We start from the raw sequence: 60,948 nt of genomic DNA, 5'->3' as shown, positions 1-60,948 counted from the left end.
TTAAACATGAGGCAACGGTGCGGCAGCAGCCAAAAAAGCTTATATCCTTGGTGGTATAAACAGAATGAAAATCACCTGAAGTATTAGTACCACTTTATAAAACCTTAATATAGAATAGGATAGAATACCTTTACTGTCATTGCATTCTACAAATACAATGAAATTTGAAAGACCATACCTGAAATACTGCATCCACCACATTACAAAAAAGATGTTGAGATTTTGGAAAAAGTGCAGAGAAGAGCAAATAAGATAATTAAAGGCTGGAAACTAAAACATTTGAAGCAGTTCTAGGATTGGGTATGACTAATCTAGAGAAAAGAAGGACTGGGGTGATATGATAGCAATATTCCAGTATTTGAGGGCTGCCACGAAGAAGAGGGGGGCAACTTATTTTCAAAAGCACCAGAAGGCAGGACAAGAAAAATGGATGGAAAGTAATCAAGGAGAAAAGCAAGCTGGAATAGAGGAGAAACTTCCTAACTGTGAGAACAGCTTGTTTTCAGAAGTTGTGGGTGCTTCATCACTGAAGTTTTTTAAGGAAAGACTGGACAGCTACCTATCTGAAATGGTATACGTCTCCTGCTTGAGCAGGTATTGAACAAGAAGACCTCCAAGGTTGCTTCCACCTCTATTCTGAATTTTAAAAAAACCATAAAATAAAATCAGTTTTTTAAATTTATTATAGTTTAAAATATTTTAAAATACAATGAGTATTTCAGTACTTTCATCCTTTTTTATATCAGGGGTGTCAAACTCACATTCTCACGGTGTCCTTATGTGATGTATTGGATCTTTCTCCCCCTTCGCTAAACCAGTCATGGGGGGCATGGTCAGTGCATGTCACATCCGGCCCGCATGAGGCCCTGCTTTATATCATTCTCCTTAATCAATTTAAGAAAAGAACCAATCCCACTTGCATCAAGTTTTTCCTTTTCCTCACACTGAAAAAACAGCCATTTCAGGCTTGCTACGTGTGAGGTGAATCTGTTGTTTGGCCTTGTGGAAACAATTTAGGCTGGTGTTTTCTATGTGTTTTAGACTTTTAATACTGACCAGCATACTAGTGATTGTGAGAGTTTATTAAAACATCTGGAAGATAGTGAGTTACATATTGCCAACTTAGTCTATGGACATAGCACCTCTGCCTATTGGATTTGTAGGAAAGCAGCATTGTCAGTTGAACACTAGGAAGTCAGCAGAGAACATTTGGGGTCATTGTTCTCTTTCACATCTACTACTGTCTACACGTCTGGCAGCTATGAGGAATGAGTAATGTTACAATAACTATTTTTCAGTGGTAGTTTTGATACCAAATTCAAAGTTACAGACAATTCAATGTCTGCAGTAATGACAAATTTCTCATGATTTGATTGATATTCACTTTCTCATGGGCTAAAGTCAGCACACAGATATAGAGGCCACAGCCAAAATAACTTAAAAGCAGCAGGCTATTTGCAAAAATTAATAAATACAGTACAGAAAGTAACTAGCATTTTGATTGTTTAATTACTTGTTGATGAGTGGTAGAAGGAACAGTTGAAAACCTAGCTAATTTTCCACTGGTGTATGGTTTGACAGAGCAAAAAACATACATGCATGAAAAATATACATAATATTCATCAGATTTTCCTGATAGATTTACACAGCATAGATATCAATGGATAATGTGTACCAGAGTCAGGGGATTATCACTTTTCATTTCAATTGAACTATACAGTAATATAGTACAGTACTGAATGAAGAAAATCTTTTTTTCTGAAGCAGCATTGATGGCAGAACATTAGAGCATACCAACAAAACGGCCCTTTGTTGATTGAAGGCGAAAATATTTTAAAAGTTCCATATTCTCAAAAGTCAAAGTCATGTTGATAGTCAAATGAAATGGGCAAGATAGCATGTTTGGAAACCCTTACATAAAAACCAGTGAAATGGTCTAGAAAAAATACACAGCAAGCAAGGGCACAAGACATAAGCATCAAGAGCATCCCTTTTGTTTCTTTTAAAAATAGTATTCTCTCAAGCCTCAGAAAAAAACCCGAGAAAAGTCTTTTAAACAAACGCCGTTTTTTTATAAAAAAAAAAACACCTCTTTGAAGCACGTTATTTATGTTGTGATATCTGGCTGCTGTATGAACGGAGAACTTCAAAATGCATACATAAAAAAACGAGGCTACTAGTCAACGATTTTATGGATGAAACTATCACCGCGACTCAGAAACTGACGACAGTGTGCAACAGCATCCCTTCTCGAGCAACACTACAATTCCCGGCAGCCTTTGCTGCTTATTTACACCCACTTGAGCTGAGAGGCAGACGGAGGTGGGCGGGGTTACCGCTGTTGCCACAGCTCCACGAGTGACGTATGGGATAGTGGGCAGTTCTACTCCGGGCCGTGAATCAGTCGCGGGGGTGGGGGGGCGGCACTTGGGGTTGATGCGCTGCCCAGGGCTGGTGTAAGAGAGGGGTCAGTGTCGGGCCTTTGGCCTGTGCGGCTAACTAACCCGGCTGACGGTTCGAGGGGACCGCAGGGGATCACCTTTCTCTGCCACGACCACCTCTGCATCTCGGGAGCAACCAGCATCCTCCTCCTCTCCCTCTTTTCCTTACTTCCTCCGGGCTGGGGTTCTCGGTTCGGTCCCTCTCCTCGCGTGACGTCCAGCCATGTCCGGGCTGCTGGGGAAGTTGTTCGGGATCGGCCCGGGGGAGAAAGGCGGCGGGAAGGGCCCTTCTCCCCAGGAGGCCATCCAGAAGCTTAAAGAGACCGAGGACATGCTGGGTAAAAAACAGGAGTTCCTGGAAGAGAAGATCAAGCAGGAGCTGTTGGCGGCCCGCAAACACGGCACCAAGAATAAGCGCGGTGAGTCCGGCTGATCGGAGCCATGGAGGAATCCCATCTCGCGTTTGTGGGTGGACTCGGATGAACGCCCTCCTTGGATGGTCAAGCGAGCGGGTAGGGTAGTATAAAAGGTGGACCGTGTTTTGTGTTTTTACTCGGGAGTAAACCTGTGCATCTTATAGGTAGGTGAGTAAACATTTGCATCTTTTAGGTAGGTGAGTAAACCAGTGCATCTTTTATGTACACAGAGCATTTGCACCAAGACAAATTCCCTGTGTGTCCAATCACGCTTGGTGAATATAATAAATTATTCTATTCTATTCTATTCTATTCTATTCTATTCTATAGGTAGGGTCAGAATTGTGGATATTGTAGGCTTTCTCCAGCTGCCCCTTTGGCCTCAAAAGTTATGGGATGGAATGGTTGCAATCGAGAACGATTGCAGAAACAAAATGCACTAACATCAGTTAGCACAGAAGAGCAAAATTTTTGAGAGAAGTTTCTACTGTTTCTGAAATCCGTGATTGAGGGAGCAACCTTTGATTGTAAGGTGCAAGTCTCATAATGAAAAGCACCCTACTTAGAATGGTTCTTTTATTCACATCTCAATAGTATCATGAGTGTAGGATGTTCAAATAATTTTGAAGGGACCTCCCCCCAACTCCAGTAGCATCCATATAAACACTTTGAATTTTTAGAATCTTTTGCTTTTAGTTGATTTGTCTCATATATTATCATTGGTGGCATCTCATTTTTGACCATATTCATTCCTAAGCATTAAGTCTGTTCGATCTAGTGGTTAAGGTATCAGGCTAGGAATTGGAAGACTGAGTTATAGTTTTGCCATAGGCATGAAAGCCTGCTGGGTGACTTTGGGTCAGTCACTCTCTCTCAGCCCAACCCACCTCACAAGGTTGTTGCTGTGGGAAAATAGGAGGAGGAAAGAGTGTTAGGTATGTTCATCGCTTTGAGTTATTTATAAAAAATAAATGCATGATAAAAAATAAATAATAGGTGCAAATTGTTACTAATTTGTCTATTCCAATTATTTCCAATAATATCTCTCTCCCTACCATCCCTCCCAAATTAAATTCTGCTATGATATGGATCAGGTATTGAAGTAGCCTGAGTGGGAAATGAAGGCAGTGGTCCCCAACCTGTCTGGCTTGTGAGCACAGCTCCCTTTGTGTAAGTGGCAGGCTTACGCAGCCCAGGGTTGGGGGACTAAGGGAATAGTTTGGATTCATGTAAAATTATACAATATTTTGTATGTCTCTGCTCAACTTGAGTTGCCTTGATCATATTAGAGACCTACATGGATTTTGTAGCTTAATGACTTGCCACTTAATTTCACATTGATAAGTTAAAGTTGAATCATGTCATAGTTAAAAGTAAAAGTTTCCCCTATCCACTCATCTATGACTCTAGGGCAGTGGTGCTAACCCTTCTGAGTTCCTGTGCCAAAAATCGTGCGCGCACATGCCAGCACCCAGAAGGCAATGCACCCCCCCATGCCCCCTGCATCTCCCCTGCCACCCCCTTATCTGCACATCCCAGCTGATTTCGGCCCATTTGAGGCCTTTTTCAGCCTCCCAGAGGCTCGAGGAAAGCCTTTGCAGGCCCAAAAATGGGCCTGTTTCATCACTTCTGTTATTTCCGGAAATACAGGAAGTGACAAAATGGGCCTATTTTGGGGCCTGCAAAGGCTTTCCTCGAGCCTCTGGGAGGCTGAAAAAGGCCTCAAACAGGCCGAAAATCAGCTGTGAAGCACGCACATGCGCAGTGAGGTAAGTTTGCCTGCAGCTTGCCTGCTGGCACAAATGGCTCTGTGTGTCACAGGTTCGCCATCACGGCTCTAGGGAGTGGTGCTCATCTCTGTTTCTTAGCTAAGGAGCCAGCATTAGGCCAGCATGACTCTATGCTGAGAACACTGTTACCTTCCCACTAAAGTGATAATTACTTATCTATTCACATTTGCATGCTTTCAAACTGCTTAGGTTGGCAGGGGCTGGGGCAAGTAATGTGGATCCATCCATGGCGCTCAGGTCTTGAACCTAGAAAGGGCAGTCGTGTTGTAGAGGGTTCAGACTTATTCTCATAAACTCCACAAGGTAAGACTAGAACTAATAGGATGAAACCTCAAGGATGTGAACATTAGGAAGAACATTTTGATGGTAAGAACTCCAGTCAATAGAATAAGTCACTACATGGACTTCTTCCCGTTCACTGGAGATTTTCAAATAGAGATTGATAGTCACTTATAAGACTGATATAGTGCATCTTGCAGTGTAGAGTAGGGTAGATATGATAATGATGATGTTCCTTCCACTCTTATGATTCTATGAAAACACGCATCGAGGGAACAAATTAGACAACTGGATTTTTTGCTGGTTCTGGTTCCATGCTTAACATTGTTTTTGGTTTTTTTCGGAGACTCTGTTTCACTTTAGGGGTTGCTTATATGCAAGCATGGGTTGTCACTCAATGCCTGAGAGTGCAGTATTATTTGGATTGTAGCATGGGTTGTATATTAATAAAGTGCTTGAATGGCTTTAACTATGAGTTGTGAGAACTAATGATCTATATTTTTGGATGTCTTTTAATATGTCTTTCCTGGAAATTGATGAGGCTTTATCGATTGCTTACTGATTTGATTAGGTAATTCAGTCTCCCCAAAGCCTGGCTTTATTTCATCAGTTGAGCATCTCAGACCAAATGCATAGATTCTACTGATAAATAATACTTGTTTGTTTTCTCAATGGAAGCTGGAAGCATGTGGCTGGGCATTATGATCTGTGGGATTCCTATATAACATGATGTTTATTGTCTATTGTGTAATTTTTTGTGATGTCAAGAAAGTGAGCCTGTTGTATAAATAGGTCAGAACTAAGGTTGATGGTAGTGTAAGTTAAGATTTTGATGGAATTTAATGAGAGAGTCAAGTAAATGACAGCCTCCTCCCAGCTATTTTAGATACCATAGATAGAATTCTAATTCCTGTTTTCCCATTTGTACTTTCCATTAACACCAGTAACTCCAGTAAATATATAGTTTTAGTTTTAGTTTTTTTTCTTTTTCTGCTCCTGGTTTTGAGAAAAATGGACTGAAGGTTGTTCAGCATGCCTATTTGAGTTCCACTGAATATCAGTCTGTCAATGCTATGAATCAGATCTAGTGGGTTTTTATCCTGGAGTTAGATTTAGAATTAATAAGTAAAATTTATTTGCCTTGGAAAGGCATTTCACTTCTTTAATCTCAATTTGAATTCTAACTGGAATAAATCCTTATTGTATTGCAAATAATTATAGTAACTCATCTTCATAAACTGTTCAGTCTAATATTAAAAGAATTTAAATTAAATTAAAAGGACTTAATTTAAATCAGTGTTGAAATGATTTGAATATAGGTTTCCAGAAATGCCTGGTTGTTTAATTGATCTCCAAGATACTTACCTGAATGGATGAAACTTAGCAAATTGGTCTCTTACCTGCCTCTTACCTACCTCTTATTATTAATAATAATAATATTAATTTTGAAGTTTGCAGCAAAATAAAGAGAAGCAATTGTGAGCACACATTTGAAGTGGTTTTATATTCTGGATAGCATTCTAGCAGAGACAGTTGTAGAGGCACATTATATATCATGCTTTGTGTTATTTTTATCCAGCTGCACTCCAAGCTCTAAAACGAAAGAAGAGATATGAAAAGCAACTTGCTCAAATTGATGGCACACTCTCCACAATTGAATTCCAGAGGGAAGCCTTGGAAAATGCTAATACCAACACTGAAGTGCTCAAGAATATGGGTTTTGCTGCAAAAGCAATGAAAGCTGCTCATGATAACATGTAAGATATCCTTCTTATTGGTTTTCTGGGGGGATGAGTACAAAGCAATGATTAGGATCTGCAGTGTTTTTGGTTTAATTAATGCAAGACATTTTTGACCATTGTCTAAAAAATCAATTTTTAAAAATTTCAGAATTTATCCAGGGAAAACAGATCACAAGTTTTAGAATTCATATTCCTTACCCGCAAGTGTCTGAGTACTATAAAGCATTGTGAAATTATTAATGTGCATCATTACTGAATAAGGCAAAGAAATGCTAATTTTGCTTAATAATTACCAATCCCTTTGTTTTGGAAATAATTTAAACACTTATTATCGCTGGCTTCTGTGATTATTCATAAATGCATTCTACTCTGTATACTGAAATCATTTTTCATGTAGCATAAAAGGCATTTAACTTCTTTAATCTCAATTTGAATTCTAACTGGAATAAATCCGTATTGTATTGCAAATAATTATAGTAACTCATCTTCATAAACTGTTCAGTCTAATATTAAAAGAATTTAATTTAAATTAAAAGGACTTAATTTAAATCAGTGTTGAAATGATTTGAATATAGGTTTCCAGAAATGCCTGGTTGTACTTACCTGAATGGATGAAACTTACCAAATTGGTCTCTTACAGGGATATTGACAAAGTAGATGAACTCATGCAAGATATTGCAGAACAGCAAGAATTAGCTGATGAAATTTCAACCGCTATCTCCAAGCCTGTAGGAATTGGTGAAGAATTTGATGACGTAAGAATAAATAACTAAAAATAATTTCATTCTGTGTCAGACATACAGTGGTTAGAAAGCTCAGTGATTTAAAATAGGGCTAATTACTCATGAGTAATTCATTAACATGGTTTAGAAAACATTGTACATGCTGATGTGGTCACCTGGTAAGAACCATGGTTGTTAAACCATCTTCACTCTTCTTAATCTCTCAGTAGAATTAGAATTCTTTTATTGGCCAAGTGTGATTAGACACACAAGAAAGGTGTCTTGGTGCAAATGCTCTCAGTATACTTAAAAGAAAAGATACATTCGTCAAGAGTGAAGAATCATAAGGTACAACACTTAGTAATAGTCATAGGGTACAATAAGCAATCAAATCATACTAGGAAACAGTCAGTATAAACAATAAGGATACAAGCGACAAAGTTACAGTCATACAGTCACAAGTGGGAGGGGATGGGTGATAAGGAGTGATGAGAAGAGTAATAGTAATAGTAGTACAGACTTTGTAAATATTTGGACAGTGTTGAGGGAATTATTTGTTTAGTAGAGTGATGGCGTTCAGGAAAAAACTGTCCTTGTGTCTAGTTGTTCTGGTGTGCAGTGCTCTATAGCGTCGTTTTGAAGGAAGGAATTGAAACAGTTTATGTGTGAAATGTGAGGGGTCTGTAAATATTTTCACGGCCCTCTTTTTGACTCGTGCAGTATACAGGTCCTTGATTGAAGGCAGGTTGGTAATAATTGTTTTTTCTGCAGTCCTAATTATCCTCTGAAGTCTGTGTCTGTCCTGTTGGGTTGCAGAACCAAACCAGACAGTTATAGAGATGCAGATGATAGACTCAATAATTCCTCTGTAGAACTGTATCAGCAGCTCCTTAATCTCCCAGTAGCCTTCAGTATCATCAAACATGATATCATTTTGGGTTGGCTACAGGGCCTGGGGCTGGGTAGCACAGTTTTGTGCTGATTCGTCTCCTTTCTCCGTGGCTGGTGTCACTTGAGTTTATAGGGAGTGAGAAGTCCAGCCCTCGACAGTTATCATGTTGTATGCCATAGGACTTGGTACTTTCTCCTCTCTTTTTTAACTTGTTCATGAAGCTGCTGGGTGAAATCATCTGTCACCATGGGTTGAGATATCAGAAGTACGCTGACAATACCCAACTTTATATTTCCACACTTGGTGACACAAGTGATACTGTTGCTGTCCTCTTGCGGTGCTGGAGGCCGTGAGGGCCTGGATGGGGGACAAGAGACTGAACCCTGGCATGACTGAATGGCTTTGGGTGCATAGGGCCCCGAGATCTTTGTCACCCCACTCTGGATGGGGTGGCACTGCCCTAGATGGCTCTGGTCTGCAACTTGGAGGTTGTTCTGGACTTGCAACTCCTCAAAGAGCAGGTGACAGTTGCAGCTAGGAGAGCCTTTGCACAACTTCAGGTTGTGCGCCAGTTGCAGCCTTTCCTGGATCCGGAGTCCCTGCACTCAGTCATTCAGGCCCTAATCATCTCACAATTGGACTATTGTATGGCACTGTACATGGAACTATTCTTGAAGAGCCTATGGAAGCTAAAGCTGGTGCAGAGTGCAGCAGCACGAATAGTTCTTGGGGCCCAAACAAGAACCCATGTAACATCAGAGCTTCACAAGCTACATTGGCTTCTGGTTGGCCGCCGGGTAGAATTCAAAGTGTTGGTAATCATTTTAAAGCCCTTCACCGCATGGGTCCAGGCTACTTGAAGGACTGTCTCATCCCACTGGGGTCGGCCCATCCCACCCATGCTGGTGGGGGAAGCATGCTGTGGGCGCTGTCAGCCCAAGTATTCTGGCCGCCGGGGTCCAGGAGAAAACTATTCTCTGCCATTATGCCTGTGCATAATGCCATTATTATCTTGCTCCCTGGAGTAAGGTTGGCTCAAACTTTCCTGACCTTCTGTAAGAGCCTAAAGGCCTGGCTCTGCCAGTTATCTTGGGGCTCCAATGCAGGAGCATCATAGTGGAAGTGGCTGATAACAACAGATCTCACCTCCCCCATTCTATTCCTGCTCTCCTCATCTTTAATTGAACTGTAGTGTTTGGCTTGTATTAATTTAATGTTTTTACTGTATATAGTTTTATCTTTTATGATTGTAAGCTGCTCAGAGTTGCCCTGTGGTAAGGTGGATGGCCAATAAATGTTATAAATAAATAACTATAAATAAACAAATTATTGTTTTATATTGGGAGTTGCTCTGAATTACTGTGGAGCTGGATGGTGCTCAAATCCAACATATTGTGAGACTCTGAGAAGATCCAGTTACATCCAGTGGTTCATAAAAATACATTAAAACTATTTTTTCCCTAATACAATATTAGTAAATGTGATTACAGATAATAATACAAGCAATGATTTTTTTCTCACTTGTTCCATTACAGGATGAGCTGATGGCTGAATTAGAAGAACTAGAGCAGGAAGAACTGGATAAAAACCTATTGGAAATCAGTGGTCCAGAGAATGTTCCACTACCCAACGTGCCCTCTATAGCTATACCTTCAAAGCCTGGTAAATGTTGGAAAGCGATGTCATATGACAAATGTAGTTGCTGAACTATATACTGTTATGACAAATGTAGTTATGACAAATGTAGTTACTGTGCTATATGCTGTATGTACTCATATATACCCTATTTGCATAATTTATTTTTAAACAGTATTTACAAGGCAGAAATCCACCTCCGCTGTGCTGTCGCCACTGCTCAATTTATTTAAAAAAATATCTTGCTGTATCTACATCTAACGTTTGTTTTATCGGAATATCTAATCTCTTTTCCAATAACAGTTTTATAGAACTATAAAAGTACATAGTAATGATACTAAGCTGGCAGGTATAACCAACACCCCAAAGGACAAGTTCAGGATCCAAAAAGATATTGACGGATTTGAGCAATGGGCCCTATCCAACAAAATGAAATTTAATGTGGAGAAAAGCACGTTTGTATACCTGGGTAGGAAAAACCATAGTTACAAGTATAGATCAGGCGAAACCTGGCTCAAAAACAGTAACTGTGAGAGGGAGCTTAGAGTCCTAGTAGACTATCAGTTAAACATGAACCAGCAGTGTGCGGCTGCAGCCCAAAACGCTAATACAATCCTTCGTTGTATAAACAGAGGTATAGAATCTAAATCACATGAAATATTAGTACTGCTTTATAAAGTCTTAGTAAGGCCACACCTGGAATACTACACCTCATTACAAAAAAGATGTTGAGACTTTGGAAAAAGTGCAAAGAAGAGCAATTAAGATGATTAAAGGCCTGGAAACTAAAACATGAAATACAGTTGCAGGGTTTAGGTTTGGCTAGTCTAGAGAAAAGAACTAGCGAGGACATGATACCAGTATTCCAGTATTTGAGGTAGCTCCCACATTTTCCAAAGCACCAGAGGGCAGGATAAGAAACAATGGATGGAAACCAGTGAAGGAGAGAAACAACCTGGAATTAAGGAGAAAGGGTGCTTCATTACTGGAGATTTTAAGAAGAGACTTATCAGTCACTTGTCTGAAATGGTATAGGATCGCCTGCTTGAGCCAGGGGTTGGTCTAGAAGATCTCCAAGATCCCTTGCAGCTCTATTCTGATTGATTGATCTAATGTTATAAACTACACAGTGGAAATTTGAGATTAGGACAATATTACAAATTGTGACTCCATGACAAAAAGGTTGTTATGCCATTAAAATGGTTCTTGGAAATACAAACTAATTGTAGACTGTATAATATAAAACATTTGTTATAATACAAGTAGTGAAATCTTACGTTTTCACCTGTCAATTTTTTTCTTTCTATTAATTTAACAACAGGTTTTGCATAAATTTCTAGTTTCATTCATTCATCATAGCAGTCTAATGATTTTTCTAACTTATAGGGGTTTTTATACCTTGCACATATGTGGTAATTAAATCAGTATTGAAAGGAAAATGTTTAATTCTGTACTCTTGTGCTTTGCTTCTAGCTAAGAAAAAAGAAGAGGAAGAGGATGATGACATGAAAGAGCTTGAAGCCTGGGCTGAAAACATGTAACTGTACTAGCAGTGAACTGGATAAATAATTGGGACTGGTCACCTGTTGCTAAAGGTGCACATATACTTGGGAGACTTCATTAAGTGCAAAGTCTTTTATTTCTTTAAGCCCCAAACTAGGAATTACATTCTACAGAGCATGGTTTGAACAAAGTAAACAAAAGTGTCCAAGGAGGGCACCTGTATTTATACAATGTTGAATTCCTTTAAATAATAAATATTATTGGCCAAACACTCCAATATTCCGCTTCTGGACTTAGCTAATGCCATTGCTGGATCCTCATCTTTCAGAATTCTGACTATGTTGAGACCTGGGATGTAAAAGTGGTAACTTAAGTTGAATGAAATTTTTAGAAGTCTTGTAAAGCATTACAAAATGAAAACTCATAAGCCATTATTGGTTTACTGTGTTTAGATGTACAGTTGCCTTAGGCTTTTAGTACTTTAAAGTCTGTATTTATATTGGCAACACTGAAATGCCTCTCATCATGACACTAAACTCGGTCACTTGGTGAAGTGGGTTTGGAATGATAAATTATTTTGTTATGGAAATAAATTAAATTTACACTTCTGTTCTAGCTGTACACTTTTCTATATAGCACTTGGATGTTTGCTATTTGTGACACCCGATAGCCCATGCAGAAACAAACATACATTTATTTTAAATATGAATGAACTGTACTAAACTGATTTTCATATTGTCAGAACGATGTGTTCATTTGTGTATATATTACAAAAGTTTGAAAACATGTTGGATTTTCTTCCAGTTTATTTCTTAGTTTTTCCTTATCATTCTCTCAAAATCTGCCTTTGAGATAGAAATATTGTACAGATATTCCAAGTATCTCCTCACAAGCTTTTCTTTTTTTTATTTTTCAGAGCGAATAATCTAGAAACAAATATATTTGAGAATTAAGCAGTATTGCTGGAAAAAATTTGAAATTCACCTATTTTGAATGGTTTACTGTGTCTGATTATCTACCTTTTGAACTTTTTTTTCTATGTGAGGTTTCATAACGAGGTCTAAGAGAAACTTGGTGTCAGATCAAAAAAACAATTCCTTCATAATAATATAATGAAAAAATATTTTTCAGTTTGTATATTCATATATTTTACAGTTATGTCAGTTTCTTTATATGAAACTGAGTGCATGCTCACATACATTTCATAAATGCATTTAGTCTATACCAAAGTGCTACCAAATCCCAAAGCATCATGCTTGATCCTAATGCTGGCTAATCGTGCCAGTTTCTTTGTTCTCTAGTATACCAGAATCTTAACTTGAAAATTTTACAAGGCTGTAATTGAACGTAATATTCTGAAAGGTAAAAACAGAAATGCAACAATCCTTTGGGGGTTTCTTTGGAAGCAACATATATTTTTGAAAATCCTAAAACAGATAATTTCATTCTTGGTATTGCTAAGGAAGTATCTGCATACTAACCATCTCACAATTGCATTTGAGTATGGTTCTCCATATTTATCTCTTATGATTTTTAAACAATTCTTCAGTGTTCTCAAGATTGTGAGCCAATTTTCTCAAGGAAGAAGATTACGGTATGTACTATTATACTGAAGTACTGCTTTCCTCTATATGTTCTTACCCCATGGTGGCGGCAAAGTGGAACTTACTATGATACTCTTGGTTTTCAAAGTAACTGCAATTTTGTATAGTTGTCTTGAATAGAGACATAATGGCCTTGAGGGTTGGCTGTAATGCAGTGCTGAATTACCAATTCTCAACAGCTGATTCCGTGGTTCATTTTCTCGAATGTATTTACTGTAATTCACTTTGTCATTTAAGATTATCGCCTCATTGTCAACCCTGAATGAACAGTCCTACAGAGCTTGTGTGAGATTTTTTTTTAATGAACTCCAGGTCTATAAGAATTCTAATTGATAAAATGGTTTATATGTCTTGCTTCTATGGAATAAAGCAGAGAATGACACATAGATCTAGCTTTTACAGCTCTTCCCACAATCGTGTTTTCTTCTAATAAAGATTCACTGGATTATTTTTATTAGAAAAGTAATTAGAAAATTTACAAAAACTAAAATTTAAACAAATGTAAAAGCTGTGTCACAGGCTCATTTTTGTTTGGTAAACGGGGTGGATTGGATTTTACTAACACAAGATACTTTATTGCTGAGCAGTTATAAAAGTACTGTGAGATCAACAAAAATAAAGCCTTTATTAAGTCTATCATACCCTTGTGCCTATCTTATTCTTGCTTCCTACACCTCAGGGTTTTTTTCTATTATTCTGGAAATATTAGGTGCTTAAGTACATTTTCTGCAGCTTCAGATATTATGTCTCTGCCAGCTTTCAGTTTGGAAGCATACTATAAAGCAAGCTGTTGCACAATCTCTGCAAAATTTATGACTGTCCCTTTTGTATGTTGCTAAGTCAACTTCACCCACTCTTTTTTAGCATTTGGACTCTTCTCCACAGCCTCTTCCATCAGAGTTCTGGATCTGATGTAAATGTGTAGATACTTGCAGATGTGTGGCTATGGCTTAGCTGCTAAAGGATTCACTTAGTGGCAAATTTCAGTTCCGCTGGACTGTTGTTTTTCTATTCTTTCTGTTATTGTTGCTTTGCCTTTAACCAGACTGTAGCTGCCTCTTCTTCCTCTGTTGCCCCCAATTTGCCAATTGCTCCTTACTGTTCCTATCCCCTCCACCCCCCTGCCCTGGCTGTGGCTTGATTTTTTTTACTTCTTTCTTCCTCCCAAACCCAGGCTTGCAGCCTTGAAATATGCACTTAAAAGCAGAACTGGTAATATTTTCTGCACCCTCCTGCTTTTATTGCAATTCCTTTTAACACCAACTGTCCAGCTAGGAGACGGAAAAAAGGAGAGAGATTCATGGAGGTTCTAGGAAGCCATGTAGCTTAATGAAGGAAAAAGGAGGAGGAACAAACTTGCTCCTTTTAGAAGCTCTGGTTCCCCTCTCCCACTTCTCCCCCACCCCCCCAAAAACAGCAGAAAAAATACAAAATGCTGTTCTTTCAAAAGTATACTCTCCTTCAAAAACTAATGGGAAGGAAGGATTCACATCTTCCAGATTTTTGTAGATGACCTGTCTTCCACAGTCTTAATAGCCATGCATATGCTTACATATTAAATGCATGTTATGTTTTATTCTAGATGAGGAAAGTAATATTTTATCTTTTTAAACTGCTATACAATAGGTATAGGTATACATGTATATAAAGAGTTCTGTATAAAGTAGAGATACCTTTTAAATCAATCTATTAGTATGTTTTGCCCAATATTTACAGTGTTCAGAGCTCTTCCACTTCGGAACTATACATGAGTTCACCACTATTAACACTTTGGCAACTACTTTTATCAGACCATCATCTCTCTCATCTTCTAATTGCCACAATAAATAAATATTGAAATTCACCATGAATTTTCCTGTTTCTTTGATAGACTCCTAATTTGTCAATCTGCTTAGTTTCTTACAAACAAATTGTACAGTAGAAGTGCGTAGAGATTCCTCCCTCCATGTTTAGCTACTATCAACCCAAAGTGATGTTTAGTTACTATCAATCAAAAGTGATTACCAAACATTTTTCATGAGTGTTAACAAAACAATTGGATAATACAATATGTAATTTCATAACTTTAATAAGTGTAGATAAAAAATGAAATTGTAAATGTCACCATTCTCAAGTATGCTATTTATCTGTGAGATTTCTATAAATGATATGAAGTGAAAAGATCAAGTTGTTGATTCTTTATATTGATCAACAATATCCAAATTGATCAATCGGTTCTATTGTCTTACAAGTCCAAATACCACTCTAGATTTTGCTTGCTGCTTAGAAATGCTCGTAGAGTTGACATTATATCCTTAAATATTTTATTTTGTGCCTTTCAGTTTGAGCGGTGTTTATGAAATTTGGCCAAGAAAAAAAGTATTTTATAAAATATATGTAGTATTGTATTTCAGGATCCATTGAAAATCAGTCTTAATTATTGCACAGATTCAAAGAGAGAGAGGGAGGGAGGGAGGGAGAGGAGGAGAGAGAGAGAGAGAGAGAAAGATTGAATTAAAATGCACTTTAAGATATGACAATATTTTTAAGGGATTATCTCCATGCCTGCTGCTCTGTGTTCTTGAGAGCAAATAGATTATTGCTTCAAGAAAATAAACTACCGTAATTCTTTAATTCAGACAGTAGATGTGAAATACTGTTTTTTGAACACTGGGTGGCAAACTTGCACCATTCCACATAAAATTTCATGTTGGTGTAAAGTGGAATGAGGAGAAATAATATTTTTTTAATGTTGCTGAAATTTCTTAAGTTGAGTTATTTTTAAGAAAGATAAGTTTTCCCAAGTCCACTTTTTTAATGTAGAATATTATAATTTAAATAGATCACACTACTGTTTGTCAAGCAATATAAGTAATATGCATTAATTGTGACTTGGAATTGCACTTTCTCTATGTGTTATTTGCATGATTACTGCCATGATCTACACTATTTTGATGGCTAATAAAGGAATGATATGCTCTAAAACAGTGGTTCCCAACCTATGGTCAATGGACACCTGGCAGGCGAGGGTTTGCTATGTCATCACAGCAGATCTGTGAAGACTTGAAGAAATGTTATTTTACACCTTGACTTAAGCTTTCATGGCCACAGTCCATGGCTATGGTCTATGGTCATAAAAGGTATTTAAAGAGGGGCTATGATGAAGAAAAAGTTGAGAACCATTGCTCTAAAAGACTATCCACATGATTTGTACATGCAATTTGTCTGCTGGGCAAGAATCGATATGAAAAACCCTTTGTCACCCTGTTCCTGGCTGTATATAGTAATTATGGGCTCCATCAATACTTCCTCCCATACCATTCCCATAAAGTCTTCAGTTCTTGAAGCAGAATAGCCTTCCATGTCGACATTCCAAGCTGTTGGGCAGGATTTACAATTGTTAACAGACTTTCTGGTGTTGAGATTTAACAAATAGTTCTTGTTCCAGAGAGCAGAGAAGTGACTCTACAAATGTTGCAAATGAAATCTCCCTGAACCCCCAACCAGGAATGCATTATAGAAACATCTGGAGAGCCAAAGTTATTGTACATGTAGTCCTTATTTAATGACCACAATTGGGCCAGAATTTGGATTGTAAGTCATTGTGGTCATTAAATGGGTCACCACATGGCATAATTTTATTTTACAATCACTTTTATGAGAGTTGTAAAGCGAGTTACCATGGTCTTTAAGCAAATTGTAGTCATTCAGTAAATTCATTCTCCCAAATCGGCATTTTTTGTCAGAAAAGGTCACAACCAATCATAAATGTGAGCCAATTGACAAGCACCCAAAATGTGACCATGTGACCACGGGTTTGTGTGCTGCAGTTATTTTGAGGACAGGTTGTAAGTAACTCTTTTAATCCATTGTAACTGAATAGTTCTTAATTGAGGATTACCTGTATCTCTTGATATATACAGCTTTCTACCCTGGCCTTTTGTACTTCCAGCCTCATATTGTGTCATGCTCCTGTTGGAGTCTGACTCCGAGGGAGAGGAGGAACAGCGGACAGAGAGTGGGAGTGTGGCTCTGGGGAAGAAAGTGGCCCTGATCCCCTTCATGGGCTGCAGCTGTGAGGACTGTTAAAAGGACAAACTGCACATGGCCCAGTGCTGGAAGCAAAGCATGCATTATTCTTGTCAGAGCTTATCTGTGTTTTGGCTTCCTCCCAACTGTGGTGGCTGCATTACCTGGTAGAAGTCTGCAATTAATCATCCTTGCCTGCCGTAGTAATTCCTTCAGTGTGGTTTGTGTTGTGTTTTTTATTTCTAATTAACTTTACTTTGGGTGCAGACTGCATTTACTCCTTCTGTAAACTGTTTTCTTTCCAGCCGAGGATAATTGGACATTGGGGTCAAGTTAGAGGCATTAAAGGAACTTAATTATATTTTTGTGCCTTGGTTATTTTTGTGTCACACCCCAGGTCATCACATATTGTTTGATGTACTGTAAAACCACAGTGTGAGCTTTTAGACTGTTCTTGGGGCCAAATATAAAAGAGTCTGATTTGCAACAGACAAATGGTAATTTTATCAGTGATAGGTGTAGCTGGCAAACAAAAATACAATAATTAACATCCCTCACAGTGCAATTTTCTTGATCCAGATTATATTACCATTCCTGACAGTAAAGTAATTGTTATGATTTTGAAGGCATTGATATTTTTCCCTTAAGGCTTAAGTCTTGCCCATTCTGCTATCATCTTCTCATATCTTCCATATCATGGCATCTTTCCTACTCATGGAGCTGCTATTACTGAAGCTTCCTGCCTTCTGTTTCATCCTCTTCTTTGTGCCCAACTTCCATTTGTTCACTCTTCATTTTCCCTGCCTCTTTCTTCTCCGGTCACTTTCTTTGCCTCATCTGAGCTGGACTTCAGGGCATCTTTATCTTTTTGATATCAAATATACCTGCACCAATAGTAAATTTCCTACAGATATCACTCTTGTCCCAGCCAAATTTTAGAGCCCCTCACTCTAGACCTGGGATTATGCCTGTGTTGCTGCATATTTCCAGCTCACAAGACTATGTTATTATAGGCATCAGTTAATTACCTGAGCATAGATATGAACATAAGGCTTCTCTCAGCATAGTCTTTGAGATATATTGAAAGGCAATTAAGATTTTTGACAGTGGAGATTTCTGAGCAACTGCGGTGGAATTTGGTCCTGTACATCTTTTGATAAGCAGAATGACAGATCAGATTTTTGGTTAATCCAGTTAGTCTGTAAGTAATTTCCCCCCTAGCTTGGATTATAGAGCACATGGGATGGTAACACGCCTTTTAGACATGTTTCTCCTGTGCACAAATAAGGATTTTTGATGCCCAAGTCTTGCCTGGCAAGGCTTGTATTCCTTGGACACTGTGTTTATTGTAAAACTTTGGAAATTCCAATCTCTTTTTCTTAAAATAGAACAACAGAGTTAGAAGCAGAGGTGGGATTCAGCAGGTTCTGACCTGTTCTGGAGAACCAGTAGCAGAAATTTTGAGTAGATCGGAGAACCGGCAAATACCACCTCTGACTGGAGATTTTACAGTATCCTTCCCCTGACACGCCCACCAAGCCACGCCCACAGAACCGGTAGTAAAAAAAAATGAATCCCACCGGTTAGAAGGGACCTTGGAAGTCTTCTGGTCCAACCTCCTGCTTAGGCAGGAAACCCTATACCATTTCAGATAAATAGTTATCTGATCTCTTCATAACGACTTCCAATGTTGGAGTGTTCACAACTTACCATGAGTGAGTGGGTGTCATTGGTGGTGCTACAAAGCATAGGTGAGTGGGTGGATGGATGCTGCAAGCAGGAAGGCAGGCAAAAAAACAAGTGGGTGCGACTTGTGATCTTCTGCTGGCTTCCCCATTGGCTTTGCTTGTGAGAAGCTAGCAGGGAAGTTTGCAAATGGCAGTCAAATCATGATCACATGGCGGGACTCTGATGGCTGCAACTTTGCTGATTAATTGTAAGTCCTCCTCATTCAGTGTCTTTGTAACTTTGATCACTGAGCAAAAGGTGAGAACCTGAGGACTACCTATACAAATATTTACAGAAAAATAGGAAGGCAAGAGCAACATAAAGTTGAAAGCAATTCAAGGTTGAAGGCAAAAACCTATTCACAAATCACAGCTGAACCATGAAATCAGGTTTACAGACTACAATAGCTTGGTTTACATATCAAAGCAAATCAAAATAAAATAAACCATGAACCATGAGGCCAGATACTTTGGCTTTTTCACAAACCAATTAGTTCCAACGGACCAACAGAAACAGGCAGAAATGGCACTTTCACTGTAATAACTTTTTCACAAAGAGTTGGTTTTGCAAAACAAAAGGGAAGATGCTTCCATTTTACTCTCTTCACGTTTCTTTTAAAGAAATATTAGCAAGGAGCCACAGCTGGTTCCTGCAATCTTGACCCTTAATTGGCTAATTCTGAGCTCAGCCTCATTTCTTAATTTGTTGTATGTAGGAAAACAGTCCTTTATTTATGGATATTTTTAGACTCCCTTCAGATCTGGATGGCATTCACTGCTGGCAGTTATTACTTTTGTTCTCTATAGGCTGTAAGTGGCACTGCAATTACCATAAGGGCACATTGTTGTTATCATTGATCTTTCATTGTTCCCAACTGCATTTATGACTATAACATAGCTTTGTTTCTGTGGGAATGACAAACCAAACTATTTTAGCTGTTAGTATGTTTTAAAATCCATATTTAGTACTGAAATGCTTCCATCAGGATGCTCTTTATTTAATTTCTCATATTTCCAATCTACCCCCAAACTTGATACTGTTTGGATGAATTAGATAGTTAAACATTAGTTTGTAAAAACATTTTAAAAAGAGTAAAAAAATGTAAAAAGCAATAAAATATAAATATGTATAATAATGAAACATAACATTATCTATTTGTCTACCTATTTATCCCACTATTCCAATGCATAGTTGGCCCTCAGTTGAAATGAGTTCAGAATTATTAAAATATCTATAAGTCGTGGAATGCCAGATGGACCATTAATGAGGATGCTCGAAATCAAGAAGACTTCTCTCTTGGATCTCTTGCCCCAATCACTTGATAAGAAACCTCATAGTGGAGCCTCTAATAATGACCAAGGTATACAAGCAGAGTATAAACTAATATTATCTGTGCTATTTTCCCTCCTGTCAGATGTTTTGTGAGATTTCAAAAAATACAGAAGCAGCATAGAGACACACTTCAAAAGAATCGTTTGAGGATAATGCATGTTGATGTCTTTAAAACAAGTGAACAAACAGTACTTCCAGAGAATATATATATTGTCTTTAAAACAAGTGAACAAACAGTACTTCCAGAGAATATATACGTGAATTTGCTGTTTGCCTGGTGTCATCTAGGGGATAATCCTATTAGCAATACCTTGATTTACAACAGTTCATTTAGTGACTGTTTGAAGTTCCAATGGCACTGAAAAAAAGTGATTTATGATCGTTTTTCACAGATATAACCTGTCCAGCATCCCTGTGGACAGGAGATCAAAATTCACATTCTTTCCAACTGGTTCATACTTACGACCATTGCAGCATCCTGGGTTTATGTGATCAACTTTTGTGACCCTCTGACAAGCAAAGTCAATGGGGAAATGAGATTCACAGATTAATAACAGCCAGGTTATTAACTTATCAGCTGCGGTGATTGACTTAACAACTTGGGCAAAAAATGTCATAAAATGGTGAAAGTCTCACTTAAACAAATGTCTCACTTAACAACAAAAATTTTGGGCTCAATCGTGGTTGTAAGTTGAGGACTATCTGCACCTGCTTAGAAAGTTGCTACATCGTTTGAGCTTCGCCCTGCACATTTGTAGAGTGTTTTGGGGATCTCTGCAATATCTGGAACTCTAAAGCATTTTCAGTGCCTCTTTAAAGGATATTAAATTTTCATGAATTAGAGGCTAATGTTTTAAACATGTCTTATTATAGGAGACAAATTCACCAGTCATCTCTGTTAATTAAAATCATTTTTCCCTTCTTTGGAATTTGAGAGGGGGGGGGAGGGAGGGAGACAGAGGGATGAGGGGGGGACAAATTTGATTCAACAATGGGAAAGGCAAAATGGAATTTTAACTTGTCTCATCAGGATACTTTTTCAGCCAATATTTCTATAACTATATAGTGTTTAGCATTCTGTTCATCCATTTTTTTCCTGATTTAGGGTAGATGGTATGTATGTCTGATGCCCCAAGTTAACTTAAGAATTGTTTTGTCCCTGAACTACTGTTTTATTGAAATTCAACTTCAGTGGGAAACTTCCAAAAATGGCAACAAAGAAAGCTTTCAGTGGCTCTTTGCTGTTGGCTAGTAGGCATTTGGATCTTCCCAGTCCAGATATGGCAGTTCTTTGATTACAAGCCAGAATCAACTGAAGTAGTAGTAAAAGCAAAATGATAAAACATTAACACACCTATAAATTTAAAAACTGGATAAATACGTTCTGCTTATGCCTCACTTTTGGGCTTCTACCTGCAAGTGAATGTCATTCTTTTCTAAGCACAATTCTCCCAGTCTTTACTTAGCAGCATTTATTGAAAAGAAAGGTATGACTTTACAAACATTCAAGCTAATGGAACTTTTTCTCATCTAAAACTGATATATCTCCAAAGTACAGTAGGGTTATGTTTTTTTTATTTATTTTAGATTTGGCTGCCTTTCTGTGAACTGGTGAATGAGCAGATCTTTTCACTAGTAACAAAGGAGCTTGCAAGTGGCTCTTTATGGTTTTTTAAAATTGTTTGGGAACCAAACATTACAGCACACCTTGCAAAAGTCGTAAGCCTGATACTCCTTTTTCCTATGCCATTCACCCATGCCTTCTCAGATAGGTTGATTTGGGTATCTCTCCATCCTGGGGAAAAAGGTAATCTCTTTCCTTTTTCCTTTCTGCTTTGTGTCTCTGCTAGTAAGTTCTGAATGGCTGGTATATGGACCAGTCCTATATAAGCATTGTGAGTCAATACAAGTAGTTGTCAACTAACAATCATTTGTTTAGTGACCGTTCAAAGTAAAAAAAAAAAATCTGACTTGTGTGTTTTTCATACTTATGACCTTCATGGTTATGTGATCAATATTTGGGAGCTTGGCAACTGGTATATATTTATTGCAGTTGCACTATCCTGGAGTCATATGATCATTATTTGTGTAATCTTTCCAGCTAGCTTCTGACAAGCAAAGTCAGTGGGCAATGTCAGATTCACTTAATGTCTGCATGATTCACTTAACAACTGCAGTGATTCTTTTAACAACTATGGCCAAAGTTGTAAAATGGGGCAAAACTCAACTGTCTTGCTTAGCAATGGAAATTTTGGACTCAATTGTGGTTGTAAGTTGAGGACTACCTTATACCAAGAAATATTCTTCTTATCCCAAAAGATAATAAAAACCAATATAGATTTGGAGAACCAGCATAGTTTCTATCATGGATAATACAACATCATTCTTTCCCTCATTGGTAACCATTAAAAAATTACCTAAGCTGCTCCTGTACCTCTCTTTCTTCCATCCAACCACCACAAACTCTGTTTTCTTGCAATGTTGTTATCCCATTCCTTTCCTGATAAGGTGGAGGGGTTGGTGGGAAATTAACCCTTTACTCATGATCATCCATGATAGTCATTCATTACTTTAGTACCCTTGGCTGAAAACCAGAAAAAAAGTGTAGACATACAGAAGAGATATAGATAGACATCTCTTTACATCCATTTAATAGGTCATAGAGATGTTAGCAAGGCAGATGAGATACATCTAAAAAATATTGCAGCTCAGAGGAATGCCAATATCAGTATCAACCCCATTTCTCTCAATAATTTTATGTATGTTGAACTAATATTGAAAGATACAATAGATTTCTGTGGAAAAGCAAGAGCACAAGGATGGTTCTCTCCTTGCCAATTATTTTGCTGTTTGCTCAAAATATCTAATTCTGGAAAGAACATCTCTGGTTGTCAAGTATTTACCTGGCTATGTGGCAATCTGAATTGTTTATCATCCTAAATTGGATCCAAAGATGTCTTCCTGTAAACAGGAGAGCAAATTCTGATTGTGGAAGGAGTGATAGGGAATCCATAGGTATGAAATATGTACGGTATACGTGGCAGCTTATTTGTTCCTTATATGCCACAACTCAGTTTTGAGGAATGTGAGGCACTGAAGGAAGAGAGAAAAACGACCTATTCCAAGTCACTGCATGATGATATATATATATATTCTCCTTAAACTTTGTTTCCAAGTATGGGAAACTGTTTCTGAAAGTGTTTCTAATAATACGATAAATGCATTCTTCAATTTCTCTATATGTGTGTCTTTCTCCTTAAAGTTAGATCTTTGTATGTGTTCATTCTTCCCTTTGCAGGTTTTTCTCCAGTGTTATGTATTAGAAGAGCTGTGGCCTATATTGTAGTAGCTGTTTTAAGGGTTTGGTGGTTGTTACTCTTCACCAGAATTTTGCTTACTTTGTTGTGACCTATTTCGAACTTTTATAATATTTATAATATTTATAATATTTTTACAGTGTAATAATTTCTCTCGGGAAAGTGGATCAAAACTACTCTTGAAATAGGACAATTCTGAACAAATTGGTTAATACTGCTTACCGGTTAGTGCTGAATGAATGTGATCTTGTTAGTTCTGACAATTTCCAGAGGGGATACCTGAGTTAGTTCACTGCATTAAAATCAGAAGAATGTCTTCTGAAATTTTAAACAGATGAATATATTTAGGATGGCATAAGCTTTCATGGTTGCAGTACACTGAAGCATTTTGTTGAGATGCAAATGGAATCAAAGAAAGGAGAAATGCAGAACACAATTACCTATATTTAATTTCATTGTCCGTGATTTACTACTTAAACCTTGCCTTCAGTATGCGTTTAAGTGTATGTACATGCACACACATATACATTCATAACTGGCCATATAACTGCATGGTGAAGTAGGCTGTAGTCCATGAAATTCATCCATAGTACATTTATTATTCTTTAAGATGCTCACTGACTTTGTTCTTACAGTTGACAGTATATTCTGTGCTGGGGAAGCTGTTTGATTTATTTTTGCAATTTTTGCAAGCATTGGTAGCCTTTATGTTTGCTTTATATATTTCAATAGTTTATTAGTTATATTTACACAGCAGGGATGATTTTTTTTTTTACTTTTTGATTTGGTGTGGCCAAATACTCCACTCATATTTTCTCAGCTGAAATTTCTCATGGTTTGGAGTTTTTGTTTCAAAACCTAAAATGGTATGAAAAAAACAAGTGATCAGATAGAGAACTAATACCTGATTGTGGAGCATGTCTTTGTGTGCTTAATTTTCCAATTTCTTTTGTTCTCACAAGGTATTCAATCTTTCCATTGAAGGTTCATTTACAAGCTATGCTAGTTCCTCTCCACACGAATAAAATTTGCAAGGTGTACATAGTACAAATCATGGCACTAATTTTTAAACCACTCCAGATAGCACTGGACTAGATGGACCAAACCCCCAACTTAATATAAGGGTTCATACACATCCTCCATTACAAAGACAAAATAAATCTGGCCATATGTTGTTTTTCTCAGAGCACCTTGAATTTGACAATGACTTGTAGGTAAAAGATACTGTTTGTTAGCCAACTGTCCAAGCAGAGTTTGACATATACAATTGGCAGAAGTCACTTGATACTTTCAGTTGAACACTATGTGGTGCCAGAGCTTGCTTAGAGCTATAAAATATGAGGATTTCTCTTTCCAGTCATTTCTTCATGATGATACTGAAAAACTGGGTGCTGTAGGAATATGACATTTGCCAGAGGGTGAGCAGCAGGAGCTAAGCTAAATTTGTCAGGGTTGAATGCTAATCAGGGAAATTGGTTCATAAGAAAAAGAATCCCAGAGTCTGTTCTTCTATCTCATAGATTACTTGTGATAATGAGATAAAGCAGGATGCCTGGGTAAAGAATTTCTTGAGTGAACATTAGCCAGGATCTAAGCAAAGCTCCTATTAATCTGACCATACTTTTACCAAAGTTAGGTAGGTTCATAAAAAATAGTTCTTACTACTACTGTATGTATCTATTCTAATCTTACTATATACTATATTTTTCGGACTATAAGATGCTCTGGACCAAGGTCTTAAACTTGGCAAGTTTAACACTTGTGGACTTCGACTCCCAGAATTCCTGAGCTAACATGACTGGAGGAATAATTCTGGGAATTGAAGCCCACAAGTCTTAAAGCTGTCAAGGCCTGCTCTGGACTATAAGATGCACCTAGCTTTTGGGGAAGAAAAAAAAAAATCTGCCTCTGCCTCCCAGAAATTTGCCTCCTTGCAGCAAACAGCAAACAGCCTGGTCAGCTTCAGCACAGCCTGATGTAGCATGAGCAGCTGATTGGTGGTTGGATCTAACTCCTAGAATACTACCAATCAGCTGTTCCAGGCTACGGGGATCGCTGCCACCCATCGGCAAATCACTAGTCATCACAGCTGTCTCAACACACCCCATCTTTGGTCTATGTGCACCCCATTTTTGGCCTCCACATGTCCCATTTTCAGCCCGTTCCAGGTGCCACCACCTATCCCTGCCACCTGGAACAGGCTGAAAACAGAAAGTGCGGGGGGCCAAAAATGAGGCATGTGGAAGCTGAAAACGGCGTACATGGAGGTGGCGATACGTGGCAGTGGTGATGGGTGGCACTGGCACCAATGAGCGCCAGCGATTCCCGAAGCCTGGAATAGCTGAATGGTGGTATTCCAGGAGGCAGATCCAACCGCCAATCAGCGGCTTGTGCTAAATCAGGCTGTGCTGAAGCTGACCAGGCTATTTGCTGGTTGCTGCAAGGAGCCAAATTGCTGGGAGGCAGGGGCCAAAGGGTGGGAGCCGACAGGTGAGCGGGGCTTCAGCAACATTCACTGTATAAGACGCACAGACATTTCCATCCACTTTTTTGGAGTGGAAAAGTGTGTCTTATAGTCCGAAAAATACGGTACCTATTTCTGAAATATCCAAGCCTTCTTCCCCGTGGGACTTTTTTTTCCCTCCACCCTCTAGATCACAGGTGTCAAACTGGATTGCATCACGTGACGTATCATGATACACCGTGATGTTTTTTGCTTTTGCGGAGCTGGGGTGGGCATGGCCTGTGTGTGATGTATCTGGCCCGTGGGCCACCAGTTTGACAGGCCTGCTAGATATTTCAGTACTTCTTTATTCCTGGTGACTTCATGTAGTGAACACCAGAAAGAAAGCTAACTTGGGACCTGTAGGATTTCTTCCTTGCTGTCTACTCCTTCCCTATGACTTCAACAAACCTAAGTGTATGGGGTGGGCTTCCATGCTTGAGTTGGAAAATCCAGTTGTGTTTGAGTTGAAAACAATCAGATGACCAGAAGATGGCAGCAAAAAGTTAGTTGACACTTCCCCAGCAATTTCTCTTTTTGTCCTGTGTGAAAAGAATGAGGGGAAAGTAATGGTTCCAAGCAATGGTTGTCTGTACTTTTTTTTTTTTTTGCAGTAAAAGGTTTTTCAGATGACTGAATGGATGGTCTGAGTGGCAAGTGAGAATGGTATTTAGAACGTCCTGAAGAAATGTGTCACTAAAATGAACACTGACTTGATCAATTATCATTGTGATATGTATATTGTGTGGAGGCTAATTTTCAGTGGGATCTTCCTTTATTGTTTTTTTTATATATATAAAAAATTTATATGGGTTTTCACAAAACATAATACAAGTAAAATTTCTTTTTTTGAGAATAGATGATCCCAAGTTATCACTTCTCCATACAGACACAAATTCAATTTCATATTCATCTTTGTGTTCTATTCCATATCTTATTACTATTTTAACATTTTCTCAATAATTTTTCCTTGCCCTTAGTTTTCTCAATCTTACTTTTAATTATCTGATTCCTTTCTAAATTCAATTATATATATCTTTTTCTAAGTTTCAATACCTTTCTAGTCATCATATTTATACTTTTGTCTGTCCTATTTCAATTTCATATTTTCTTTTCTCATTAAACAAAATTTTCCCCTATAGTTACTAATTAGAGTATGCCACCATTGTATCTTTTAATTTTTATCCATTCAACTCTTATTTAAATTTCAATTTATACCTTTACAATTATAACATTCAATATAACACATAACTTCCAGTCGAATTCTGCTTGGTACATTCTTAAAATACGCACTAAGTTCTTAAAGAGAATATATATATATATATAACAATAATAAATAAAATACTTATTCTATTCCAATTCAGCTCTATCATTAATGTTAGTTATAATCTTTGACATCTTTAACATTCCTTTTCAATAGGATATCGTACTTCTAGGAACACTTATAATATTTCCATAATTTTTTCATGTTTCTTTCATATTCCTCTTCACTTAAATTTTTATAACACATTTATAATAATTAAAATGTTCCCCTCCTTTCCTAATTTCATTCTCTCATTCTCTTTATTTCATTTATTTATTAAACATTCCATTACATTACAATGAGTATTTTATCTATCATTTTAATCACATTGTTTCATATTTTCAAACTTCATTTCTATTTCTAATATAACAATACTATCTTATGTACCCTTGCAGAATCCCCCTTTCAATTAAGTTTTCACCCATTATCTGTGTCTTGTACATTTTCCCTGTTTCTCTATGTCCTGGTTCTGTCCTTTATAATTTCTTTTCCTTTCCCTCTTCTCCCTCTTCTCCTTCTCCCTCCCCCCCCCCTTTTTAAACAAATTTTATTAATTTTAAAGACAAACAAATCATCATTAACCATTACATACTTGAACCTTTTTCCATTATAAATTTTACAAGTCAAATAAAACCTTATTTTATACAATATAATTCTATTTTAAACCATTTCCATATGAGCATACAAATACCTCTTATCCAGTTTCTCTTTACTTCTCTTTACTCTTATTCAATTTCACTATTATTATTTCATCTATTTCTTTCTGACTTGGTTACCATTATTCTCATTCTATATTTCTGCAAGGTTTTATTAATTCTCCCAGAAACATAAACACACAACACACAAACATATAAAAATCTTTTAGGAAAGTAACTTGGCCCCAGGTACCTCTCTCTACATGGACTTCAATTATATTCATGCTCATCTTACATGTCATTACCTATTTTATTTACCATTCTATGTCTTCTATATTAGCTTCTCCACACATTTCACTCTTCTTAATTCTATTTTATTTAATCCATCTTAATTTGAGTCATTATATTTCTATCTTTTGTCCATTTTATCCCTTTGTCTCATTCCTTATAATAAAAAAAAAAGAATTTCTCCTGAAATCACTAATCAGAGTATGATGCCTTTCTATCTTCCCCCTAAATTAATTAGATTAACATTTAAAATAACACCTAATACCCAATCTGATTCTGCTTGGTACATTCTATCTACTAATTTTTTTTTAATAAAAGAAAAATAATAAATCCAAAATGATTAAATACATAGTTAAATAATAAATCTAAATATTGAATCTTATAACATTCCCATTGCCTTTTCCAAAGACAAATGCTACAATAATAATTTTATAATAACATCAATACCATAGTCATATTAAACTCTTTACTTAAAACTCAATATTCTAAACATTCCCTTTAATATTTTATTAAATTTTAAAATCAATCATTAATAAACATTTCAACATTTTAATCTCTTATTAACTTTTAAACCATTCTAATTTTCTATTTCTAATACAAATGCTACAATACCATCTTATGTACCTTGCAAAATCTTTTTTAAAGAAATTATACTTTACCCTTTGTCCCCCAAAAAGATTCCTCTTTTCCCATCTGATTTCAAAACTTTGTGGCTTTTCTCCACCTTTTCCCTTTCTTTCTTCTCCCACCAGACCTTTCTACCCCCCCTTCTCCTAGCCTCTGCCTTACTGGCTTCCCTTCTCTGTTGTGTTCCTTTTTTCTTTTGTTTACTATCATTATATTGATTTTGCACCTTATTTTTCTCTTTCTTGAGTGTTTTTTTAAATCTTAAGTCCTTCATTTTCCTTCCTTTCTTTCTTCCTTCTTTCTTAGTTAAATTTTGAAATTCATTAAAGATGGCTTCTTCTTCTTCTTCTTCTTCTTCTTCTGCTGCTGCTGCTGCTGCCTCCATCTGTTGTAGTGTTTGTTGATAGGTAGCAAGCGCCATATCTAAAAAAAGGAAGGCTTCTTTCACACCATCTTTGCCATCTTTTTTTGTTTGCTCATATTCTTTTCTCAGTTCCTCAACAGAAAAAGCCATTATAAATCTTTTCTTTTCTTTTTTTCCCCCCTCTTTCTTCTTGCAACAACCAAGATATTTCAAAAAATAGAACAATCCCAAAGTCATCAATCAATCCAAGCCAAGACAAAGTTCTCACTTTCTCTTCCTGGGGTAGTATCAATCAAAAAAAGAAAGTCCAAATCTGTATCTTAAAGCCTTATTGCAATACATTTCAGTCTTCAAATCCTTAAGGCATCTCCTCCAACAAAATCTTAACATATAAATATATTTTTTGTCCTCTCCCTTCCCACTTATCACATAAAGCCAGTTTTTACCTGAAAAAGACAGGTTTCTCAGTATCCACTTGTTGATTCCGTAGGGAAGGAGAGTAAACTTTCCTTTCAGCACCTCAAAATTGCCGCTTATTTTCTCTTCTGGAAAGTATCATTCAAAAAGCCATAATTTCCAGGAATTATGTTAAATATGTCTTAGAGTCCTGGGTCAACCAAGAAAAACTTTCACTTTCAAAGGCTTTCTCCTCTTCCTCCTGCGCATTCTTGCCCAGCTGCTGGCTTCTTTGTGGCGGCCATTACGGACCGCCGCTGCACGTCTTGGGAGAAGGGGTTCTGCCGGCCGGGAGGGGTCTGCAACACCCCAAACCCCTCTCCGGATCCCCCTATCTTCAGCCGCCCCTGCAGGGCAGCCTTAGCTCCAAACCCGTCCGGATCGGAGCACCAAAAACGGCTAGCGCAGCAGGGATCGCGCAGTATCATGAATCCCTGCCGCTCGCGAAGCCGACAAACTGGAAGTTCCCTCCCTTCCCTTTTTGACCCCTTCTCTCTCTAATTCTGATTCTCTCTTCTGTAATCCTCTCTTCTGTTTCTTCCTAATGTTGTAATTACTTTTCAAACTATTCTTTTTTTTTAGTTGTTTTTTCAGATCTTAAATTTTTCACTCTCTTTCCCCCCTTCCCTTTCTTTTCTCCGCATAGAAATACTTGGTCATTGAAAATGGCTTATTCTTTGTCCTGCCCTTCTTGTTCTACAGGCATTTCTTGTTGTTTCTCATAGTTCAGGATCTCCATTTCTAAAAATTGAAATACGAAGCCAAAGAACCTCTTCCTTCTTGTGCATCTTCTTTCTGGTTTTTAAGTTCCATTCTCAATTCTTCCAAGAGTGATACCATTTTAAAAACTTTTAAACAACCACCCGATTAATTTTAGTCCTTTAGATCCAATAGCCAAAAATCCAAAAATCACCAAGTGATCCAAATAATCCAAAGCTGTTTCTTCTTGCTTCTTTTTTCCACTTTCTCTTCCTGGGGTTCTCTTATCATGTTACAAAGTTTCAGTTAAAATGTATCTTTTAGGAATCTTGTTAAAGTTTCACCGTTAATTCCTTTCACTTCCAGGTGGTCTCCTCTATTTTTCCAGATCCCACCCTTTTGTTTTTTTCCTTCTTTCAAAAGTTTTTGAGAATCCAGAAGCCTTTATTATCCCTTTGACATTTTATTAGCAGCTTAAATACCTGTTAATGTCAAAGTGGACTTTTGCCGGTTTCTTGCTTAAATCTCTTAGTTGTCAATATAGGGAAGAAAATAAAAAAAAACCCAAATCCTTTCCCTTCCCTCTCTCATTCACCGCTTCAAAGTCTTCTTTGGGAACAATGTTGTTCTTTATAATTCAAATTCCAGGGTACCTTATATTGTTGTTTTTCCAGTTTGACCCAGTTAGCCAAAACTTTCTCTTCTTATCTTCCTCCTGCACATTCTTTTCTGGCCAAGTTCTTCTTTGAGGTGGCCATTTCTGTCCACCACTGCAACCGTCTTCGGGAAAGAGAGTAATGGCCAGCTAGGGAGGAGAGATGTGACACTCCTCGACCCTGCTGGCAGTTTCCTCCCTCTTCACCACCTCTACAGGGTGGCTTAGCCCCGAAACCAGCCAGCTGAGGGCACTCCAGCGGTGAGCACAGATCAAAACTGTGCATGATCGCAGATTTTGGTCTGTTGCCGAAGAAGCTCAAACCAGATCCATGACTCCTTTATTGTTATATCTTTTCAAAAATCTAGACTTTGCTGCTGATTTTCTCCTTGCCACAGGATGTTTATCCTTGTTTTTAGTTAATATTTTATGTGTGTATGTGTGTGTGTGTGTGTGTGTGTGTGTGTGTGTGTTTAAAATTAGGTGTCCAGAGCCACTTTGCAAGTATGCCATCATGTAAATCAATCAATCAACCAACCAACCAATCAATCAAGAATCATCAATCAAATATATAGCAAGCATTTAGATTGATCCCATTTGTCCTTTTTAGGATTGTTTGAATGGGGAAACCAAAATTATGGACTTTCAGAGTCCAAGGCTGAAAGAAAGCAGAGAGAACTGGGCTGTAAAAAGAATAGACATTCGTGATAAAGTCTAAGCTATTGGTTTTCTCCTAGAAAAATAAACAATCCACCATTTAAAATGTGTAAATGTAATTCGCTCTGAGCCCTGGTATAAGGTACCCTATAAATCTAAGCTCCATCTGCTTTTATATATAATATATTCTATATTTTCTGTCATGTTTAGTGGGCTTTCATTTGCTTCTAATCTTAGCATGAAGTTTGTTATGTGTGCTAACCTGATTGTACTTTATTACTTCCCATATCATTTATTTCCCTGCCTGCTTACAAAAGAAAGAAAATGGCATTTGAATGGAAGTGGTTTAGATTCAAATGTGCACACTGACCCTCTGTGTAGCACTGAATTTAATACAAATTAAACCAGGGGTGACATTTTAACTGAAAAAGCAAATGGGGGTGTTGCTGTATCCCTTTTTAATAGTTCCAACAATATTGGTTCTTAAAGCCTGCCTCTCTATAACCTGAACACCTTTCTTCTTCCTACATGTTGCTCAAGTAAATGAAAATATTTGCTTGTGGAGTGTTTTGTTCCCCTTTGTTAATGTCTCCAAAGGTGATGCTATTCTCTTGAGCCAGAATCTAGGGACACACATCCAAGTAGCATTTTTATGGGCAAATACACAACACATTTGAATAAAATGTGTGCTTTTCTAGTTCATTTGCTTTAAAGAGGAATCTCATTTTTCCCCTTTGCTATTCAAATTCAATTCAATAAATTCAATTATTGGCCCTGCACCTAAAATTGCAGCATGGTTGACAATCAGGGGTGGGATTCTTCCTGTTTGGACTGGTTCTATAGAACCGGTTGTCACAATTCTGCACAGTTCGGAGAAGCGGTAAATTGGGCCACTGGCTGGCCCTGTCTCTCCCACCTGCTCCACCCTGCCCAGTCACTCTTTATCTCTCATGCGCGCCATCCAACTTGCCTGCTTTGTACCTTCGCCTAATTTTTGGTAAGTTGCTATTTCCCCTTTCCCCCCGATGATCAGCTGTTCTGACTCTCAGCTGTGCTGCATGATTTAGATTAGCTAAAAAGCAGGAAATCGTGGGATTTCTTGCTTTCTAGCTAATCTAAATAGCTGTTGTACTGCTTTGCCATTACCCAGGAGGCTTCCCTGAGGCCCAGTCAGGGGTATTCAGGGGGTTGGTGGGGGAGAGAAGTGGCCTGAGAGCAGAGCTCTCTTAGGACTGAAGTTCCTATTTTTCAGTGCAGACTCAGGCAGCAGATTGCAGAATGGTAGATCTGTGAGTGAATCTGTGATTCTGCAAGCAACTCAATCTGCCTGCCTGCTTTTTGGGTAAAAGTTGCTCTTCTTTAAATAAGAAATCCAATATTGACATACATGGTGTGTTGTGAGTTAATTTTGTGAGTTTACTTGCAAGCAAATTTTATGACTGCTTGCAAGCAAATTTTATGTGGTAGATTCAGGCAGCAGATTTCAGAAAGGTAGATCTGTGAGTGAATCTGTGATTCTGCAAGCAACTCAATCTGCCTCCCTGCTTTGCCTGATTTTGGGTAAAAGTTGCTCTTTTTTAAATAAAAAATTCAATATTTACATAAATATATACAATATTTATGTACAAGCCATGCCATGCCAGTCAGGTGACCACCAAGCCATGCCCAATCAGCAAACCACACCCACCCAGTTACATGACCACCAAGCCACACCCCAAATTAGTCCATATCCACAGAACCGGTTGTTAAGAAGTTTGAATCTCATCCCTGTTGACAATCCTTAAAAGAGGCAAGAAAGTAATAGTCAATGATCATGGGCAATGTTTGATCCTACTGATCCTCCAAGTATGTTACTGCCAGTGACTCTAATTTCCTAGGAGCAAGTTATATGAATCTGGCACATGATCTGGCAAGCTATATTATATACTCTGCAGGAATGATGGCCCTCTCAGGTTCTAAATCTGGTCCAAATTTCCACTGATTGTCCCCTTAGCTGCTGCATAAAATTGGCAATCCCATCCCATCCCTGCATTTCTCATTTGAGCAGCTTTGCCCAATATCTCATTCTGCAGAATCCTCAGAAATTAATACTTCAAGACAACCAGCCATTTTGGAAGCCGGTACCAAAACCAGAGCCATCACTCTATGCTTAATATAACACAATCGCTGTTTATCAGAGAGTTAATTCCATTGATTTGAGTGATACTCACTTCTGACTAAAATGTATATAAATAGTGTTTTAACAGAGACACAATCCTTATTCTGAAAAAGTGGCTTCCCTAAGTTCTCCCAGCAGAATCTGCTTGGTTTCTTTGTCTATCACCACAAACTAGCTTGGTGTCTCATTGAAACTGAGTACCTGAAAATATTATTCTGATGTATTGCAACTGTCTTTGACAGATAATTGTGCTCCGTGATGTTTTGAGAGTTTATTTTGTAATGCAGCAGTAAGGTTGGTGCAATTCTGGGATGAGTGGAAGACAAGTGATCTCCAGGGAAAGAATTATCGAACTATTTTTCCCAATGGGCTTCCACTCAACCTAATATATTCTCTGCATTTTTTTAAAGAGAAAAATAATTTACAAAGGAAATAAGTCTCCTCTTCCTCCTCCTCTTTTTCTTCTTCTTCCTCCTCCTCCTCCTCCTCCTCTTCCTCTTCTTCACATCTATTGAAACTCTAAGAAATGGATTGAGGATACCCTCCAAAACTGAGTGAGGAAGTAGTAAGAGGAAGAGTGGGAAAATCTTTCCCCATATATCTGGGGTTCTTGGCTGGATGGAGAGCACTTCCTTAAACAGAAGAAATCATGTGGGCAGAAGAAATGACTAATATCCCAAACTTTGGGAAGTAATATCTCATGCTTGGAAACAAATTTACTTTGTTCATTGTTTAATATCCCTTGTTTGTTTAGCAGAACATACATTGTTTTCCTCTGCCAAATGTCAGAGCACATTTTAAATTACTTTATGAAGTTATAGTAGTAATACTAGACCTTTCTGGCTTTTCAAAAAGCTTTAAAAGCCTTGATGCATAGGGGCTTTAAAAGGCATAGAGGTTTGGGGGGCCTGTGAGATATCGCTATTTTAATATTGATAGAGTTTTGTCTCCAGCTGCTATTATAGGCTTTATAAATGTATGTTGTTTCTTTTTATACTGTTAACATAAATTTGATATTAGCCACAATGGTCGTATAATTTTGTTTAAAAAAAGTTGGCCCATCCTATGAAATTCTTTGAAAACTGATTGGAGGGAAATGATCAGGTGCAGAATGGATAGTGAGCAGGAAGAGCATGTGTGAATCTGTGGTGGGATTCAATTTTTTTTACTATCGGTTCTGTGTGTGTGGCTTGGTGGGCATGGCAGGGAAGGATACTGTAAAATCTCCAGTCAGAGGTGGTATTTGCCAGTTCTCCAAACTGCCCAAAATGTCTGTTACCGGTTCTCCAGAACTGGTCAGAAACTGCTGCATACCACCTCTGGTGTGAATGCAACTGCATGTTATTTAGTGGGTCAAATTTTAAGCAGAAGAATGAGCGTCCATCAGCCAGGCATGGATGGAAGGAGAAAATTGTCCTGGATGAGATTTTATGAATTCTGCTGCTGAATATTCATTCCATAGAAGAGAAAAACTAAATAGAAAGCATATGAAACCTTTTAAAACAGATAAATTGGGTAGATTGGAAGAAAAATGTGTGCAGTGCCATCACTTTACAAGGATCATTCTGTAGGTGCCTGTCTTATATCATTATTTATTTAATGCATTTGATATTGCTTCCTGTGTAAGTATGTAGAAACTCCCCAATGAATAATTATGTTAAATAGGATTATAGTATAGTATCGAAACAGCTACTTTAAAAACTGCAAGCCAGGTATTAATTTGCATGTCCTTTGGCTGAGACCTTGGTATTTAGCTTGCACTGATACTTCAAGATGAGCTCCTTAATTGGAACATTTCTCCTGATAGAGTGACGATAGTTGCATTCCCCTTCCTTGTTTATCTGTGCACCCTTATTTCTTTAACAAGCAGAATTCAGCACCTCTTTTGTCTCTATTAACTGAGGAAGAATAGGAATAAATCTGTAGCTCATACCAACAAAGGGCTTCACAGAGAAAGTGGTGATATACGTTTCTAATTAACGTACTGCTCTGAATTGCTCTTTGGAAGGAAGGAGGGTTGGTGCTGTGGAGTCTCAGAATTTTCACAAAGGAGCTGCATTCTAGACTGGAAATGGGGAAATAAGGAATGAGTGTGCAAAGTGATTTTCTGCAGAGGGTAGAAAAATAGGTGTGTGCATCTGGATGTCTGTGCCACCTTTTGCTCAGTAACTCCTGTACATTATACAGATAGTCCTCGACTTATGATCACAATTAAGCCCCAAATTTATGTTGCTAAGTGAGACATTCATTGAGTTTTGCCCCATTTTATGACCTTCCTTGCCACAGAATTAATGCAGTTGTTAACTTAGTAACATGGTTGTTAAGTGAATCTGGCTTCCCCATTGGCTTTGCATGTCAGAAGGTTGCATGACCACAGGACAATGCAACCATCATAAATATAAGTCAGTTACCAAGCTTCTGAATTTGGATTATGTGACCATGGAGATGCTACAATGGTCAGAAGTGTGAAAAATGGCTATAAATCACTTTTTTCAGTGCTCTTGTAACTTTCAACAGTCACTAAACGAAGGGTTGTAAGTCAAGGAGTACCTGTAATCTGTCATCTGGACAATTAAATTATTTTTTCCATATAAGTGGAGAGGTCTGGTTGTTATTTCCCCCCCCAAAAGAGAGAATACTGCTGCTTTATTAATTTTTATGCTTGGATGGCTTTGATACGGTATAGTATAGGATTGTAGTTGGATAGTCTTACATCCTGCTATTTTTTAATGGAATTCCAATGAAAAATGGTGTTGGCATTTTATTTTATTCCAGGCAATAAAACAAATTTAATTTATCTATTCTATCTCAGCACCTTCTGATGAAAAACACATTTTCATGTTTTCCCTAAATAACCTTGCCCAGCTGATCATGTAAATCTTGCTACAGCAAAAATTTAACACCTTTACAACCCATTGAGTGCTTTTTCCATTGGCTATATGGGTATCCTCTATTTGGATTCATGAGGTTTGAAAATATTTGACTTTGTTTAACAAATGTTACTGCCAAAATAGAACTCCTTGTTCTAATTTCAGACAGTGTCAATACTTCTTTTTTTTTTAAATTTAGAAAAGGTGTGCATGTTTAAAATACATTGTTTGAAATCCTGTACGACACAACGCAATCAAAACTGGACTTTTTGCATCAGCTTCAAAAACATATCATTCAGTGGTGGTATTCATTTTTTTTTACTACCGGTTCTGTGGGCATGGCTTGGTGGGCATGGTGTGGCTTGGTGGGCGTGGCAGAGGAAGGATATACTGCAAAATCTCCATTTCCACCACACTCCAGGGGAAGGATACTGTAAAATCCCCATTTCCTCCCCACCCCACTAACCTGCTTTCCAGCTCTGTTCTCCTGTGCAGGGCAACAAAAGAAGACCCAGCCCATCAGCTGGGACTCCAATCAGCTGGGACTCGGGAGGCAGTGAATAGATGGGGGAAGAGCCAATCAGAGGTGGTATTTACCGGTTCTTTGAACTACTCAAAATTTCCACTACCGGTTCTCTAGAACCTGTCTCAACTGGCTGAAACCACCTCTGATATCATCTTTTCTATTTAATCACCAATAAATATCCAGTAACCATGCTTTCTAACTGAAGAATGTTGCTATAAAGTGGAAGATTGGGAGGGAGGGAAAACATAATTATGCAATACACTCAAATTTGTCCTTAACACACCACAATAAGAGTTAAAGAGTTCCATGTCTTGAAACAAATATTTTTAATTTGAGGCTTTTTCAAAAATGTGAAGATGGGATACCGGGGGCAGATTTATGAATTTTGGGGTCATATCTGCAATTACCCAAACGTTCTGATTCAAGATTGCTTCAACCTATGTTATCATATTTATCTAGTTATGGGATCCTTGGTGCTCTCTAAACTTGGTTGTTTGTCTGCAGATATTTCATCACCTGACTAGGTAATATACAGTATTGGTGCTAGTAGTGAGCATGGTGTGCATAAGCGCACCAACGTGCCTACCGTCCCTGTCCTATTGTTTCTCTTATTCTTTTATTTTTCTTATATGTACCCATTTCATGTATTCACAACTATGTATACATTTATACTTATTATCTTGTAAACAATTGGCAAATCAAATAAATAAATAAATAAATGGTGGTTGCTTCTTGTGTATATAAAGCAGTCAGAGTGGAGGGGTATTCTCCTTGCTAGTTCTTTGATTAGGATATTGTTTTCTACTTGATTGTGTCTGGTGTTAATCCCTGCTTATCTGGGTGTTGGCTGCTAGGGAGGATGTGTTTTGGTAATTATGATTCTATTTTTTAATTGTCTCTTTTGAATAATGTATAAATGTGGTTTACCTCTATGTGTCTATTGATGGCACTTTTGCCTGAATGCCAAGCTTCCAGAAATCCCCTAGCATTTTTGGATTTAAAGATTCCCTGCTCACAGTTTTCCAGTTAATAGACAAAAATATAAAAGCTAAGAGACAATTAAAATGCTAAGGAGGATATAACAGAATGTATAACTATATAACTAATTTTGAATATAAGGATAACCAACTGAAGAACTGGAAAAATATGTTTTCTGGAAAGCACTTTTTCCCTCAAGGAACTATTTTATTTCATTTTAAAATGTAAATACTTCATTACAGAACAGATATTAACTGGGCGCAGTGGTATTTATTCAACATGAACTAGAAATTGTTAACACTATGATAGTTTAGATAAGACAAACCTTTGAAGATAAGAAGAAAAAAGAGTTTATATTAATGTTGCATATAATTTCTAAAATGGTAATAAAAAGTTACTTAAATTGTATAATTAAAGCTAAATATTGCATTGAAAGACAATTTCAAAATGCTTTGAATTATTTTATAACATAAAAATGTTTTCCCTCCAAATGTAGGCATGCCTTGAGGAAACTTCATTTTATCTAATCAATATGTTTGCTTACAAATAAAAAAATCAAATTTGTCACTCCCCCCCCCCCCTTTCAAGGAGTATGTTAATATGACCATTTTTTTGTCAGGGGAAAGGGAAAGATCTAGATGTCTATTTGTTTTAGTTGTCATTCACATTTTCTTAATTAAAATGAACTTTGATATATTAACCAGATGTGTTTTCATTTTAAGTGTACTAATTATAGCGGGGAAAAGATTTACAATGATTTTCATAATCTTGCACCAAAGAAATATAAACCATCTGCCAGGTGCAAATCCATTGTGTGATAAAGTGCTAAGCAGACTGTTAGCCTACAGGAAAACTTTGGCAGGGAAGAAATTGTCTCAGAGTTAATTATTCTCTTAGGAATGTTGATGGCTTGTAGCTGACATTGATGATATAAAGTATTTTGACATCACATTCCACACTACAACTATTTGCAAGACTGACTACAAGATTTTCAATATATCCACTTCCCATTTCATTGCTGAAATGTACTTTTCCTTTTTTGTTTCAATCTTTCTTATGATGGGAAGGTTAAGAAGGAGGCTGGTTAATCTCCTCCTCCCATATTGTTTATCAGCATTACTATTTTTGTATTCTACAGTTAGTCCTTGACTTAAGGCCACAATTGAGCCCAAAATTTATGTTGCTAAGTGAGACAGTTGTTAAGTGAGTTTTGCCCCATTTTAGAATTTTTTTGGGCACAGTTATTAAGTGAATCTCTGCTGTTGTTAAGTTAGCAACATGGTTGTTAAATGAATTTGGCTTCCTCACTGACTTTGTTTGTCAGAAGGTCGCAAAAGGTTGTCAGAGTATATTCATGAACTGGAATAGAGCTTGGTAACAAGGTCAGCCAATGAATAGGCATAGCAACTAAGTCAGCCAATGAGGACTGTTTTGGAAACTGAAACTAAAAGTAGCCTAGGTGTGGCTCTATGTTAAGCTCTGCAACTCTGCAGCTATGTTAAGCTTTGAGTCTGTCTATTGAAGATGAAACTAACTTGCTTGCTTGCTGAAGACTGGAGCTCTGCTCTGAACTTGCAACATGTTTCTGTTTGAGTTTGCTGCATGTTGGAGAAATCTACAACTGGTTTGTAAAATCTACTTATGTTTATAAAGATGTTAAATGAAGCATCAGCCGTCTGTGTTTATTTTTCTGGTGCTGAATTATCACTGCAAAACTCTCAATAAAGGTGATCACATGACCCCAGAACACTGCAACCATCATGAATATGACCTAGCTGCCAAGCATCCAAATTTAGATCATGTGACATGGGGATGCTGCAATGGTCCTAAGTGTGGAAAACGGTCCTAAGTCACTTTTCTCAGTGGTGTTGTAACTTTGAGAGGTCATTAAATAAATGGATGTAAATTGAAGACTACCTGTAATTGTCAAAGTTGCTTGGCAAAACTCTAAAACATGCCCAGCTCTGCAATTCTCAATTAGGAAACTTTATATACAAAGAAGCTGGAGTATAGAGAAGAGCAACAAAGATGGTAAGAGACTTGGAGTCTAAATCTTATGAAGGAAGTTAGTATGTTTAGCTTAAAGAAGAGAAGGCTAGAAGAGACATGATGGCAGGCTTCCAATACAAAGGGAAGGAAGAGTAAATTTATTCTCCCACCCAATCAGTGAGAGGAAGCTTTATAATGAGAAATTCACACTTGAACTAAGGAGGAATTTCCTGATTGTTAAAACAGCTAAGCAACTGAACAGCCTCTGTCTCCCGAAATTGTTGGCATTCAATCACTGGAAGTTTTGAAGAAAAGACTGGACAAAATGGTGTGAGGATTCCTACAGGGAGTTGGCTAGAAAATCTCCAAGGCTCTCCCAGTCCTCTGATACTATGATTCTGAGTTAAGCATATAGCAGCACATAGGCAACTTCTCTATCTCTCGCCCTTTCAGACCCATGGTTTAAATTCTTTGTTCCTAATATTGAAGTTCTTTACCAAATGTCCTTTGTTTAGGAAATGGTTTTCTCCGGTATCAGAATCAGGGGTGTTTACCTCAACACCCTCAATCCTTACCATAATCATATCAACCTAGCCTGGAAAATATTCCAACAAATATTCAGTAGAAATAATTCACATATACATATGAGGAATGAACAGGAACCTGAGGAAAAATGAGGCAGTTTTAACTTTCTGGATGTATGTATACCCATCATACTACAAGTCGTCCTCATTTAATAAACACTCATCCAGTAACCATTCAAACATACACAGAATGAGAGGATGTTTTGACTGGACCTTGTACTTTCAGCTGTTGCAACTTCTGGCTGTCATATCATCATGATTTACAACCTTCCCTGCTGACTTCCCACAAACAAAATCAATGGGTAAGCCAGCAGGAAGTCAGCAATTGTGATAATAGGAAATCCTCACTTAATGGATCTTTGTACTATCATTCAATGATGACAACTGATGCTTTGTGACTTATGACTGAATTGTGTAACGTCAGAGTTTCTGATTCCAATTAGCACTGTTAAATGAGGACTACATTTTATTGATTTTGGAGTCAGAACCATTATCCAGAACACAGAAGTGAGGAATAATAAGCCAAAGAAGTCAAAGAAATAATTTAAAATATAACAAACGTAGTTTAAACTAGCTGATACTAACATTTTTTACTTTACTACTTCATTCTTCCTACTCCTCCCTCCTCCTCTCTCAATTTCATGTGACAAAAGGGGAAGAAGTATGCTTTTTCTAATGTATTCATATTCACATCCATGCTTCTTATATCTTACATTCTTATATCTAACATTCACTGCAAATCGTTTGGATTCTCAGCCAACAACACAGCATCATATATGCAAAAAAGTACATATACATTTAAATCCACAACTAATTCATCTCTAATATCAGGACCAGCATTCCTGGGATATTGATTCATAAGTCTATTAAACAATTAAACAACTAACATGATATATCCTTGTACTTTCTGAACCATTTGCTAAATCAATAAATGTACAATAAACTTTATTTCTCAGATTTATGTTTCCCAATGACATGCTAAAGCACAACTTTCTGATGTTAACACCTTTTGCCTGACATAAAGCTGTACTGCACTTCCCAAAGTTTGTTCTTTATCCCTTTGATCAGAACTCTGCCAAATATTTCCAAGGGTCATCTAACAAGTTAATACCTTTGTAGTTTTTCTCTTGCTATCTGTCTCCTATGCAGGGAAAATAATAGAATTTTTCCAATCAGAAGGCAAAAATGCAGTCATCATACATGTTAACAAGCTTCACACCCACTACATAAAGAAACCATATCCATATTTTAATATATTAATTAATTCATTTGTATTCTGCCTTTATTTTTGATAAACTCAAGACAGCATATGTGTCAAATGCTTCTACTTCCTGTTTTCCCCACAAAAAAAACAAAAAAACCCCCAACCCTATTAGGTGAGTTGAGCTGAGAGAGACTGATTGGCTAAAAGTCACGAAGCTGGCTTTCATGCCTAAGGGAGGACTAGAACTCAGTTTCAGTGTCTAGTCTCAGTTTCTAGAACTAGAACCTAGCTTCTAACCAGCATCTTAGCCACTACACCAGATTGGTTATATACATTTTACTACTTACATCATCTCTATCTGTATCTTTACCATTTTTTAAATATTCTATAATACTGGTATGAGTGATTACAGCTTCGTTGATATCTTGTTGGTAATTGACATTTATGGCATTTATGGCAATTTCTATTCTTCAACATATACGATACAAATCTCCCTCACATCAGTTTCATCTTAAATGACTTCTGTCATTAGCATTCTGTAATATAATTCTTTTCAAACAGCTTCTGCATTCTCTTTATGTTCACTTACCATTCATTCTGCTGAGAGATTAAACTATATTTTTTCCTATAGAGAAAAAAATTACACTCACTTTCATTTTTTTTCATTTCACTCCTTTTCTTTCATACACATTTTCTCCCAAGTCCATGCTTGACACTACAAAAAAACCTTGTCTAATTTCTATTCCACATTCGGGTTCTTTCATCAGTCTTACATCTTTCATAGATTCTTTCAATATTTCATCAAAATTTCTGTGCCATGTGTAAGTATGAATTGACTTATGCTTAATTCACATGTTGTAAACAAATAGATATTTTTCTAAGCAGGTATTCATCTGTCATCATTCTAATATATTCATGGGTCTTCAAATGGTCCAAACACTATTCATTCATTCATTCATTCATTCATTCATTCATTCATTCATTCATTCATCACCAAGCAGAATAATATATTTTTACATTGAAATGCATTCATTTAGAATGTTTTCTAGGAACCCATCTCTTTTTTTCCAATTCATTAGGGTATAGTCTCTGGGAGACACATATGGAGATCCCTCTGTGAAAAACTGATGGGTGAGAATTTGTTTCATAGACAGCAGAGAAACTGTGGCCCATAAAATATGCAACATTTGTTCATTGAAGGGAATACCAAGTAAAAGAAACTGCATTATGGAAGACAATCCCGAACCTCAGAAATATGAAAATAATAAATATTGCCTTAAGACATCCACTGAAGCAGCTGTGACAGACACCCCTGAAATGTCACCAATAAACAAGATATCTTGACATTTGGAAGGGATGACATTTGAGTAAAATATAAGAAGTATTTTTTCCAAAAGGATAGCTTTAGCTGATAACAACAGAAGCCTCCAAGCATCTGAGTTTTTACATAGTAACTAGAGATAAGAAGTTCAGGTTGAGGTGTCTTTTGCAATATTCTTTTGGAAAAACAACATTCAGAACACTCAGAGCATAACATCCAGATATGATACCATTTTTAAAGCTTTCTTGTGGGATAATAGATGAATGCTCATCCAGGACTGTTTACTTGGAAAGGATACTCAAAATCTTAGAGCAGCTACTTGGGATAAATTTAGAATTATGTAAACATGGAATCCATTTGTTTCTGTTATTGTTAGGGTATGATCTGGAATTTGCAGAACAATTTCAAGACAAGCCAACTTTGAAGTAATGAGAAGGGAAACTTATCACTTTGAGGATGACTTTGAAGTCAAGAGTAAAATGTTTATTCTAAATAAGAATATACATATGCTGGTCATAGCAATAACTATAGAGATATCTGTATCACTATAATCACTATACCTGGGATACTTTTCCATGCCTTAAGCAAAAGAAGGTAATATATAATGCATTTTCCTTTGTGTAAGACATATTGCTTGGGACAGAGTTTTGTGATAAATTACCCGAACAAAATTAAACAGGGACACTTGTTTCACTCCATCTTTCTGGTTAGCTAATTTCCCAACTAGTAAAAATTAAAATGAAATAATAGTGAAGCTTTCTTAATTTCCTCACATGGCTTTCAAATTATTCAGATAATTAAAAATAGTTTCCAATATATAAGCTGGAAAAATAAACACGTGAAAATGACTTTTTCAAGATCATTAAGTGATATAGCACAACATCACCTTTTCTGATCAAGAGTGGCTCTCCAAATTTGAGACGTTTCCTCCCCCCAATCATCTCTATGAAACCCCTTAACTCAAGACTGGGCAACTTTCTGCAACTCAGGGTACCTCATTTGTATCCTCTTATCCACCCCAAGCGGTTTTCAGGACTTGGGGAGAAATAAACTGTCAATGATAATGGGTTTCCCATGTCCATTCCCTTTATTAATTTCTCACAAAATGTTTTAAATGAAACTAGTCAACAATCTTTCCAATGACACTACCATTCCTATAGCTCAAAGTACCAAAAACAGAAAGAAGGGCCTTCTCCAGGTATTGTGCCATTTTGTGAGGATAGTTTAAATTAAATTCATTCTTGTCTTTTTTCATGAATTCCAGGTGGCTCATAAGGAGCCCTGCTTTCATTTTATCCCTACAACAACAATGCTATAAGCCAGTGATGGCTAACTTTGTCATTGTTCCATGCCAAATGTGCGGGCGCATGCACGCGCACGCGCGCCTGTACCCATAATGCAATACACATGCACCCCCCTGCCCTCTGAGCATGTGCACGTGACCCCCTGCACCATATGCTTCTACGTATGCAAGCACATCTTGTGCACGTGCCCCGCCCCCTGCGCATGCGTGGCAGATACCCGACAATCTGCTGGCTGTCGGGAGATGTGTGTGCATGCCCAGTGCGTCTCTTTTGGGTGATGGCTTGTGTGCTGGCAGAAATGGCTCTGCGTGCCACTTCTGGCACGCACGCCATAGGTTTGCCTTTCACGGATATAAGCAATTTGTGTTAAAAAATGAGCAAGGAAGAACGAAAGTCTGAATTTCTTTGATTGAAGATGAACTTGATCCTGAGATTCTTTCTGGTCTTAGTCCCTCTTTTATGCTACACTGACTCTTTTATTTTTGTTTTTGCTTTCATTCCTTTGAAAACATAACACTAAATCTTTTACTGTATATCTCATATGGGTCATTTCTATGAGTTATAATATGATTATTCCTTACTCTTCTGTTATCATAGAATCATTGACTTGAGAGGCTTGTTAGATAAAATGGAAACTTGCTGGGCAACTACAAGACCCAAATCAACAATCTCATCTAAGTAAACAGTGGATAAAATTGTAATAAATATGGTATATAAATCTTGTTCTTATAATAGCTTTATACACATAGCTACTATATTTATTGGTAGGAATTGGTGCTAGAAAGACAAGGCATTTGTTTATCTCTTTCAATAACACCTTGAAGATGAAAGTAGCAGTCTTCTTAGTTGAAGGTTTTAAACTTTTTATATGAATTGGCAAGTATTTTATCTCTAACGCCACAAATGCATTATGTGTCCAACCCATAAGGTCTGAACAGGGTGCATTTATTTTACTGACTTAGAAGCAGGCCTCTTAGAAGCGAATAAAATAACGAGTTATCCTATTCCTTGAGATATTAACAATTATTGTTTCTTGTCTTCTTTTAAAACTTTTAAAACATCACAGTTGGGGTTTACTGCCTACACAATGCTAAAATTGATTGCAGCTGAGAATATTTTTCCTAGTTTAACAATTGATAGGTAATTATTGAGAATTGGTAGAACTCTGAATATTCTGATCCACTTATATGTTTAGAACAAGAGGATAGGGGAGGAAGCTTGGACAATTTTTTGTTGTTGAATTCTGTAGGACTTCTGTAGGAAGGACTGCGTTTCTTTCATGCTTTTTAAAACAACATTAAAAACAGACTACATTGCTCCTCATTATTGTCATATTGTCTCAGGAAAGACGTGTTCATTAATACTTTATATTAGAATATATCAAGCTAGTTTTAGAAAATCCACACGGAGAAGAAACCATTCTGTCATCCTCAATCCTATTGAAAGCATTGTCAAATATTCAGCTTGCCACATTGGAAAACATAAGGCTATAAAACCAACTTGCTGAATCTGGCCAAAAGTTCATTTAAGCACAATATGCTATTTCCTAGTGATAAGCTGTAGGGATCCACAAGATAGACAGGAAAAAAATGCCTACTCCTATATTGCTGTATCTGCAGTACAGGTAGTCCTCAATTTATCATCACAATTGAGCCAGATATTTCTGTTGCTAAGAAAGACATTTGCCCATTTTATTACCTTTCTTGCCGCAACTGTTAAGAGAATCACACCTGGTTTAGTAACGTGGTTAATTGAATCTGGTTTCCCAATTAACTTTGCTTTTCAGAAGGCTGCAAAAAGTGATCACATGATCCTGGGACACTGCAACCCCATCATAAACATGAATCAGTTGCCAAGTATCTGAATTTTGATCACGTGACCATGGAGATGCTGTAATTTTGTAATTGTCAGTGAAAAGCATATGGTTCTACTTCTGAAGGCTAATATCCTTGTTTGTTTGTCATCTTTACACTTAGTTCCCTTATTTGTCCTGTATTCAGTGTCCTATATATTTTCAAATATTGAAAATTCTACATTTATTTAATTTTTTAAAAAACATGGGTCAAAATTTGATAATCTATTTCTAGAATACGGCCTTTTAATGTTTTAGATATAATTTTTCTACTATGTTAGATATGGTTTTTCAGTTCATGAGAGAATAGATAAGGGATGGTAAAATCATGGTCAAGGTGCATCTGCCCTGTCCAATTTTGTAGCTTCCAGAGATCCCCAGGACCATTTTGTCAATATTCAATGGGGAAATAATAAACTACTCCAATCAAACTAAAGAAAAAATTGTGCTGAAATATTCTCTGTTCACTCTGGTATTACTGTGACACCACCAAACTATTTTGAAGGCTAAAACAAAGTTGTGTTCACTTTTATTTTGTGCAAATTACATTTTCCAATAGGTCATTAGATAGTCTTTATAGTGTGTTGCTTTAGGTAAGCATTTGAAACATGTGCAGATGAATTAGGAAAAATCTAATTGCAGTGCTATGCTCGTTTACTTGTGACTATGCTCAATTAACTCAGAAGATTTTATCTCCAAGTACAAATACATAGGACTGGGCTGCAGGCTTGATGGATTAATATGCAGCTAACATTTTTTGGATGTTCTGCTTTGCCTAGAGTCTAGGCAACTGAGGCAATAAATAAATTCCATAAATAAATAGCAATAAATAAATATACAACTTTCTCTTCAGAGAACGTTGAAAGCTAAATATTCTCAATATGGGTAGAATTTATTTTATATATGCTTTCACACTCTGTTAATAAAAAAAAACTAATAGTATTTTATTATTTAAAAGTTGACTTGTAATGGCATTTGTTGCTATGACAGCCATTTTCAAGTGACAAAATCAAAGTAAATTTATTTATTTTTGTTTCTGTTTGTTTTCTTTTGCAACAATGTCCATGATAATGTAAACCAGAAACTCACTAAAGGGACCCAGATGGGCAAGCTTCAATTGCTTCCACTCTCCTTCATGGACAAATCCAGAATAATACACATATCCTACAATTGGGTAAAATCTCTGGGACAATAGAAGACATTGCCATGAAGAACTAATACTAAGGCTAATGATGCTGCAGTCACATACATAAGTAGTCAATTGTCCAGTGTCTTTTAATTCTTCCTTTTCATTATTATGCCTAGCTAGGTTAGCTTTCCGGACATTCATTCCAAATTCCTTCAAAAGTGTGATAAAGCAACATCTCCACCTCCTCACAGTTAAACCAGTATACTCACAAAAGCACTTCAACCTCATCTTTCCAACAACTCAAACTTGGGGTAAAGCTAGAGGCTCCCCATATTGTATTAATTGCTTTGAGAAGCTAAGGTGTAAAGAGATGTGGAAGTAGCTTTACTGACTTTTGAGCAGGCACTGCTGGGCTACACCCATCCTGCAAATTGCTGTGACTGGTCCTTCCTTCTTATAACTCCCTGCTGCTCTGACTAACTCTGAGTAGACCAATGAGTGATGCTTATTCTTAAACTTATATATTTTAACATAGGCTGTTCTTATTAAAGAGAAGTATCTACCTAGCCTGGTTTCTATTTGAAAACCGTTTCTGGATTTGAAACTGAAAAAACAAACAAACTTAGGTTTTGACAAATAGAATGACTTTGTTGTTATAGAAATAACTTGAAATAATTTAGAAATGTAAAACAAAAAGTTGAAATTGTAACTTTTTTTTGTCTTTCAAAAGGCAACTGAGGCAATAAATAATTAATAATAGCCAGTATAGTATAGCAAAACTTGATATCAAAGACCTATATGGATACATGAAATTATGCCAATAAACTCAGCTTCCAACAGCTATAAAATCAAGTTCTCTCTCTCTCTCTCTCTCTCTCTCTCTCTCTCTCTCTCTCTCTCTCTCTCTCACACACACACACACACACACACACACACACAAAATTAAGGTCTGCTGGGTTTCTTTTACTTATGACATCTTAACTGGGAAATAGGCTATTCTCTAAGTGAACCTTTCACTAAATTATATTAAGTTCCATTTGAAATACCGTATAAATGTTTGATTGCATAGCAACATGATTTGTTTTGCAAGTTATTGAAGCACTCTGTTTTTGCAAAACAAAAGTGATGGCTGAGTGAATTAAGTGTTAAGCTTTTAAAATAATTATGTCATGTTGTTTTACAATCCTATCTTTCCAAAATAGAAAACATCTAATAAGATTTTAAATAACTCTCTGTTGTGTTAATTTATATGAAAATCTTGGGCAACAATTTTTGAATATTGGATAAATATTCATCTCATTTAATTCAAGTGTGAATTTTGAAGTTAATAAAGTGTGTTTTAGAAAAGTGAAATCATGTTTTTCTGTCTTTTATTGTTTCTTTTCTCTTTTGTACAGCAATTTTTTTAAAACTGGCATTACGTGTTATTAAAAAAATGATTACCAACATAATGTTTGGCAAACTTTTTATAAGTTATAAAAACATTGCCCAGTTTCTTGGAAGAAAAGTTCCATTATATATGTAATGTCTCTGTTTATTTCTGTATTTATCTCTGTTCAATTTATATGATCATCATCTATCTAATTAACTCTGAATACCGAACATGATAATAATGAAAAATTCCATTAAACCAAAAACCAATCAATCAAATAAAACCCCAAATAAAATGGTATTGAGCCTCAATAAAACCATATGACTACTACTGTAATCACTTCACCTATGCCAGAGCCCCATATCATTCTGAACTCAATCCAATGCCTGTGGAAAGACCTAGCTTTTGAAGGCTAATCAAATTACAGCTAGACATACATTTTATTTCAGATGATTTGAGGTTCATTTTATCAATTTTTTTTTTTTTGAAAGAGATAACTTTTTATATAACATAAATATTTTAAAGCATTTCTAGGTCAAATTTTTTCTGCTTCTTATTGAGTGGGAGTCACCTTTTTTTCCCCAAGCTTCCCTCTAAATTGATCCTGGGGCTTAATTTCCTTCTCAGCTCCATTTTAAATAATGCTGCATTTTTATGACCATTTATTGATGCAAGTTTGCAATCATTCCCCCCCATGAGTTACATGTGCTCTCTGAAAAGACCTGAGCTGAGATGGGTTGCAACATTTATTTCAATAGTTTGTTCTTATAGTGAGGCATTATGTATGAGGCAAAGCAGAATAAAATCTGTCTAGAGAGGTGCACAGCAGCACATACTAATTAAGAGAAATTTAATATCCTGGCTGCAGCATCTGTTTTGCAAATCAGAAGTAGAAACACTACAGTACAAAAGACAGCAATGGAAAAACAAGCTCATAAAAGGCAGAGAAAGGGCTGTTAACCTGTATCATTTTTATTTATACATGAATGTGACCTGCATGCCTAAAAGTATACTTACCTTATCCAGAAACACTGAACATTTTTTTTTTCAAAAAGAAGCAAAGATATTGTATCTATCCTGGTCATCTGTAACATAATTTATACAATAAATTATGAATTGTACATGGACAGTGGGAGAATTAGCTCGCCAAGAAAGATTTAGATTAAAATATATAATTTTTATGGTGCCATAGATATTAGATGATGAGTATATTGTCTTTTCATACTAGATTAGCATAGCTATTTCTTCATAATTCCTAGCTCAGTGACAAAAGTAAGAAAAAGATGGCAGTATAATAGGCTATGATTCTGAAAATTAGAATTAGAGATGACACTATAGAGTGCCTGATATATTATTTGGAAATCTAAGTACATCCATGGAATCATAGGGCCAGAATGCCTGTTAGAATATTTGGAAATCTTCTACCCAACTCTCTGTCCAGTACATAATTTTTTGTATAATCCCAGGCAAAATCTTTTTTGTGAACATCTTTGACTTCAAGAGGTGGGCTACTCATTACTTAATAACTCTCCAGTTTCTCAGCGCCCGTTTTGTATTGTGACAACCAGAACTGGACACAGTATTTCAGGTGTGATCTGACTAGTGCAGCATACAGGGGTACTATCAACTTCTTGTTATCTTCATTATGCCTCTTTTGATGGAGGTCAAAACTGCATTGGCTCTTTTGGAAGCTAAGACTCATGTTTAATTGTGGTTACTAAAACATCCAGATTTTTCTTACAAGTACCATTGCTAACTCAGATACTCCTTATATTGTATAGATGCATCTGACTTTTCCTGTCGGTGCAGAACCTTACATTTTTCACCAATGAACAATTTTTGTTGGGTAGAACTCAAAGGTCAAGCCTGTCAAAATTGTGTAAATTCTTGAGCAAAATTAACAATTTGTTTCCTCTGCCAATTTTAGTAGCATTTCTTCTATTCCCTTAGCTACGGCATTTACAAAGGTATTGAAGAGAACTGGCCCAAGACTGTACACTGAGATACCCAACTACACATGTACCTCCATATGGACATAGACCCAATAAAGAGCATTGGCTTATTGCATGGATTGGCTACCAGAATCTATCTGATAGTGGATCCTTCTCTCCAACATTGTTCCAACTTATGAAGAAGGAGACAGTGGATAATGTTATCAAATGCCTAAGTCTAAGGATACTAGATTATTTCCTTGCTCCACTATCACATCAGTCACATTGTCAAATCAGTCACATTGTCAAAGAAAGCAATACAATTTGTCTGGTATAACCTGCTATTAACAAATCAATGCTGGCTTCTAGTAATTATCCTGTTCATTTCTAAGTATTTGCATACCTACTGTTTGATTATTTTTTCTAGGATTTCCCCAGGTATTGATTGATGTCCGACTTATTGGCTTAACTTTCCTAGGACCACTTTTCCCCCTTTTAAGCATCCTGGAATAATTTTGATTCTTCTCTACTCTTCTAGCACTTTCCTTATGGTCCAAGATTTTTCAAAGATTTCAGTTCAGTTTCTTTAACATTGTGAGATGTAGCCCATCTGGCCCAGGAGGTTTGAATTTATTCACAGCAATTAGGTGTCTTTTTCCAATCCTTTCACCAATTCCTTATCTATTCCGATCTATTTTTTTCCTTTTGTAAAAAACATATCCACAGTAGGAATGAAGCAGTTAAAACATTTCTTATTTGCCACCATCTTGCCATCTCTTCCAAACACTTATCTGGACTTTACAGAAGTCAATCTTTCCATTGCAAACTTGGTATTATTTCATAAACACTTTTCTTCATTTGCTTTATGTGTGAGATACTGGACATGCTAATCAAACTAGTTTTCTCTTTTGTAATTTAAGCAACTACAGTATTTTCTCTCCATTACCTCTTGAAATAAGGCTTGTTCAAGCTGTTCAATTCTTCATTGCACTTCCTTCTGTTTACTGAGAATTAAGTTAAGGAATTGAGCTATAAATCTTTCCGTTTGTAAGTTAAAATGTCCTGTTTTCTAATAGTTCATAATGTGCTTTGTGCAGCTCTTATCTCTGTGAAACATTGATGCTTGACTTTATACATGTAGAGTTTGCACCAATCGTATGACTAGATTGAGCTAAACCTGGCTCCAAAATTAAAGGGAAAAAAGGATTCACATTTGATAAATTTGATGCAAACTGACTGTCAGGATTCCGGCAGTTACCCCCATTTAAATCATGAGTCTTGAGCCAAACTTCCAAAACTTAAAAAGGATTTATTGGGAGTTAAACTGTCCAGCACTGCCTGGATGTAGCTGACTCTGAGACACATAATTCATTGTCACCCTTGACCCTGGTTTTCCCCCACCCTCTGGGTGTATCGTAATACATATTCTCCAATGAGACACATCCATAGCCAAGAGTCATGTTGGAATTTTGCACTGCAGAAACTTCAATCACCTAGTTACTATCTTTGAAAACATTTATGGAATGCAGTTTTGGTTTGCAAGCTACTGCACTGCTCCCCGCTCCCTTTCTGTTGGTAACTCTAAAAAGACCATAGGAACATTTTTTGAGTTGACACTGACACTGTTTATCTTCCATTTGCCTTGAAGGAAAAGCTTTCATTGGGGAAATAAAGTGTTCTTTCTAGTGGCAATAGTAAATTTAGGATCGTATTCTGGATCAAGATAGCAATGCTAGGAACAGAGATTTAAACATGCCACCTGAAAGATCAAGAATGCAGAAAGCACAGTTCAGTGCCATAAGTATCCCACCACATTACAATCCTTTTTTGTGGCCCTGGAGCCGCCTTTAATGAATGGGACCAGAACATTGGGATTCTTTTTGCATTTTTTAAATGGGGCTTAAAGGGCCAAAAGGTATCTTATTTATTATAGATATTTAAGGGTACATCTTGCCCCTCAAAATAAATCTTAGACCTGCCCCTTTTTGAATGTGTTTCTCAATATGTCCTACTAACTGCAGTGTAGCTCTTTCATGGATGGAAGACAGGATCCCTTCCAAAGTTACATACCACTTTTGGTGTTGCATCTTACCAAGATTCAGGTGAAGTTTCCCAAATCCCCAGAGTTTCTGCTAACTTCAACAGCCTTGATCTACCTACAATTTCCCTTTATCCTTCCTCACTCTCTATCTTGGCCTGTTTTATGGTTCCATGCCCATTTTACAGTTGCCAGTACCATTGCCTCTTTGCAGAATTCCACCTACTATATAGTATTTGATGTTGCTACATCTTTTTATCTTCCTCTCTAGTGAAAAGCCATCATGCCTTGTTCTTTCCTCTCTTTTACTTTTCCTGGCTGTCCTGCCCCCAATTTTAAATCATGTTGATATGTACCTGCCCCTTCATGTTACAATCTTCTGCCTTCTTCATAATGCACACTTCTCAACATGCTGTTCAAAAATTGGTATGAAAATCATGCTCCTACCCTAGACCAAGATTCTCACCAGATTGCCACATGTCTGCTATTTACTTTTAAAAATCCATCTATACCATTCTAAATTTCAGAATGATATCTTGCTATATGACCAATTTTCATTCATGCTTTTAACTTTATTGGTTTTGACTATTTTTCAAAATAGTCTGACTGGATCTGAAATAGGTGGAAAATCTTTCTCTCTGCATGTGTACCTCTGAGTTGCTTACATTTGAAATCCCTTTCCTGTCTCCTATTTAAAACATCCAACGTTCTTTTATCAGTCCCTTGATTGGGTTCTCCAGGATACCATATAATAGAAAGAATAATGATGGTTTTGGCTGCTGGGGAAAAGGATGTAATTGTGGGAAATCTTCTGTTTCAAAGTGGCCCTTATTTAGTTGTTTCGTCAGGGTGCATAGAAACAGCAGGTTCCTTTTTTTGGCCACCTCAGAATTCTTCGAATAACTCCTAACATTTAAATCTTTAAAAATAAGAAATTGTAATATCAAGCCTTAAAACAGGGTTCCCAAAGCCTCATTCATGTGTGTAAGGCTCTCTTATCTTTTTGTCAACCTTAATCCTTGCCCATTGTTTTCAAATGTTACAGGCTCAAAAGCAATTGCTGATAGTTTGTTATCTTTGGATTACAGTGAGCCTTTAATGGATTAAAATGTTATTTTCCTTTCACTTTATAGATTTTACTGTAATATTTCTTTTTTCTCTGAATAATTGAATAATCTGGTTTTTTTTTAAGTTTAGGTGATCACATTTCTCTGTAAACTGTTATTTTCGAAGACATCTATCGTGAATCAAACTGTGTGAAAAACTGTGAAGTAGCATCATGGTTTAATTTTTGCCAAAACTCCTAACCAGTAACAATCTGGTTTGAAATGAATGAGTCAAAAAGGAATACTTGATTCCAAATGAAAGCTGTCCTATCCTCTAGCTAAATTACTTATTTTTAAATGTTCATAAGTGAAGAATGATTATGAAGAGTTCTCATCTTTTGCTTGCCCAAAGATGCTGTGCATGGAGAGGCAAAAAGTCAAATTAATGAACAAGGCATTACAAATTAAAAACAATAAAATCTTCACATTAAGCAGGGTGGTTGTCATATGGAGTTCCTGAGGGATATAAATATCTCGTTTCTATTAGCCCCCTCCCCCAATACATGCATTGCGATGCTTGTAATTACAGTGGAAATGCTATTATAAATAAATGGGTGATTGCTACTTAAGGAACTGTGGAATTAATAACATTTGGCTATTACTCAACTAATTAGCTACAGTTTTAAAGGAGGGCCTGTTTCAACGACAACATGTACGATTAAATCTGCTGGCATCATTTCTTCTTCCCTGACCTTCCCATTAGGAAGGTTGAAGAGAGAGGAAAATCTTCACTTAAGATACATTTCGGTTCTCAAACCTGGTAGGAAGTATAACAATTCTGGCACTGTTAGTTTCTTTTATCCACATGTTGTTCTAGCAATATTCAGATATTTATGTTGAAGTGACCATATGACAGGGGATGAATGTAACAGATAACAGATAATCAGAGTTGGGAGGGACCTTGTAGATCATCTAGTCCAACCCCCCCGCCCAAGCGGGAGACCCTACACCATTTCTGACAAATGGCAGTCCAATCTCTTCTTGAAAGTCTCAAGTGATGGCGCTCCCACAACTTCCGAGGGCAAGCTGTTCCATTGGTTGATTGTTCTCACTGTCAGAAAGTTTCTCCTTATTTCCAGGTTCAATCTCTTCTTGTTCAGTTTCCATCCATTATTCCTTGTCTGGCCTTCGGGTGCTTTAGAAAATAAGGTTGATCCCTTCCTCTATGTGGCAGCCGCTCAAATATTGGAACATTGCTGTCATGTCTCCCCTGGTTGTTCTCTTCACTAGACTAGCCATGCCCAGTTCCTGTAACTGTTCTTCATATGTTTTGGTCTCCAGTCCCCTATGTGTTAGTCTGTCCATCCATCCATCATCACATGTCCTTGTCAGGTCAGGATAAAAATATTATTTAAAGTATAAAATATAAAGCACTAACAACTAAAACAATAAAGTCTTAAATTTCAAACCCCATAATAGTAAAGTCCTGAAGGAATAAAAATGTTTTTAATTCCCTCCCTAATGGTTTTGAGTGTGGGGGTTGTTTCAACTCCAGGAACAATTGTACTATAACATGAATCCTTCTTCCAAGCAAGGAAAATTAACAGTGGATATCAAATGCATCTATAAGAGGATCTTCAAGGAGCCCCTAAGCATATGGGGTAGTGCAGCCCTTAGTTGTGGGCCTAAGCTGTGTAAACTTTGTTAGATACCAGGCTTCGAGCTAGAAATGAAGGCACAGTGAGTTTTAGTCTGGCCTTAGACAGCTGGTTGACTTAGAGGCAGTCACTTACTTTTAGCCCAACTCACCTCATAGGGTTGCTGTTATGAGGAAAATAGGCAGAGGAAGATGTAGGTAAGGTATGTGCAGGACGAAGCCTCTCAATACCTGTTTTACGTGGACTGACATAAGTCACCTGCTGCAATTTCTAGTTTGTATTCAAAAGAGCACGTTACAATGAGCTGAGATTAGCACAGTAGGAGTTACTGATCTTTCTCTTTGCAGGAGTGCACAGATCTTATTTTAGCTGAATCTTCATTGCATTCAGCTGAATCTTCATTGCATCTATTGTATTTTTCAAATTGCAATATCCACTCAATAAAATAATAGAGTAATAATGGTAAATAAATGTTCTTCACTAGTGCCAAGGGATAATCTACTCTAGGACAAAGTCAGATAAGAAAACAACAGAACACAGCTTGTCTCTGCTTAAGGATGTCAGCTAAAACTGCTCAAACACATTACCAATCCTCTATGGTCCATTCTGAACCATGACACTTCCTCTTCACAATCTTGTAATTTAGAGCATGTTCACAATCCATAGCTACTTAAATAAGAACAATTTCCAATAGACAAAAACAAGCCATGTCATTGTGATACAGACATAGGGTATATAAAAACACATGGGGGGGAGGAGAGATTCCAGTGACAACTCTACCTATGTATCTATTTTAATCATTATTATAGACTGAATCACATTACCAGAAACATTAAGGGAACATATGAGGAATTTTCAACTTTAGCATGAAGAAGGTAATGTAATATCTCATAGATTAAACAAAGACCAAGACACGTTTCCACTTTGTCTTATTTATCCAAAGATGTAAGTTCAACATGTTTATTGTTTATATGTTTGTGAGCCTGGTGTTCTCACACTGAACTTTCAGCCACTATTAAGCCAAACTAGTATTTAGTATTTTTTTTAGTATTTATTTGATTTGTCAATTGCTTACAAGATACAGGTATAAGAATAAATATAGTTTTGAATACATAAGATAGATACTTATAAGAAAAATAAAAAACAATAGGACAGGGATGGTAGGCACGATTGGTGCGCTTATTGGTGCCCCCTACAGGCCTCTTAGTAAGGGGGTGAGGTCAATAGTAGACAGTCTAAGGTTAAAGTTTTTGGGGTTTGGGGAAGAAACCACAGAGTCAGGTAGAGTATTCCAAACATTGACCACTCTGTTGCTGAAGTTGCATTTTCTGCAGTCAAGTTTGGTGCGGTTAACCTTGAGTTTGTATCTATTGTGTGCTCTTGTATTGTTATGATTGAAGCTGAAGTATTCATTTGCAGGTAGGACATTGCAACGTATGATTTTATATACTATATTTAGATCGGACCGGAGGCGGCGTAGTTCTAGATTTTCTAGGTCTAGAGTTTCGAGTCTGGTGGCATAAGGTATTCTGCAATGAGTAGAGGAGCGGAGAACTCTTCTTGTGAAATATTTCTGGACTTTTTCAATTGTGTTAATATCAGATACATGATATGGGTTCCAGACTGATGAGCTGTATTCAAGTATAGGTCTAGCAAATGTTTTGTATGCTGTAGTTAGTAGTGTGATATTACCAGAGAAGAAGCTATGTAGGATTAGATTAACAACTCTTAATGCCTTTTTGGCTATGTAGTTACAGTGGGCTCTAGCACTTAGACCATTTGAGATAAGTATTCCAAGGTCCTTGACAAAGTTTGGATCCTCAACAAGGTCTTGACTATTTAGCTTGTATTTTATTTTCTGATTTTTTCTGCCAACAGAGCATTTATTTGTTGAGATATGAAGTTGCCATTTGATTGACCATTCTGATATATAGTCAAGGTCTTTTTGGAGGTAGTAGTAATGTCTGTGGTGTTGAATAGCTTTACATCATCAGCGAAAAGAACTCAGTTGCTTTTAATATGATCACAGAGGTCATTTACACTGCCTTGGGGGACACCACTGTTGACAGGTACAGAATTTGATAGGACACTCCCAATTTTGATTGAGAACAATCAACCAATGGAACAGCTTGCTGTTGGAAGTTGTGGGAGCGCCATCACTTGAGACTTTCAAGAAGAGACTGGACTGCCATTTGCCAGAAATGGTGTAGGGTCTCCTGCTTGGGCGGGGGTTTGGACTAGATGACCTACAAGGTTCCTTCCAACTCTGATTATCTGTTATCTACCATTTGTTTTCTGTTTGACAGGAATGCTTCTATCCAGTTATGTAGGTGTCCAGAGATACCATAAGATTTTAGTTTTAGTAGTAGTTTGTCGTGTACCACTAAATCAAAGGCTTTACAGAAGTCTATGTAGATTGCGTCTATTGCTTTGCCCTGATCGAGTTGTGTAGTCCATGTGTTTTTGCAGTGTAAGAGTTGCAGATTAGAGGATAGTTTTTTTCTGAAACCAAATTGTTTATTAGAGAGTAGGTTGTTTGTCTCTAAGTGGAGGATAATGGATTGGTTAATAATTGATTCTATGACTTTACAGGTGACGCAGCATAAGGAGATTGGTCTGTAATTTTCAACTAGGCTGGGGTCTCCCTTTTTGAAGATGGGATGACTGTGGCTTGTGACCATAGTTTTGGCAAGGAGCTGGTCCTGAAAGATTTTTCAAAAATTATGCTTAGAGGTTTGGCTATGATAGTGGATAGCTTTTTAAAGAAGTAGGCACATATTCCATCCGGTCCAATAGATAGGGATGGTTTTAGATTGCAATACTTTTTCAACAATGTCTTCTGTAAAATCGATATGTATTAGATCATTGTAGTTGTCTGTGGTTTGACTAGGAAGTACTGGGCTTGATCCATTGCTGCTTACAAATACTGAGCCAAAGAATGTGTTAAAGAGGTTGGCTTTAATAGTGTCATCGTTGCAGTCTTTGCCATTAGGTCCTTTCAGGGGTGGGATGGCCCTTGAGTCTTTTAGTTTGTTGTTTACAAAATTGTAGAAAGCACAGGTGGAATTTGTGCATAGAAGGTTTTCCTCTTGTTTAATGTGATAATTAGTGCATTCAGTTTTTATCTGGTGGCATAGATTTTTGTATCGGCTTTTGAAGTTGGCAACGTGACCAGATTTTTTTTTTTTTTTTTTGCCAAAGTGATCTCTTTTTGGATTGAAGCTTCCTTATTGTTATGGGTAATCTGTTTGTCCTGGTTTTGGGAGTTATTGGTACATATAGTTTGATGGCTCTTTTGATTTCTAGTAAGAATATGTTGTAATGGTCTTCAACAGTATTGCATCCCGTGAATAGAAACAATGGATTAACAGAATCTTTCCCCACTTCTCCATTTGCTATTTTCTACCTTGAGCACCACTCAGCTTCCAAAACTCAAGAAAAAGAAATAAACATTTTTCCCCTCTCTTTTTTCATAAACTGGGAAAAAATGTTGATAAGTTTCTGCCCCTAATCCTCAGCCCCACAACAAACCAGGCATAGTCTCTTTATATTTTGGGATCTTTGTGGCAAAACTGGTCCTTCTAATAGTCTGTCATGGGGACAGTTTCAAGAGACACTTAAAATTAGAAACTGTCACTAAAATGCAGAGGACCCCCAAAACTCTTTCATCGTGGAGCCAGATCAGCAATCTCTCCAAAGGAAATCCTGAAGCATGGCAATGGTATCTCAAATAATCAAAGCTCCATTGTAGCATTTTTCCCACAGACTGAATTGAATGAGTGAAATAAACTGGTAGATGAGAAATATGAAGATAGTTTACAATGTGGGGGAAAAGATAGCCTAAACACAAGATAAAATGTACTGAAATTACATCTGGTTTTGGAAGAAGGAGGAGAAAAGATTTAAATAACTGATTTTCCTGAGATGCTTTCACAGTTGTTGGCCTCATTTGATGGACCTAGATGTGTACAGCAACATATGTACAATAAATTTAGAATCATAGAAATATAGTGTATGAAGCAGAAGGACCTCATAGGTCATCTAGTTCAATTCTCTGTGCAGTGTAGCAATCCACCACATCATCCCTGACAAATGGCTATCAACTTGAATTCCTGTATCTTCTTAGTCCTTGACCTGATTTCAGTTTCTAGTGCAAACAGGTTTCTTCTCTTACACAATTTCTTGTTAAATATTTGTAGGTTGCTAGCACACTTTTCCATCTTCTCTTTTGCAAGCTAAAATATCCAACTTTATTTCTAAAGGAATTTGATTTCCAGCTCCCTTATTAATCTAGTAGTTCTACTTTCTTCATTAAAGATCAAAAATCAGATAATAGAAAATATTTGTTCAATTTTTCATAAGATATTGACTTCACAGCTCCGCTGAACTTGTCTCCATCTGAAACTTTGAAACTCTAATTTGTTTTTAGCTTGCCCTCAATATTTCACCTTTTCATAAATTTGCTTTGACTGATCTAACTCTTCCATAACTGTTTGTGGAACTAATTTGAAGATAATTTTGCCCTTGATTTGACCCCTGTTGGCCTATTATTTACATTGCTTACTGTAATTGCAGGATGCAGTTATACAATTTATATTGGAACTTTACCTTTGCAAGAACTTGGTGCTCCATAAGTTGTTATATAAAGGCTGATGCATTTACCTGAGGGTAATGTGAACTGAAAATAATGATTATTAGCCTCTCCCCCTCCCCCAAAGCTAACAAAATTTAGATGGCTCTATGATTAAACAAAGTTTATTAGATAACAATCCAAAATTTTAAAAAACCATAGTAATGGAAAATGCTAACAACATCAATTCTAAGCATACAGAAGCAATGGAATTTTTTTGGCTTATATTACTTCAGGGTAAATGCAGATGTGATTACATAAGTCTGTGGTCACAAGGGGACTGAATTACCTATAGAGAAGAAAGCTCATAAATAGTAAATCTGATTATTGATTTACTGCTATATGTTGCTAGGTGTACTGATGCATCACAGGTGATGATCTGCTTTAAAAATTAATGTGCTTAACATGATTTTTCATCATTTGATCATTTCAGATATGACCCATCCACAGGCCAAATATAAAAGAATATGCATTATGCTGGTTAAGTCTAGTTTTTGACCTGTATAAATATATTAAAATGTGTGTGAAGAAACTCCTTGCATAAGGTACCCGCTCTATCCATTAACAAAATGCTGTTTTGAAGTATGCAGAACCTTAGAGACTGAGTTGGTCCTGCCCTTAAGAAACATCCTTGTGTTTAATCCATGTGATTAAAGACTTAGCAAGAACTTTGAAAAATGACAGTGCAGCAGAAATTATGAACTGGATCCACTGAAGTAACAACACATAGCTTGATGACGTTTTTTAAAAAAGTTTTTTTTA

At 36.9% G+C, this 60,948-nt stretch overlaps 1 protein-coding gene across 1 annotated transcript; it reads left to right on the top strand.

Annotated features, from left to right (window-relative positions):
* Positions 1 to 2,408: 2,408 nt before the first annotated feature.
* On the top strand, positions 2,409 to 13,660 carry CHMP4B (charged multivesicular body protein 4B). The gene is made up of 5 exons (XM_026681680.2): positions 2,409 to 2,860; positions 6,506 to 6,683; positions 7,309 to 7,423; positions 9,818 to 9,944; positions 11,391 to 13,660. Exons 1-5 carry the CDS (start codon positions 2,665 to 2,667, stop codon positions 11,456 to 11,458), a joined length of 684 nt encoding a protein of 227 aa, XP_026537465.1. The 5' UTR covers positions 2,409 to 2,664; the 3' UTR covers positions 11,459 to 13,660.
* Positions 13,661 to 60,948: the final 47,288 nt, after the last annotated feature.

The sequence above is a fragment of the Notechis scutatus genome, chromosome 3 (assembly GCF_049901735.1).
Source record: "Notechis scutatus isolate UNSWTSFEM ecotype Mainland chromosome 3, rNotScu1.2, whole genome shotgun sequence".
Lineage (NCBI taxonomy): Eukaryota > Metazoa > Chordata > Lepidosauria > Squamata > Elapidae > Notechis > Notechis scutatus.
The sequence above is the reverse complement of the archived record's forward strand: the minus strand, read 5'-3'. Positions and strand labels throughout refer to the sequence as shown.

Bases quoted from the DNA above. Each gene is read 5' to 3' on its own strand.
- CHMP4B (XM_026681680.2), top strand. From the start codon at position 2,665: ATGTCCGGGCTGCTGGGGAAGTTGTTCGGGATCGGCCCGGGGGAGAAA. The intron at 2,861-6,505 runs GTGAGTCCGGCT...ATTTTTATCCAG, and splicing joins CGGCACCAAGAATAAGCGCG to CTGCACTCCAAGCTCTAAAA. The intron at 6,684-7,308 runs GTAAGATATCCT...GGTCTCTTACAG, and splicing joins AAAGCTGCTCATGATAACAT to GGATATTGACAAAGTAGATG.